Below are 72,089 nucleotides of genomic sequence, written 5' to 3' on the forward strand. Positions count from 1 at the left end.
TACTAAGACTGACCCTACGTCTCTTGACTACCCAGTAAGTGCCCAAAACCAGCACTAATGCTGCTCTGAGATAAGTAAACAGAAACGGACCAGCTGACGCAAGGGAAAAGGGTGGGTGGTTTGGATCTCATAGTAATATGGAGTTCAACGAAACTAGACTGTATCTGGCTTACCAGCATTTAGTTCTCCAGCTGGCTACTGGCAAACACAGCAAGAGCCATCGGTGAAGTGGTTTCATGCATTGCCAACTTGCTGGTCCCCCACTGGTGTGATAAACTGGAAGCAGAAACAGCTGAAGTGTTAAGCAAAAGAGGAGGAGGTGGGTAAAGGCAAGGGAGGAGTAAGAAGGTGCAAAGAGTAAAGATAGAGAAGATGAGAGAGAAAGAAAGGATGCGTCTGTAAAATAAACAGTGAAAGGGGTCCTGTGGATAGTTAGTTCACAAAGACATTGGTATTAGCCAATGCTGAGAGATTTAAAGGAGAGGAACAGGAAGGGTTGGGAAAATAAGATTCAATATAAATACCATCCTAGTATTAAAAAACATACCCTATGAGTACAAAGCAAATAAAAGCAGGGTCACAGCAAAAAGGAGACACCCAGCTCCTTAACTCCTGTGGGTAATGACTTTATGCTTTATATTCCTAGCCTTGTTTCCTGAGAAAACAAGACTTCTCATACATGTCACGTTCCTGTCCACTTGGCCCCCAATAACTTTGGAACTTTACAGCTTATTGAAGCCGTGCTCACCAGAAGGGCAAGGCTTCTAAAGACCTCAATACCTTTGCAGATAGGCAACCAGCAGGGGAGAGAAATCCCAATATGCTCACCTTGCATCAAGCATCAGGGAACCCGTACTAGAAAAAGCCTTGCAAACTAGACTTCATTTTCAGCCAGTTCTGAAGTTCCTGGCTCTGACTTACTCATGACTGTAAGCAATTCTTGAATGACCCAAGCCACTAAAGAGAAGGAGACTAAGTACCTGAGCTTCTGGGGTTTGTTGGTGTTTTTGGCAGTAGAAGCTCCTTAGAGTATGGCACAACTTCACATTGTATGTAGTTGGGTGCTAACCCCAAATACAATAGTCTGGCTTACTTTATATTAAAAAAATCCACCACCTACCATGGGGAATAAGAGCCAGGCCTTGATTCATTGCATGACCTCAGGCAAAGTACTGTGTAAATTTTCAGATACTTTGAAAAGTCGCCAGACAAGCGACAAAGGATTCTCCCACTCTTCTCCCACACATACACACAGATACTTCCCCCGGCATTCTGGTACTCAGTTTTGTGCTAACAGCTCTTACCTATAGAAGTACCCTCCTTATGCCTTCACAAGCTGGCTGCCTACAGTTTTGTGCAACCTGCCTCCTTAGACACCTGTCTGACTTGTAGGCATTGCAGAGCTGAATAGCACAACTTCCAAAACCTCTGTACATCTCGTTTAGACTCCCATCTTGCAGACTGCTCCTGGTGGCACAGTAGCTATGAGCAGGCAGCTAGAGCAGCTACCTGTGCAGGGAAGACTGTCAGGATGGCACCTGAGCCTCTTTGCACCTCAGTTTCCTCATACAGTTAAAAACTTCTCAAAATAATGAGGTTTCCTTTGTCAATAACTTCCTGGGGAAACAATACTGCAGAACTATTGACTGCATGCACAAATAGCCCTTCAAATGTACTTGAAAGCACTGCGTTGTTTCCAGCGCTTACCAAACATCCATACAGATTAGCAACACACCAGAGTATTTCTACATTTTGCATTGTGGTTACTAGCTAGTTCAAAGCTATCTTCTGTGAAAACTGCAATACAGAGTGAAGTATCAGGCATAAGCTTTCCAACTGGGAGTCTTTTATCCTCTGTACCACTTTCTTTGAGATTCCATCTCTTCTTATTGCAGCTGCCTGAAAACAGCCTGGATATGAATCATTATTAATAAAATACTAATCTGCTTTAATTGAAGTATTTTCCAAGTGCACATAATAAGGTAATAAGAAACATCCTAAAGATAATTTACAAAAGAGCACTGAAGCCAACATAAACCTCAATGTGAAGATCATAATTGCTTAGCAAAGCATAAAGAAAAAAAAAGACCTGTGGGATCTGCAGTTCCCTACAGGCTCACAACCTTGCTACCCTATGCTCAGACACTACACAAGTGCCAGGACAAACGGGCTGGACTGACATTTTCAGTTCAGCTGTGCTTTGGAGAGTATAACTTGAATATAAACAGCATTGCTCTTGGTTTAACAGGAAACAGCACTTCATACTAATAGTGTGTGCGCTCAGATCAACTCTACTTCTGCAGCTTTGGAGGTGTCCCTGGCAAAGGAACCCATGCAAACACGGGATGGGTAGTGGGAAGTAAGATATCAGGCAGGAGAGTCCTCTGAGTACAAGTTGGCAGAGGCAGGACTTGGGGAAGCTGGGGAATGTGGTATTTCTCCCTACCCACCACACAGCAATTGACTTCAGTCAGCCAGACCGGGGCGGGGGGAAGGTGTCAAAATAAGCTACTACATCACATGCTAATACTCTGTGCTCACTTGTGACCACCCTTCTCTGAAATTGTCTGTTTTACCAAGAGACCCACTTGGTCACAGAAAGTGTGGAATAATTCCTCTGTAAGCAGAGAGGTGTTCCATACAATATGAGTTTCCCAAAGCCACCTCTTTAAAGTCTCTGTGCACTAATGAACAGCTTCTCCCTCTGTCTCCTCCTTGGCTCCAGCTGACAAAGGCCTACAGTTCTGCTTTGAGAGCAGAGGGGAAATTCTGTTGGCTTGAAACTCCAATTTCATTCCCAACACAGATATTTGTATCTTTTTAATCCACACATTCCTGCTCTCCTGTGCTAGTCACTCACTTTTCAACAGCCTCCCTGATCCTAGTGTTGGCAGTCCAAAGCCAGAAAGAACCACTAGTCTCAGGCAAACACAAGACAGTTTGATTATAAATGGATTATAAATTTTGCATATCAAAAAAGAGCTTTTACTTGTGAGAATTAAGCATAACCCAAGGGATTACTCCGAAAGAGAAGTTTTTGAATCTTAGAAGGATACACTTTATCAAGGCTAGCTTCCCTTGACATTGCTAGAGGCACTATGAAAGGCCTTTGGCCTCTTTATTTGCCGTTCTCACATCTTAAATTGAAGGGTGATGATGACTCTTTAACAAACACTACGCTTAAGCTTCCTCTCTCCAAAATACATATTATTCAGTTAAAGTAGGAAAAACAAGTGCAAAAACTCCAAACCAGTTTTAAATAACCAGAATGAAAGTCCCATGCCACCTTGCTCCTGATTCTTTGTAGTAATCATTTCACTTGTACCCTGCTCCTTAGTCCTCCAGTCTACAAAAGAGTTGAACTTAATACAGAAAGTATTAAATTTGAATACTTTAAAGTATTAAATATAAATAGGAAGTCTCTCCCTGTTTTAAAACCCTAGGTATTTTTTTTCCCTCACATTTGTCACCTACCTTTACACAAAGCAGGAGGAAATCCACCTCAGGATGTCGCTGGGACAGACACATATTCAGAAAGGACTGACCACTGGGTACTACTCATGCATAGGCAAGTTATTTGCACTGATTAATAAACAGCAGCCACTTTTCTGATGGAGCATGACCTCTTTAGCAAAATGGGAAGCTTTGTAAAAGATATCTGATTCAGTCAAAAACATGTTTGCTTTTTAACTGAGAGAAAGAAAATAACTTTTCATTTTTTTCTGCAAATTTCAAAATCCAGTTTCAATAGGGAAAAAATGCATTGATGTTTGTCATGACAAAAAAAAAATGTTTGCCCAACCTACCAGCAAACTCTTTCATCTGCTTTATACCCCTCCTTAATATTAACCTGCCAAGCAAAGCCTTAGAGCACAGGCTTTGGGAGCTTTATCCCTCCGCTGCCATGGGCCTGTGGAATGAGCATTTACCATCATGGGATGCAGCTGTGCAGAGCAGCCTCTCTCCCTTCCCTCCATGTAAATGGGAGCTGCAAAAGCTACGGCCTGCACATCATATCCATCAGTCAATGTGTTGAAACTCACTGCACCTGATCACTAATTAAGGAAGACTTGTTTTCTCCCCTCTCCAACACCATAAAAAGGAGAAGGAAATAGCTAGTGCTAAATCAACAATACAGCACTATAATTTTCTATGGTATGTATGTCTTTACTGACATAAAAGAATTCTTTTAGGGGATGCTTAAAATTCCTGTATGTAAAATGGTTGAGAAAATTCAGATTAAGCTGTCTTTCCCTCCATTTTCTTTTTAAAACATTTATGTTGAAGCCATTATAAATTCTTTGTCCTGACACATCTAGCCTTTGTAAAGAAATCAAGCATTATAAGCTCTCTGGGAAGTTTCTCCCCCTTTCTCAACCAAGGTAACTGATCCCTCGAGAAACTGTTTTCCAACACCTTGATTTCCAACCCCTTTCATCTCACATTCTAAGACTGCTTTAGCTCTGTGTTTCAATGACAGCAGCCCAAGCACATAATCTTCTAAAAGCACAAGGACTAAAGGAACTCAGGTCACCAGGAGAGCTGGGAGGATATGTGTGGTCCTGTGGACAAACCTCACAGCTCTAATGACAAAGGATTCTCCTTTCTCTCAGATGCTTACATTCAGTCTTCAGGTAAAAAATAACCTCTCACTGACAGTTGTCATAAAAATTAATTGCACTTAGAAGTAACTGAAGCCTCAACAAAATGGTATTTAGGCAGAAAAAGCAGTCATGTAAATTGTAACAAGTCAGGGCACGTCTGTATGACACAAGGGCAGGCAGAAGTACCCAACCCAGCTCTGAACTTCAAATGACTGCACATGCTTCAAACCAGGCAGGTCTCCTGCTCCCAGTATCGGAAAGTGGCCATTTAAAGCAGAGGAATTAGAAAGAGAGGAACATGAATATTTGAAAAGCTCTGGGAAAGCAGAGCAGTGGCAATCGGAGACTGGAAGCGTTCCACCTCAGAATATCTCCAGTTCAGTGACTGCGATGTTTACATCTTACGCAAAATCAAAGCATTTTGTCTGGAATGATGACAAAACAAAATCTTTTTTAAAATTTTCAGCAAGAAAAATCCTCAAGAAATTAGCTCAGCGTTGATCTGGCCTGATCTGTCTGGTTTTGTGCCAATCCCGCTAAATCAATTACTCCTACTGCCTCAAATGAGACTGTACCAAGAAAATCACAGACACGGTTCTAGCCTAGTCAAAACAGGATTGCTTTTGTTCTCTTGCATGCTGGCATGCTTCAGACTGCCACAAATAAGGAGCAGATGGAAGCGTAGCTTGCACTGGGTAGAACTCAAAATAGATTTTTGGCAATCCAAGACACAGTAGTCTCTGGAGACTCTCAATTACATATAAGAAATTGTAAGGTTCCAGCTGAATTCTAAAAATACACCATCTTTACTGACAAGCAAATGTATTATATGTTTATATTTAGCTCATGTTCACATTCAGAGGGACGGCTGCTATATTTTATGTGACAATAGGGGAACTATTGTTTTTGACCACGCACTGGGATAGACATGTCACAAAACCAATTTGACAGAGATTTTATGGACAGCTAGAGATGAATCTCACGCACATACACAAGTTAATCATTCAGGATAAAAAAAACAGATCATGCACTGAGCCAGATACTTTGTTAATTACCTTATATGTACTACTTACCAAGCAAATAAATGACCCAGTGAGTCAGATCTATTACTTGCTGAATCAAATGTATTATCTACTGAATCAGATACATCATAGTTTCTTAAACTAGAGGCAATATATTGCCTTATATGTCATACAACATGATGAGCTCTACTAGATCTATGCTAGCTGAAGATGACATCCCACGACACAACGGCTGCACTATGAGCCAGTAACTGAAAGAACAAAGGTGATGCTTTAATAAACAAGCAAAGATCAAATAAAATTCAGAAGGAAGTAATCCATTGAATATGTAGTGAGACCACCACCCAACACTGTGGACACAAGAGCTGTGAGTACCTTGACAAATTACACAAAGAGCTCCAAGAATGATTTATGGTCTGCAAAAAGAACCTGCTTTATTAATGAGACACATCAATTTTGCTTATCCAAAAGAAAGCTAAGAGTCTAAAACTTATCTAATAGGGGAGATTTCAGAGTGTGAATGGAACTTTGACAAGGACATAAAGATACACAGTGGCTGAAACTTAGAAATAAGGTACAAACTTTTAACAATTTAATTAACCATCAGAACCCTGCTACTTAAGGATATGGTTATTCTTCATCATCTGAAGTCTTAAGAAGTTAAAAACTGTGGAAGTTTAAAACTTATGTTCTAGATTAACCTTAAGTTATGTGTGAGAGGTAAGAATCCTGTGATCTGTAGTGGGGAAGATACTAGATGATGTGTTCTGGTTTTAGAGGCTACATATCTACAAACGTCACACAAGTACATAATTGTTAAATTCTTATGAAGTGAATCTTCCTGTGCCTACATGAACACGTACAGGAACCAAGAACATAGATCGTTCCATCTGCTATATATTAACATCCTGAACCTTACAGCAAACAGCATGCAGTGGGTAGTAAACCTGTCATCTATTTATTGGAAGACTATTCTGAAACTAGACACAGCCCTCTGCTAGGATTGAGCAACAAGTCAAAGAAGCTCATCTCTCAAATACTGAGAAGGTTTGGATTTAATATAAATCCATCCCATTCTCTAAGGAAGCAGCACAAATATGTGACTGAATTTTTGAGAACTGAGAATTACATTCTAATCCTCATCTTATCACTGATTTCCTATACAATTGGCCTAAATTTCATTCTCTCATTTTACTTTGTTTCCTGATCTATAAAACAGGACTAGTGGTACTTCAAGTGCCTAGCAAAGTACATTGGTACCTGTGACCCAAATGTGCTATGTTAGTATTAAACAGGGAGTCATCATCTCCGGTAGAAGGAAAAGCCTTAGAGTGAAAGCTGCTGTGTTGACTAACAGAGCCAAGGCCCGTGGGTACCATTATCTCTAAACTGGATGATGAAAGGTGGAGGCAGGAGCCTCGCAACAAGATCCCTGAAACTGCCATCCTGGGCTTAAACAGCTCTGCTTTTCAGGACTAAAAAGCCTAATCAAAGCATGTTGTTACTTACTCAGCCTGCACAAGGCATCGGCAGCGGGGAAGAGGTGGCCTGTTCCCAAACGCATATGGCTGTTTTGTAATCCAGCCTAAGCATAACATCCATCATTCTACAGCACTTTTAAAAGCTAGTAGTGCTGTTATTGTATATAGCACAGCAAAGCCAGTAACCAGACATGCATGTGAAGTGTACTAAACACAAGGAACGGATACACAATATTAAAAAAAAAAAAAAAAGCATGTCCTACCCCAAATCCCACAATCTACAACCTGAAAAATATCCTAGAGTGGAGGATACTGCACAACTAGTAGAAAAAGCTGCCTTCCTGGTACTCCTCTAGCAGTGACTAACAGAGCAGGAGAGCACAGCTGTAGGACAGAGCTCTCGGCAGTATACCAAGGAGACAGCATGCTACGCTTTCGGTCTGGAGTTTCAGAACTAGTGATCTGAACTTTGTGTGTTTTCTCAGGGCCACATTAAGCTAGTTCACACTGAAACCCAACTCCAGCATCTTCCTCTGGATACACACAGCACCTGTGCAGCAGCGTAGGCACAAAGGAGCATGGTAACCGTCCACTGGGAAAAAATGCAGATACAATAAGGTGCACATGGAAGGTAAAGATAAGGTCACAGACGCTGCTGCATAGAGCTCCCCCAGTGAGCTCTGTGTGCAGCTTAGGGACAGCACACAGGCCTGAAAATGGAGAGTAAGTGGGTGTCCCATGGCCATTGCAGCAGTCTGCAGTGGTATGGTGGTGTGCTGAAGGCAGGGCCATCAGCACAGGCCTGGCGGGCTAAGGAACTACAAATAACCACCAAATGTCCATCGGATCAATTTGGGCTGTCACAGTGGCTTGCTGCTGGAAAGGAGGACCTTGCCTGTTGTTCAGCATCAGCACCTCACTACAACTACCCCCCTGAAACGTCAATAATTTGTGTGCGTTTTCTTGCTTGGAAAAACAAACGACTCCTGAGTTCTCATAAGCACAACTGCCACAAAGGATAATAAACGCCAGAAGTGGTTACAAAACTGAGGCCCTCATAATGATTTCCTTTCAGTCATAACTGATTATATCCACAGAACAGAATCCCAAGACATCGCTAATGATAGTAGACTCTGTCAGTATGTGAGATGCTATGAGACTTTGTGAATTAAACCCCATTATTGTCCTAAATTATAGATAAATTTCTCCCTTTCCTTGGTGATATGCAACATATTTTTTCTTCAGGGCAGATAGATGATGTCAGCACAAATTACTGCTTTCCACACAGTGCAGATGATAGAACCGGAGGCATTAAAGAAGCTTACAAAAACCAAATCTGAAGAGACAGAAGGAACTGCTTACTTTGACTTGGAAATAACAAATTTTGCTGTGGCATGCTGGGTAAGGCAAAAGAAAAAAAAACCTTAATTTGGGACACTGATGGAGCTTCAAAAGCTTCACATACTTAAAAATCAAAATTCAAGTTTGGATTCTTGCTCTAAATTACAAAAAAAACAATAGAAGTGCCTGTCTTTAGATGCTCATATCCCTCCATTAAATATATAGATGTGCAATACTGAGATAATAGGTTATTGTCTAGCAAACTAGGGAGCTCTATTTTCGGTTTGGAAAAAAATGAATATACAATGTCATTTAGAGTGTTTTTCTAAATGGTTTCCTATTCTTTTAGTTTTTCCTAGTAGACCAAAGCTGAAGGAAGGGCAGAGGAAATGCTAGTGGTTACATGTTTGAGAAAGGTTCACAAGTTCTATACGAGGCAAAGTTTGCAGGAGGTAGTAGTATCTTTTACTAGATCAAGTGATACAATCAGAAAAAAAACCCCCAGGTTGTCAGGCATATGGCTCTATAAAATTTTTTGTTACTTGATATACAAATGCTTAATTTGCAAATCCAAGAACAGGGAATTACTTCATTATTCTGCATAATTTTCCTTTATTATCATTTTATTATTCCACTGTGTGTGCTAGAAGTCAAGCTCTTGGTTGCCATCTGCTGTTCCTTTGTTTACATTTCACCATTTTTATTAGCAAGGCCAGGTCATGACAAGGAGTCTCAAAGAATTGTTAAGAACGGGCACAAATGCTGCTTTCCCACACAACCTGCCAGAGACAGGTGACTAAAAAAATTCTGGAAGGCTTTCTTAGTGAAATGCTGCCCAGCTATTCATATGGGGAGTATGTGATTTCCTCTCAAACCCAAACACAGAGCAGGAGTAGGAAGTCTAGGTTTAGTAGTAGCAGATCCACTAGATTCGCTACGGATCATTTTGTGACTACGGCATTGGTAAGAAAGCCTTTCTAAGTCTGTTTTTCTTGTTGCCAGTTCTGTGCTTGACATCATGGTGACTGGCAGCACTCCCTGCTGTCATTCACTCCTATCCTGTACCTTGATGTGGGCATAACTAGAAAAAGATACTGCTTAGACTTCCACTTCAGCTCTGGCACCACTACCTTCCCCACCCAAGACGGGGTTCCCGTCTCCCAGCTATTTGCTCTGGTATCAGACCCCTGGGCTCCAAGTCTCCCAAGTGCCTGCTACTTCCCAAGCTAAGCAAGTATAAAAGCCCCAAACTAAAACTAGTCAGTTTGGAGCCTCTCTCTAGGCAAAAATTAAGGCTGTGCCTGCATCTCCACCTGTGGAGAGCCTTTCCTCCAGTGCTTTCAGTTCCATTCCTCTCTGCACCGCAGCAGGAACAGATCCAACTTGTACCCAAACACCTTTTAAGTGACTTGAAGGAAGTCACTCATATTGAAGATTTTATGCTTATTGCACTCCCATATTTACACAACCACATGCCCTGTACATCTGCCCTGGCCGCATTTCTTTACATTTAACATGTTTATTTTTTAAAGAGTTGAGAGAGATCAAATACATCCACGTTATATGTTAAATACTTTCCAAGCAAGAGCCAGCTTTGTCAGGGCCTCTGACATTAAAATCACATTAAGCATTCAGCTCTGTTCCACCAAAAATAGGATCAAAGAGCTTCTACTTTGAATTTCCATGCTTCTGCAGACAACTGTTCTGGGGTTGCCCATTTGATTCTTCTCAGAACCAACCCACTGTCTGCACTTTCACAGCTTCAGCATCTGCCAGGAAGCAGAAACAGCAGCCATTTCTGCTCTCTTATGTAAGTCTATGTAGACTTCATATTTGTTCTCACTACTCTGCGTAATCACCAGAAGGTTACAGGACCCCAAAGAACACTGCACAGGAGGGTCTTATGGGAGAGCTGTAAGACTGGGCTTTCTGCTGGGCTAAAGCTGACTCCAAACAGGGATCCAGCTCTCACTGACAGCAGCCATAACAAAGTCGACCTCCAGCAAAACTTTGTTAAACCTGAAACTGGATTTTATTTTCCATTATGTCCCTTCAAAGCAATTAAAATAAAAAGGAATCTCACTAACAACCTCCTGTGCTGCACTGAGACTTTGGGTACTTTAAAATTGCAGAAGCCACTGAAAACTAGAAGTTGGAAGTCCAGCCAGTCCCCAACTCCTTAAAAGGCTTCTGCCAACCCTTAATGTGATTTTAACGATCCTCACTTTGAGGTAGTGATGATGCAGGTTATTGCTCAAGATGTATTCTTCACTCTAGCCACATCTAGATCTTTGCCTTTAAGGAGAAGGGGGAAAAAAAGGGATTACAAAGTTAAAAGGATGTTAATGATTATTAGTCCTGATGAAACAGTATTGCCAGGACAGCTTCATGACAGACAAACCCAGTATCCATTCCATTTGCTTGTTAAAGAACAAGCAAAAGCCTCTTTGGTAGTAGAAGCATAAGTGTGAAAGCCACAGTAATTCAGGGCTTCCTTGGGTTGTCATGATTCTTTTTCATTCCTTGCCATCCAAGCCCTTTACAAACATTAGTTAATTCTTTGCAAATCCTTATCTTTGCTTTACACCTGGGGAAACTGGAGCACTGAGCAGGGAAGGTACTTATCTAAACGCAGCCCTGGAGACTCATGGTAGAGCTGAGAACAAAGCCCATGCCTTTTGGCTCTCAGTCTTGTATCCTAAAGCCCTCTTTTTTTCTGCACTTTTCAAATTTGCTCATTTTGAAATGCAGCAGTTCCAAATAAAAAGCTCAATCTCAAACAGTACAATTGTCATTCACTCTTCTCCTACTCCTCCATTTGAAGGGATGTGCAGATACAGACGTTCTGATTCCCTCCATCATGTGTGCGAGAGAGAAACCTTTGGACTCTGCCACAAACAGTTGTGGGTTTGTTTTTTTTCTGGTACACAAGTGATCTCAATAACAGAAGAATAACCCACACGTGCCAATGCCCCATCCTAAAAGCCCCAGTGTACAAAACAGCCATTACTATTCTGGCATGGGCCCAACACAGTGAAAGCAAGAAAGGAGGTAGCACTGTGCAGGTCTGCCTCAGTGAAGAAGAGTGATGGTTAGAAATCAAGCAAAACTCTTCACAATTTTGCAGTGACATGTGCTCTGTACCGCAGCATTTCTGGGTTTTCCAGATGACCATGTATGTACCAGGAACTTATCGATTGCTATTAGCATCCTGCAGTATATAGAGGCATCTTGAGAAGAGAAATCATTTTACTGCCAAAAATACAGTGATCCTTCTAATACAACTCTGTCCGGTACAAAATTTGCCAACCTCATAGATAAACCTCACATCACACTACAGTCTGAGCAAGATCTGCAGGTCTGGCCCTGCAACATTAAATTACACACACAGCTTGAAAATATCACGTGTGATTTATTCATAGCTTCTACTTTTAGTAGACGGTAGAGCTTTTCTCAATAGCTTACCAATTACTGCAGAAAACACAGCAGTAGTAAACGGTATGAAAATTTCAATATGCATACTTGAATGTTTATTTGCCTTAGCACAGGCTGCTTACTCTTTACTGTCTTTACTCTTGGGATAGTTATGTTTTATTTCACAGGAATGTTATACGCTTTATAATTTTTGGCACCCATAGTAAACAGTTGTTTGCTGTAGGATTTCGCTAGAGGACATTCCAGAAGTTTCAGTAGAAAGGTATAAATACTGAAAAAGCTGGAAATAAATCCTTACTAACTGACTCATAGGTTCAGTTTGATAAAGCAGAATAAAGTGATTAGGATTAAAAGGGGCAATTCTACTGAATCTAGAAAACATATTGCACATACTAAAAACTTACAACTGAACCTTTACCAAGGGACGTAACACACTCTGCCATTACACCAAAACTGGAAACTGGGCAACAATTACAGTGATTTGGCAGGCAAGAAAGCACAGTTTCTTAGTCAGAATAATGTAGCAAGGTAGATAAACGTAAGAAATAGAGCTTCCTACTCCTGAAATTTACATTTAGAGGTTTTACTTCAAAAAGTAAGAGCACACAAAAATGCTTACACTGCATGTAGGAACACACTGGTATTGGCAAAGATGTGGTCTTAAACATGCGCATATTTAGCCCCTTTTTATTAATTTCATACAAAATGCAGGCATTGCAAGAACGGCTACAGTTTCATTTACAATGTTTTCAAAGAATATATGACTGTTTGCCAGTCATATATTGGGCAGTCAACAGGTTGCCCTGCAACAAACCTAAAAGCACGTAAAAGGAAGCAAAAGAGACTGATAAAAATAAAAGCATCAGCTCCAAAATAGTATAACCACCCCCAGCTGCTGCTTCTGCAGTGCTTTGGAGAACTCTCTGGACTTGTTACACTTGTGCACTTTGGAGGTTAAAGAAGTTGATGATAATCAGTGAGTGTTAGAGGCTTTAATATTACTGCCTTAAATAATCTACAAACATAAGGCACCTGCTAGTTCACAAAGGATATGGTGACAACTTTCAAAAATTAACCAGAAAAGGAAAGCATTGTTTTTCCAGGAGTGAGTTTGTCTGTCATGAGACATATTCCGGAGCAGAAAGGTGGCTTTTCATTGATCCATAATCATTCATATTTTGACAATGAAAACTGGAATTGCATCCATTGCTACCGAGTCATTTGTACACATCATTTCTGTTATTAACATTGTCACAGTGCTCTTAGTGGCAACTCTCTGGAACATTTTGTGGGTTGGGAGCAGGTTCTAATGTGATGACGTATCAGGCACCAACATACAATATCATCGTTTGAAACCTTAAAGGAGTGTTATTTACCTGATAATTTGGTAGCATCCACAGCTCTGTTTCCCACTGTCATTTTCAAAAGCGTGATGGTATTATACCTTGCCTGAAGACAGCTTGTTACAAATACCTGTACATATTGATTAGAACCCATTTGGCAAGGCAAACGTAATTACAGAGGCGCTGTAGGAAATGGACTTTATGACATGATTACCCACATAGACATGGTCCACCACTGTAGAGCAAGCTTCTGGATGAAAACTAGTTCTCCAGTATAAAGCATCTACTAATCCAAAAAAGCTTACTAAATTCCAAAGCTTTAGATTACAACAGACCAAATATTCCATATATCTTTGCCCTTCCCACTGATTTCTACCAACAGTTGTTTTGTGTGAGGACCTAGCTAGGCTCATCTAGCTGACAGTTATTGGAACTACAGTGCCACAGTTTTGTTTTGCCTTGCAGACTTTAAATCGGGACACACTATAGCACTGTTAAATGAAGCTGCAGCAGTACCACTTAGCCCAAAAACATTAGCACCAGAACGACTGAGGTATCACACTTCTCTAATGGGACTGTAAGTGCATTTGTAAGGGAAAAAAATTCCAGGAATGCAGAATGTTAGCTCCAGCACAGCTGTTCTAATGAGCTCATTTAGACAGTGGAGAGTAGGGAAAACTACGATTTTACCTGCAGGGGGCCATGTTGGATATTTGCAGAAGTTACGTGTAAGAAGTTCCATTTTTGAATCAGTCAGAGAGCAAAGTATGCCTTGCTGCTGATGAGATGAGCCAGGACTTTGGCAGATATCATTAAAGTTCACTCAGACGTAAGGTGCTAGAAGAACAAAATTTGCCATTAAGTCGACATTTTCTGTAGCAATTTTCAACCAAAAAGTGACAGCTGTTTTGCTAGTGCAACAGTAAGTCAGTCCTGTGTGTTCTGTAAGGCCAGTATTTAAGAAGCTGATCTGAAGTCCCTTATTGATTCAGTTTAGCCCTGAACTCAGCCCTGAACTTCATTTCAGTGTCACAACTACTGGAAACCAATTGCGGCTTTCCACCTGGAAGCATTGCTTTTTGCAGCAATCTCCCTATACCTGTACCTGTCTCATTAAGGAGGCCAACTGCACCCCAGGTTGCTTCCACTTTGAAAGCTCCAGCGTTTCTGACTGGTTCTTTCCTAATGCAAGTGGCAGCTTGAAATCACCATGATAAATCCACAAAAGGGGACTGCCAGTTTTCCTGGGCACTCGGACATCTTGCGTTCCTCGTGCATTTAAGAGCTTTAATACCCTAAGGCATGCAAAGCATTACAGTACCAGGAACAAACCCCCAGCCAGTTCAGTGGATGGCTCTCTGCCACGCTATTCCCATGCTTGCACAGTGCATTAACATGCAAATCCAGAATATCACATATACTAATGTCTACTAAAAAGACTTTTCATTTCAGGATCTCAACTTAATGAACAAATGGAATCCTACATCATCACTGTGGGGAAAACGATTGCATAGCACAAGTGATCAAGGAAGACCTTCAGTGATCTGGTAGAATGAACGAACACAAGTGAATGGCAAAGGAAGGAATACGGCCAGAGAGAAGCAAACCAGCTGTGGTAATTTTCCCTGTTCACCTCAGCTTCAGCAGCAAAAATAGCGCAATCAGTGAACGATCTGTGACCCTTTGGCTCTGTGATGGCCCACTACCTTGGTGAAGCAATCCCAATCTGTTTTGTTATACCTTGAGCTGCTACTCAACTCTCAAGCATCAAGCAGCGCAGATGGTACAAGTGCAGTGAATTCAGGGTCCATACATCTGTTATTCCTGTAACTGCTGCAAAAGCACAGAGGCTGGGTTGGCAGGTGGAAGATTTGCCTTTGACGAGAAATAGGTCAGATACCAGAAAGTAAGAACAGAGAAACAGATGCAGTCTTTCTTCCCCAGCAGACTGGTACGTTGCTCAAACATACCCTTAGTAACTGAAGGCACAGCTCCTTGAGAGCAATTCCCCATATATTATGAAAGACAACACGGCCCAGCAGGCTCAAGGGTGTAGCAAGGTCTCTGACCATACAAGCCTCTGACCAGGTACAAGCCAAGCACACTGTAGTGAGAAGCAAGAAGTGGAGGGCTCAGCATAAACGCTTTGCTTGGGACACACCTCCTAGGGTTTGTGACCCTCTTCTAGTAAGAGGGTAATTTTCTGTGGGAAGGCTCCGTTTCTACATGCTGTTAATTAAATTCTGGAGGAAAACAGAGAAATAGTTACATTTTCACGCAGTTAGTCTATTCACATGTACTTATTAGGATTGCACTGATTTTTTTCACCCAAGTAGATGTCCCCACAATGACTGTTCTGTTTGTCTCACTGAAACCATTCTCCTTTCCCTCAGTTCCCACACTATTTTGAGGTAAGAATTCTAACTCCCATTTAGAATCATAGAATCACAGAACGGTTTGGGTTGGAAGGGACCTTTGAAGGTCGTCTAGTCCAACTCCCCTGCAATAAGCAGGGACATCTTCAACTCAATCAGGTTTCTCAGAGCCCCATCCAACCTGATTTTGAATGTTTCCAGGGATGGGGCATCTATCACCTCTCTGGGCAACCTGTTCCAGTGTTTCACCATCCCCGTTGTAAAAAATTTCTTCCTTATATCTAGTCTCTATCTACCCTCTTTTAGTTTAAAACCGTTATCTCTTGTCCTATCGCTACAGGCCCTATTAAAAAATCTGTCCTCATCTTTCTTATAAGCCCCTTTTAAGTACTGAAAGGCTGCACTATGGTCTCCCTGGAGCCTTCTCTTCTCCAGGCTAAACAACCCCAATTTAAATCAATTCCAGCTACCAGATAGTGAATAAGAGGGAAAAGGAAGTGATGAAAGCACAAAAGAGACTTAAAATAACAGGAAGGAGCTAGCACAGGGGATCTCTGATACCAGGCTGGACCTAATCATTAAGATAAGCAACAAAACCAGCACATTTATGTTGGTGTGGCTAACAATAAGGCAACAGTGTGCTGCAAAAATTTTTTGAGTATACAGAAATCGTCAACCATCAATTCCTACATATCCACAGAACTTTTTATCATCTGAGAAGTTTGCATAGCATTAAGATGCAATAAATCCACCTCTAAACAAAGTGACCACATGTATATATATAAAAGTTTAGTAGTTATAAGAGATCAAAGTTTTATATTTTTTTGAAGTTAAAAACACTATAAAACCTGAGAGATTATAACTAAGGGTGTTATATTAGAGGTATATTAAAGGAAATTTTTTGAATTTGCAGGTAAAGAAAGGTGAGAACGTACAAGCCATCCTTCCCATGGTAGAAGGCTGTGAGCTTTTTAAAGAGCTACTGGGAATCCTCAGTGGAGGATATGGTACAGTTGACATACCTTGAGTTTTCAGAGTAAGGGAAGGCAACAGCACAAGCCACTTCATCAAAGCTGACTTGTAACAGTTTGTTTTATCCAAGTAGAAGTCCATGCAGTGAGTGCTTTTCCATTTGTCTCACTGAATCCATCCTCCTACCCTAAAGAAATGAGCCAAAAATAATAAATAGACTGTTTAGAGGAGTTACATAGATTGTAGATAGTACAATTACCAAAAATTTTAGTAGAGTCTCTTTACGTATTGGACTACCTCTGATGGCAGCTCCTTTAAAGACAACGAAGTTATAACATACCGGCCTATTTAGTGAAAAAGGAAGGTGAGTAAAACGTTTAGGAAGAAGGCAATGAGTTGTTCAACACTACACTGACAGCTTGCCTAAAAACAGCAGCAGGTGACCTTCTCCAAATAACCCTAGTCAGGTAGCAACTGTGCTAGATGCAGAAGTCTGGTATGTTATGCTGGTAAATCAGGAATGCCTCCATCCCAGCCAATGGTGTTACACTCTTGAGAGATGAGACAAGAGGAGAACTGCATCCTGTAGCCAGCTGACGCAGAGAGGAACCTCAATATGGAGATAAAACAGTATTTTAGCACCTTTTTTCCTATCCAGGGACTTCAGCCTGTCCTACAGTGCTTGCAAAGAGCATGTAAGACCTTCTTTCCCCTTCCTTCTACACAAATCTTCCCATGGCAAGTCCCAAAACACATGATACTCTATACCCTACTGAACCCTTAAGCTGTAAAAGATTACTTTCACAGAATTTCTCTAATGCTCCTCTGGAGTGTCTTTACAGCTATTGCTATTTCTCAACAGGCTGCTTTAGCTTTCTTTTAAAAATCCTGTCAAATGCTAATGACAACAAATTCTCTGTGCCTCTTCTGCTGCTCCCAAAAGCCTTTTGGAGTTCTAGTTCAGAGAGATCACATCTGTGGGCCTTGGAGTGGAAAAGGGTAGGCAGTAGGCAATCAACTTTTTCTCTTGACACAGAAAATTACCCTCTGCTAGGGCTATAATTTATTGACATGTCTTTCACTAATAGGTCTTACGGCACAAACTTATAACCAGCTCTTCCCACCCGGCTATTCCCACCCATTGCACTTATTAACCAGAAAGCTTTCTAAATGTTATCTAGTAGCAAGAATTAAGCAGTTGTGTTTTGCAGATCATGCTCCTTAGCTTGCTCTTTCACTTCCTCTTATTCAACATTATCATATTATGTTCCCTCTTCTTATGTGCTTTTCCTCTTCACAAAGCTCTTCAAACAGCTGCAAAGGGGGAGGGACCACTATGCTCACGAAAACTCCACTTTGCAGAATGCTTCTGCCAGGTCCTACTGTCTGTCTCTTTCCAGGCATTTAATATCTCCAAGATTCAGGTTTGCTTTTACATCTCTTCCTTGTGCATCCCTGACAACAGAGCCTATTGCCAGCTGTCTTAATTGAAGAATAGTAATCCACCTCTTCTTGTTATTGCCATGAGGAATACATACACCCTCTTTCTCTTTGTAGTGGGCTCCTTTTATTTTAACGGTAAGTGATTTTTTCTTTCAGATACAGTTTGCAGAACAGTGATAGCTTTTGGGGCTAGGAGGTAGGACTGCGATATAAACTCTCAGACAATTTGTAACTATCACCTCAGTAGGTTGCAGACTTTAAGAGGATGCATGAAATTGATTATTTTAGTGTTGTTTCTGGCTTGTTCGGTATCAGTAAATCCACTACGATGGATATGGAGAGATGGTAAGTTGGACATAAAATGACAGAACTGTAGGAGATGACAATGATAATCACTAAATAATATCCCTTTAGATACTCCCAGGATCATCTGTGATGGGAAGAGCAGGTATTGTGCTGAGAGTGAAAAAATAAAAAATGAACCATGACATGAACCATAAATAAGACAGATCTCATCCCTCTACACTTATTGGCTCAAGTTCATATATTTTGCAAAGTTCATACTTCCTAATTGTTTGATTAGTATGTAAATAGTTTAAATTAAGTTGAAATATGTAAATATATGCTAAAAAAAAGGCAAACATATATTAAGAACATTTTCTTTAGTCTGCCAGGATTTCTTGCATATGTTTTAGCCAACACGCACAGCCCAACAGCAGCATGAAATAGTGCATTTACCATGGGAGCTTCTTCCCACAGAGAGACTCCACTGAAGTGTTCAGTGTGAAACTGGCTGAAATTGAACCGAGACAAAAATCACATCTTTCCCATAATTACCTATTCATCCCACAGTTGTTTTGTTTCTTCAACCACTGAAAGGCAACTTTGGAAAATATCTGCTTTGTAACAAATGAAGAGCGAGGGCCTACTTTAGATTCTTAGATTACACACTTTTCAACCCATTAGTATTTCCTTTTTATTTGCATTAATTGCAGTGTAGAAATTAAAACAGTCTTTAAAATACAGTAAATTCACCACTACTTCCACTGGAACAATAAGCATTCCAAATTAGCGTGCTTTGTTCTAAGAGGTTATATAAATCTTTTTACTCAAGAGCATCCTGAGAAGTAACAATATCATGAAGTAATTTCAGAGAAGATAATGGAATTGTCTTATTGCCGCTTCTCGCTTGCTCTTTACTAATTACAGATGGGAATTTGGTATGTCACCATTGTCCACATAAGTTATTTGTGAGAGAGGAAAGAACAAAAATTACAACATATACTACAATATATTATTTCTAAACAAATGCTGTTTCAACATTTATTAAAATAACTGAAGTCAGAGAAACAGAAGAAACATGCCTTATGTTAAATTTTGCAATTTAGACAGTGATAACAGTGCACTTGCCTGTACTTGTCAACATTGCTCCTTATTCTGTTCAGTGGAACTCACTCCAACATATTTGTCATTACACTGAAAATAAACAACATAATACAGGATGACTAGTTATTTCATTTTATATGTTTACGTTAGACCATGTAAAAGGGTAAGTTTGCACAGGGGAGTGAATGAAGTCTGTGTTTTTGTTTCTTCTGCTGTGAAATTGGAAGCATCCTGATACAATTTTTTTTTAATGGTCATACTCTCGCAGAGAAAACAAACTTACTGCAGAATGTTTACTGCAAGTTACGTGGCAATTTGCTGTCCTTGTCATGGAGCAGATGTGTAGCATGTTCAGTGAAGCTAAAACAATTTCCCTAGCTCAGGATCCACCCCAATGTATTTTCTCTATTACTGCTTTCAGTACACAAAAATACTCTACCTCCAAATTAAGACTGCTTCATCATTCTTTTTAAAATCATTTGTCTAAAAGCATCAGTCTCCCCTCTGCAACATTTCTGGTGATTACTGCTATTTGGAAAAAGACAGTTTGCAAGGGAAACTGCGCACTTCCATTTCTTCCAACTCTCAGAGGCAAAAGAGGAGTTTCAAATGCATAGCTTCTGACATCATGAAATGCATATAAAGATGAACTTGAATGCCTGGTAATTTTGTTCTCATTAGGTGCCATCTGGTTAATATGTAGATTGGTAATGGAAATAGATTATAAAAATTATACAAGAATCACTCATTTTTACACGTTATTTACAGAGAGTGTGGATTTAGCAACCTTTAAGGCAGTGCACTGCTGACATCTAGTGGTATCTCACACAGGCGTCTGAGTGAGATGAGAGTAGCCCCTTTGATCTTTATTTCTGATGATTAAGTTATTTGAAGGTTGGGATGAGATGGCAATTTTATGAAGAATTATTCTTTACAGGAACCCCTTCCCTAAGAATAGATAATAATTTCTTAAAGGGATTCATTATTTGACAAATCATTTTTTATAATTAAGTCGTGGCCTGTCATTCACCTGCATTAAGTTTATTGATAGAGTCAGTACTTTGAAATTTGAGCTGTTCTCATCAGACATGCAGACCCCACAGTATGTTTTGATTTGCAGACCAGCGACTATGATTGCTAAAACCAGGTTTCAGAGAATAGGATTATTACAAATTCAGAATTAGCTTTCTGCAAATATTCTGCAGTTTCTACTTCTTACTCGCTGTTTAGCAAATACTCCATATGCTAGAACACTTACAGAAAAAGACGGCAACACAGTGAAAGCATATTTAATAATTCAAACAAGAATTCACTGTCTTTGCTAGCAGCATTCAGTGATCACTGTACAAAACAAACCAAATGACAATTTATTTATATTTGAATTATAGCCATCTGCTTATGTCACATATGCAACAGTGGGAATGTTTGTTAAAAAAAGCAAAACCAAAAACAAAACAACACAATAAAATAACTTTAACCAAGATTCTGTCTTTAGCTACCACAAAGCTTCTCACCTATCCTTATAAATAGAGAACGATTCATTCCTAGAGTGCGACCCCATTTTCTTCACAGTATCAGTTTTAGCTCTATCTTAATTGCAATACACAAGAAAAAACAGAACCTGGAGCTTAGCAAGGATCAGCATAGCTCTAGCTTGATAAGCCTTTGATTAGGCAGGCTTACATTGAGAATAAATGTAATATTAAAACATCACATGGTACTAGGGCTTTTATAATGACTTGCAGGGAGGTACAAAGCAAGTGTGAATCAAAAAACAAACTGACCCGACAAACACAGATGTATTAATCCAAATTTGTTTTCATAAATAGCTTGGGAAGTATTTGAGAAGCCTATTCTGAAGAACAATGTTATGGTTAAGTATATGTGACAAAATTTGTGCTACCAATGCCATAGCATATGCTGGTCTCAAAAGAATTAAAACAAGCCTGGTGTTTATCTCAACCTTTTCCCAGAGCTTGAGTAAAAGCTGTTCTTAGATGTGAAAAATCTGTTCGATGATGTTTCCTTTTATGTCTCTCCACTTTCTTACTGGATCAGAAACAAGAAGTTCTTATAGTATTTTTTTAATGAGTGGAATTCAGAAGTACCAAGTTTCAAGAGAGACTTGTTCCCCCTAGCAACTTACAGCCCAGTTCACATGGAAACTAGGCACCTTCTAGAAGTGCACACAAACTTTGGCTGCTTATGTGATCCTGGCCTTTTGATGTCTGCCTTTCTCTGGATCTCATGGATATGCTACAACATTAATTTGTTCTGGTTTTTTATGTACCACAAATTTAAAATACTTTGCATGGCCAGTGGTTTTTACTGTGCAGAACTGCTCTGGGGAATAATGAAGCAAGTATGCTATAGGGACACTATCCTCATTTCTGCAATATCTAGGGTCAAGTTAGGTGCCCTTTCCTATGGAAGAATCGTTCTATCTATCGGATTAGAATCTGTTTTCATTAACGCCTATGCCCATCACTGTCAGCTGTATAACACAACACAGAATTACTCGACACACAGCAGAATCTCTCTGGGTCAATTCTGTTGGCAGGATGTTACCAGGACCTTAGTCATCGGTATTATTATGTCGTCAATAGTGGTTTGAAAAGTCCACTAGAATGGCTTTAAAAAGCACATGCAAGAACATGGGAACAGATGCAGCTACCTCTGGGGTTGTGCCATAAGCTGTTCTGCTCCATGGAGAATGTTCAGGCTTGTTTGATAGTATCCTGCAGATACTATATTTTGCAGTCACTGAACTCCAGCTTTGGCCTTCTAAGGTTTACAGTATTTGTGTTAGTCCATAAATCAGGTTTTGTTTCCACATAAAATAAGGCTTACATACTGCCTCAGGTTTTCATATAAAATCATTCTGAAACTAGAAACATCACTAGCTACCAAAGAGCTCCCGATCATTAAAAAACCCTTATGACTCCTGCAGCTTATCCCCTGGTTTTCCCTACACAGAGCAGAGTCTTTCAATTTGTACGTGTGCCTGCAACTCTTGTCTCCTACGACACTAAAGAGAGAAGTCACAGCCAGACTCCCTGCATTTGGATTGTTGAAACATTCTTCCTCTGTTATTAAGAGGGTGGTTTGCTCCCCGTTTCTATTTCTGAATGTACTCCCAAAACTATCTATCAATTTGAGCTTCACATTTTACTGTGAAAAAACCCAAAGGGTTCCGATTTATCTGCTTTGATCTATGCTCTGTGAAAGACAGTCAACTTCAGCAGAACAGATATTGGTGCAAGCACCACATCCTTCTGTTCACACAAGCCTAGAGTCTTTAGAAAATCAAAAGCCCTCATTATTTCATGAAGACGATCTGATGCACAGAAATTCTGTGATCGCTACATCATGTCACTTGGTCTCCCCTCTATAATCCTGTTACGTGATGTTTTACAGGAAGCGCCGCAGCAGATGCTGAAGAAAAGCTAATGAACCACCTACTGAGTCCTGACAGGTACAATAAGTTAATTCGACCAGCTGTCAACTCATCCCAGTTGGTATCTATAGAACTGCAGGTTTCCTTGGCACAGCTCATCAGCGTGGTAAGTTCAAATTAGGCTGTGCCTTCTAATTCATTACTACCTTGTCCTGGTTTCGGCTGGGACAGAGTTAACTCTCTTCTTAGTAGCTGGTACAGTGCTGGGTTTTGGATTTAGTGTGAGAATGATGTTGATAACACGCTGATGTTTTCGTTGTTGCTAAGTAGCGCTTATCTTAAGCCAAGGACTTTTCAGTTTCCCATGCTCTGCCAGCAAGCAGGTGTGCAAGAAGCTGGGAGGGAGCAGAGCCGGGGCAGCTGACCTGAACTAGCCAAAGGGGTATTCCATACCATGGAATGTCATGCCCAGTATATAAACAGGGGGGAGTTGGTCAGGAGGGGCGGATCGCAGCTCTGGCATCGGTCAGTGGGTGGTGAGCAACTGCATTGTGCATCACTTGTCTTTTCTTATCTCTTTTTTTGTTGTTGTATTCTTTTTCATTACAATTATTATTCTTAGTTAGTAGTGTATTTTTATTTTTACTTTAGTTATTAAACTGTTCTTATCTCAACCCACGAGTTTTACCTTTTTCCTTTCTTCCTCCCCACCCCACTGGGAGGGGGGAGGGGGAAGCAGCTGCGTGGCTGGTTGCTGGCCGGGGTTAAACCACAACACTACCTGCACAGCACTCTAAGTAAAAGTCATATTGGTATTACTATGTCCCTGTTATTTTCTAGTTTAAATAATAATACTTAGTAGGCAGAGCCCATACATGGCGATGTACTGGGTTTATACCTCAGAATGCAGCTACAACAGGGAGATCAATCTATGCCTAAGCAATAAAGGACAGCAGCCAGATCTTCCTCCAATAAAATTCCATTGATCAAAAAATCAAAATCATTCCACCGATTTCAGTACAGCTACAGTAAGTTACACCAGGTCAGGATCCATCCTGGACTGCGTACACAACGCTAAACTATCTTCTGCTGCTTGCATCAAAGAAACATGGTTGAATGGCCTGAAAACAAGCTACGAAGCCAGCTCAAAATCTCATGGCTTATCAGGCATATCAGCAAAGAATAGTGAAATGTTGTAAAGAAAAAGACACATTAGTTCCGGCTGGAATAGCTTAACATGGTTAAAACAATCTTCGTGTTAGCAACACCTCATATTCAGTAAAAATTACTTCAATCAGTCTGAAAGACATTTTCACTCACAAGGTTAGCATATGTTTAACAGTTCTTCCAAGGTACAAATACACACCTCAAGGCCAAGAGAGGTTTAGCATTAACTGCAGGGGGAAGAAGATCCAGCACATAAGTGGGAATAATTTCCTGAATCAGGGCTTTCAACACTGCTGCTCTCTCCCTGGATGAAAAAGAGGATACAGATGACTGCCTCCCTGCCAGAATTTGTGTACGGGCCAGTGACTGGACTGCTGCAAACTTTAAGAGACCTATATAACTTATATTCTGAAATTCAAGAGGAAAAGAGAGAGACGCTGATGGAACATAAGGGAAACTATACAAACAGATGAGCTTTCATACACATGTGCAGGCTGATTTATACAGAATATACTGTCATCTACACCAGCTGACTCTGGGACAAGTGCTCCCTCCCTCCTGGAGAATTCCATCTGGACACAGACATGCCTCCTCACACAGTGCACTGCCACCACTAGCACAGTGTCCTCCCAGATTGCAGATTCTGGGCGTAAAAAGCGAGGTGAACAACCTAAACAGAGTAGATGAATGGGCAAGGACCAAGAATGGCACAGCTCAGTCCCTATCCCTCTATATCCTCACTCTTCAAGCAGAAAGCAAAATTAGGCATCTTATAGGTTCTAACAATCTCAAGCATCTTCAGGACTGGAGAATTAACTTGCAGAAATCCTCCTGACTCTTTGACCTCCTACCTTGTCCCTTCAGTAGAGCCCCAGCCACACAGATCTGCTGCAGAGAGACTTCTCTTCTGGACTGCTGTCCAGAGAGACAGCAGTTCTGTGAAGCACAGCCTGCCAGCTGAGAGCTTATACGGCAAACCTTACATAAACCCCACACAAGTTAATCTAGGTCTTCCTGGTGGTCAAATGTGCCTTCTGTTTCAAATCAAATCCACTGGGGGGGGGGGGGGGGGGGGAAATCAGCTTGGCAGGGTGGTGGTAATTGTTCCCAAATAGCCACACTCACTCCAGTCACAACTGTCCTTGTTAAAAACCACTTGGAGCTCTACACTTGTGGGGTTACTATTTATCATTAGTATGTGCACAAGACTGGCCATCTTACCAGCAGAGAAACGCCTGTCTTGAAATACACTAGACAAAATCATGCTGCACAGTTGGAAATATCCTCAAAAGCCCACTGAATAAATCTTATTACTGCAATAAAGTGAAACATTTTAGAGGACAACTTCTCACTCTCTTTTTCCCTGCAGAATGAACGGGAGCAGATCATGACTACAAACGTCTGGCTGAACCAGGTAACCAAACCCACAGAGGCATGCTCTTGCAAACCACAAATGCGACTGCCTTCACTCCATCACAGTGATTGTTTTGTTAGTGCTGGTCTGGATACTCCCATCACTACTATACAATTCTTCTCTTAGGAGTGGATTGATTATCGTTTGGCTTGGAAGCCCTCTGACTATGAAGGAATAAATAAGCTGAGAATACCTGCAAAACACATCTGGTTGCCAGACATTGTGCTTTACAATAAGTAAGTAAAACTTCTGTAGTTCATGCAAACAGTGAACAAAATTTTAACCATGTATCAAGAAACAAGCATCAGAACCAAAGAAGTAGGTCTGCTAAAATTCTAAAACTGAATTTTGTAACTTTTAGCCAGTATCAAGTGTATCTGACTGGGGTACTGGCCTCAAAGATAATTTTAGTAAAATCAGGGCTCTGGTTAAAGAAATTCCAGCAGATCTGCAGCATGTCTGCAGTGTGAGCTGTTACAACACTAGTGGATCCATGACAAGGCTTACAATCGAGACACAGATCTATATCAAACTAGACTATATGGAAACCGTGAATTGTAAGTATAAGCGCAGCCATACACTGGTCATGTTTGCAAGAAGACAAGACATCTGGAATTCTATCAGACATCTTATGTTCTGAGCGACATTTTTGTCTCCTACTTCTTTTCTCCGCTCCCTTCCACCACAGACTCCAGGACATAAATCTGTTACAAAGTTCACATGTACCAGAACTCCATGTTAATATTCATTTACAAAAACAAATTATGTTCTCTTTTCATAAAGCATTAAAAAAATCAATTATAAGAATACATAACAAATCTGTCAACATTTGACCCTGTTGCTCTACAGTACTGAGAAAAACAAAAGCTTGTGCTAGACCATACTTCAGTTCTTCTTTCAAACAGCCAGCTAACTGCCAATTTTGTTTTGCTTTGTTTTGTTTTTAAGTCTCTAGCAAAGCCTTGAAGTGGACGATATCAAATCTTTGGGGGGAAAAAAAAAATCAAAACTTACAATATACTTTCATGATGCTTTGAAAACCAATGAGTTCATGAACACATGATAGTTTATGAACATATACAGATGGGAAACTTAGGAAGTTTATATATAACTGAGTTAAGTCCCTGGAATCCTACTACTGGAAATCAAATTTCAGAAATACTTAAAACTATTGTATTAGTCACAAAATAATTCAGCCAGTGGATTAGGATGTACTCTGCCTGGTCAAATCTTGTTCTGGTAAATTGTGCCCCCGCTCTCTGCTTCTTTCTTCCTTACTCCCCAAATGATACCATTTAATGGATTGCAAGAATGGAAAGAAACAGTTTTAAAAGGCTTCTTAAACGTATGGGAACAAGCTTTTAGCCTCACCATATTGGATTCTTACATTAGTACAAAGCTTCAAATTAAAATTTTAGACAAAGGACAACCCCCATAACTTTCTGCTGCTGAAGCAGTGCTTCATAGGCATCAATCAGTTCAAGAAGGTGCTAAGGAAAACACAAACAGCATCGTTATGGCCCACAGCTCTGTCCATATGTAGCCTGTGCACAGGACTGCAGAGGGCACTGAGACAGCACCAGCAGCCCAGCCTCTGTCCCACAGCTGAGCCAGGGGCAGCCAGCAGAAGAACCTACATATTCTCAGCCCAGGAGTCTACCCAGTACATTCTATGGCATAACCGTAAATCTAACTCAGGGAGATACAGACATGTGAGAAATAAGATACAATTTCTTTACTAAAAAAATAGCAATTTTATTGGCAATGAACTAATGACCCTTGTACGCTGTAGCCACTCACTTCCGCATCTGGTTCTTTCACTGCCTACGTGAATTAGCTACAAGGATCTCGGCTCAGTGCCCGGCACCAGGGTTTGCAACATGAGGCCTTTCCAGAGCCAAATGTAACTGATCTGGAAAACAGCTACACATGTGCCAAGCCTTGGATACTTGTAGCACTTCCCTGCTTAGAAAAAAAATCAACCTTAGCACTGAAATAGCTCTATTTTCCATGATGTCTTGTCAACAAACAAGTGATTCAGTAGACTTTTTATTAACTCTTAAGGAGCACATTTCCACTCAAATAAAGGGGTGCTACTTAACCATAGTCAGTTGAACTTCATTGGTTTACACTTGCAGTGAGTTTGGTCTTATATTTTTGCAGATAACACACTGTCTTTAGGTTATGGGCATTTCTTTACATAGATACTTGTTTATCAAAAGAAGGCATGTGGGCTGTATCTAGTCCAGGCTCTTCTTTGCAGTCTAACAAAGTGGCTAACCCAGTTTTTAATAAAAGCGATTGATCAACATAGGAACAAACCTTTGAATTTCCTCATCTGTCAAGACAGACAGTCACTAACAGTTGTTCCTTCCTACTGTTACACTTTCCTTTGGTAGCCCAATGGGCTGAGTTTGAAAGGTGTTGCATAGCACACTTGACAAGATGCAGTGAATACACTCAGAAACACTAAATTTCAATAATATTTATCAGCAATTGACCATTTCACATTTCTACCTCAGGATACTTCATAGGTTAAACAGCCCTAAGTTGTTTGCCCAGAAATATTGGACAGGAGAAGACATTGACTACTGACTGATAATGATCTTCTCCCTGAATTAAAGGGCCCATCATAACACAGAAGACTCTCCTGGTGGAAGTTCGGCAGTTGGAGGAGATACAAAGCCAAGATTATTTGTGGGCACTAAGGACACTGTGGCTTGTCTGTTCCAGTTTTGCAATAAGTAAACATTAACTGCAGTGATGCAATAAATTATAAACCATATAATTACATTGCCTTTGCCTACACTCTCCCTGCATTTCTAACTAACACTGCTCATCCTTATTTCCTCGTCCAAGTCATTTAGGAGTGTTGCTGTGTGCTCTTAGCAGTGGCTGTGTTCCAGATCAAAGGTACCTCCATTTTCATGCTGGATGACCTAATTTTTACTCAGCCTTCAGAGATGTAGTAAGCGTTAACTACATTTACAAAATACTTTTAGTTCTTTGGGTGAAACAGAGATGCATATTTATTATTTAATAATAATTTTATAAAATATTTTTTGTAAGTATTGGACCAAATATCGATTCTCTGATTGGGAGAAATGCATACATTAATCTCCCTCTCAAGTCATAGCTCCCTACAACATAGATTTCAAAATCAAAATATTACTAAACTTTGATTCTAGAAACAAAGGAGGCTCACAAGACCAAGAATGTCAGAGCTCTTCTGTTTTGAACTATGTTTCTCCTCTTAATGTTTTATTATCTTCTCTCCTTTTTCTTTCCTCTTGTTTCATTAGCGCGGATGGCACATATGAAGTTTCGCTATACACAAATGCAATTGTAAAGAATAATGGAAGCATTCGCTGGTTGCCACCAGCCATTTACAAGAGTGCTTGCAAGATTGAAGTTAAGCATTTCCCATTTGATCAACAAAACTGCACATTAAAGTTCCGGTCTTGGACATATGATCATACAGAAATTGATATGGTGCTTAAAACTTCCATGGCAAGCATGGACGACTTTACGCCAAGTGGAGAGTGGGACATTGTAGCACTCCCAGGAAGAAGGACTGTAAATCCTTTGGACCCCAATTATGTCGATGTGACATATGACTTCATTATTAAAAGGAAACCTCTTTTTTATACCATCAATCTTATCATTCCTTGTGTGCTAATTACATCGTTAGCCATCCTGGTGTTCTACTTGCCTTCAGACTGTGGTGAAAAAATGACCTTATGCATATCTGTGTTGCTTGCCTTGACTGTGTTCTTGCTGCTGATCTCCAAAATTGTCCCTCCAACATCTCTAGATGTTCCACTGATTGGGAAGTACCTCATGTTTACAATGGTACTGGTGACCTTCTCAATAGTTACCAGTGTCTGTGTACTCAATGTCCACCACAGATCTCCAAGTACTCACACTATGCCCCCTTGGGTAAAGCTGGTTTTCCTTGAAAGACTCCCAGCCTATCTGTTCATGAAGCGTCCAGAAAATAATTCTGCACGGCAAAAGCTGTGCAACTGCAAAAAGACAAAAGCAGAGAATCCTTGTATGGAGCCAGCCGACTTCTACAAGAACTCTACCTATTTTTTGAATACAGCCTCTGCCAAAAAATATGATATGAAAATCACTGAGACTCTTGACAATGTCAGCAGTCATCGAGATTTTAGGTTAAGAACAGGCACGAAATTTTCTCCTGAAGTCCAAGAAGCAATTGATGGAGTCAGTTTTATAGCAGAGCACATGAAAAGTGATGACAACGACCAGAGTGTAAGTAAAAACGAGAAATCATCCCGGTCTTTCCAAACTTCATCTCCTGTCCTCCTCTGTAACACGCTGTTCTTCAGAAAGCATATTTGAACTCCCTAGCTATTCTAAAGTTTTTAGAGAGATTCCACCTATAGCTTATAAGAGGAAATAATTTTTGCCATTAAAGAACTTAACGAATAGCAATTTGGTAAACACCGATACTCTCCTGGAAAGTAACACGGCTATTTCTACAAAGAGAGAATGTTGATAGCCCAGTAAGTCGTGAAACACCCTTGAAAAAGCTGTGTTGTCACATTCAAGTAGTGTTTGGCAGGGAAAAAAAAAAATATTCAGTTCCAGGTCAGAAAAAGAATATTTTCCCCATTGTATTCAGTGAGACTGTGACTCAACCCATGGCCAGGCCATGTTAACCAGAAACAATCTACCTGCAGCTCAAGCATTTATATACCTAACTGGGCATAGAAGGAAGATTTAGTAAAACTGGTAAAATGCCTTTGCAAACACCCTCTCCAGGCTAAGATATCTGTCCATATATGGCAAACACAATGGGTAGGATCGAAATCCTAGTGCCAGCAGAGCTGACACTTCTTTCATTTGAGTTAAATCAGACTCATTATTGGCTACGAGAATTACTTTATCCAGGACACGTTTAAGCAGTGCTGCTGCTGCCCTATTCGCTTGCCCTACTCATGTGCTACTAGCTAGCTCACTAAAGCTGATATAAATACACTGTGAACAATGCTTGGAAAAACTCAGATGGTCCAGAGTTTTGTTTAGATAAGCACCTATGGTTAGGAAAAATCATGCTTATACCTACCAGTGTCCTCTCTCTGACCCAGATCCCAGTCAGACTCTAGGTTCTCTATTCCTGTTGTGGTCTCCCTCCCTCAGCCAAGCAGATTAAACAAAGTCTGGTTTCCGATCTTGCAGAAGTCCCTTGAGGAGCATGCCGCTGAGTAGTTCATGTTTTCTATTAACTGAAATTACTGTCAATATAAATAAAGAAGATCAGCTATTGACATTAGACATGAGCTTGTAAACATTGAAACTGAACAGAAACAGATGTCATAGAGCAGGAAAAAGTCTTCCAGTAGCTCAGAAATTCTTGCAAAAATGTGTTGCACACTAAAGGACCTACAAAGCTTCCACTTGATGTTAAGGACAATTTTCAAGGGTATTTTATACATTACAAATTAATTGAATGCTTTTCACACAGGGTCCTCTGATATTACATATCACTTTTCTATATTCATAATCTTAATCTCTGCTTTCTTCCTTCATTATCACGGTCTGATAACAACTGCTCATGTACATTTACTACAGACTGATTTCAGAAGCGCACAATTCCCATTAGCAGCAGTGGAAATTAAAAGTGTGCACTGAAGGAAAAATATGTAATGTTCTAATATAAGACATGAGATAATTGACAAGCACGGTAAAGTCATTGAGGTGAGGATGTCCCATGTATAACTAGAATCAATGAGAGAGGAAAAAATAATAATTCCTGAGATGCAAATGAAGACTGATATATTTCTCCTTTACAATAATAGCCTGATAGTCACTTCAGTTTGAGAACAGAATCTGAGGCCATGACTTTCACAGACAACACATGCAAGGCAAAAAGGGATTTTAATAAAAGCAACAGTATTAATATGCATTAAAACCCTTGATTAAGATGACTGCTGATAAGAAAAGAACTCTGAAACTAACCTTGTTTAACAGCAGTAAACACCATCTATTTTTGTCCACTGAGATTAATAGCATCTGCAAACTAAAATGAAAGAAAAAAAATTCCTTAATTGGATTACACTGTGGGTCCTTCCGGACTGGCCTCCACCAGGCAGCCACGCTCAGTACCTGATGCATCCAAGACAGTTAAGAAATATTTACCCTGTTTTTCTCCACTGCCCAGAATGGTTGTAGGAGAAAAATTCCTTCCAAGCCTAAAGTCAGTTTATTCTCTGAACATTGAGATTTGTTTCCTTTTATTTTCATAAACAAAAACTCGGCATTAGCAAGAGGAAGAGCAAAAGAATATGACAAATTGCTAATATCTTTAATTGGCTTTTTCTTCCAGGTCATTGAAGATTGGAAGTATGTTGCCATGGTAGTGGACAGGCTGTTTCTCTGGATATTCGTCCTTGTTTGTGTCCTGGGGACTGTTGGATTATTTCTGCAGCCACTTTTTCAAAACCACACTGCTGCCATGAACCCTTAGTTGTCATTTACAATTGTCAATACTTACATAGATGTTGGGTCTCATTCTGCTCTCTGTTCCCCTCTGTTAAATCCACAGAGATGCCAACTGAGTTGCTCTTACATCAGATTTAGAGTAGGGAAATGGAAAGTAGGACTTGACTTACTGTGATAGGGAAAAAAAACCAAAACAAACAGAAAACTATTATTTTTCCCTTTGAATTCAGTACTTCTGGTGATATCTTGGCCCTTTTTTCAATTATTTGAAGTCTGAACATTACAGAGAAAGGTGTTTACTGTACAATATGCCATTCTGGCTCACAAGGATTATTATTTAAAAAGTATTTTACATACATTGCCTCAGGAAGGGCATTTTCTTTCCTTAGAATACTGCAATTTCCCTATTACAAAGAAGGTATTGCTATGACATTTATTTCCTTCAAATGCATCAAAACTATTTGTGTCTGATTTATAAAGAGCTTTACAGGTGGAATCACAGTTTAGCTGTTTGAGTGCGATATTTAAAACTGAACTGAGAAACAGAGACATACTTCTGAGGTCACCACTAATAGGTTTCTCACCTTGCCATCTCTGATAGCTGATTGATCAACAGAGGCCAAATTAATATATGATAAACAAACATGTATATACTCTGTTCAATGATGAAATATAAATAAAATGTAAAATTTTCCTTTATATAGATTTAGTCCTGAAATGTTCCTGCAGCTTTAACAGCTCATGTAACTGGGGTTCATATACACTTTCATGAATCTAAGGCTAAGAGCACAGGAAAGCGTCTAGAGAAGACAAGTGTGAAAGGCAGCCAGAATGAGGAGACGACACCTGAGAACAAACAGACCTGCATGTTTTGCTGGGGAGATTTTAATGCGGATTTAAGTATAATCCTCCACAAATTAGCTAGGAAAGCACATAACGCATGTACAGTCTTAAAGTCTTTGGCAAAGGACAGATCAAGGCCCCAGAATCCCGTCACAGGACAATCCCACCACACTTTGTTCCAGGTAGCTTGTAACCTGCAAAAAGAAAAGTGGGCTCCTGGCATTTTTCAAGCTAAACCAATCTCATCTTTTCCTTGAGGTGTTGTCAGAACACATAACAATTTTACCACCATTGATAGGTACAACGAATGACTGGTGAACAAACTGTTAAAATCCTCTACTACTTGTGAAGGGGGTTTGAGGCTCACCTGTCCCAGGGGAGGATTAGCTGACACCTAAACCTGTGTTCTTCAACAAGCCACAGACGAAGACAGCTCCAGCTCTATTTGCCCTCATCAAAACTGAGATACATCTCTACCTACATCACCATTCCCAGGCAGCTACAGATAACTACACAGATTTAGACATGCCAAAACTGCTACACCAACACCTTTCCAATTGTTCTGAGCAACTCCGGGACCTTTGCTGATTCCTGTGTTCACTCCTCCCTGCCCGTGCGCTGAAGTCCTCAGCACTGCTGCCACATGCTCCCCCACCCCACACACCCACCCCTGAGCACTGGAAGGGCTCTCCCGGCGGCCTGACACGGCCTGGTGCACAGCAGCCTAGTAAAGCTACAATGAAAAAGTATCAGAAGTGGGGTGGGTGAGGCTATGTGAGCAGCAGCAGCATCTCCCTTTGGTCATATGCTAGAAGAAGGAATGGTTGTAACACTGTCATCTTCCCTTCCATTCCCCCTCCTCTATGCGCTGTAACTGTGTCCATCACTGAAGACAGGGTAAGAAGGTGAAGGATTACTGTAGGACAGCCCTATTAATGCAGGTGTGCCCTGTGACCATAGAAGCTGCTGCATCCTCCTCTCCCAGGGGGTGGCAATGCTCTGGTCATCTCCCCAAACATTAACCGTTCTGGACTTTTCCCATGGTGACTGGTGAGCGGTGTAAAGTTCAAATGGGTCAAGCCTGCCTTCCCCGCCTCAAATGTCGTCGCCTTCTTCTCAAACCTAGACAGCAGAGTTATTTCTCTGCAGGCAACTGGAACAACAGCTGTGAGATGAGATGGGGCACAGGCAGCCCGTTGGGAGCAGAGGGGTGCCTTCACCCACGCAGGGAGATGCTCCTCTATGTTAGGTTCCATGCCAGGAGCTGACGTGGCACAGAACATCACAAGCACACATGCACACACTGCCCCAGCTGCTAAGCAGCTTTTTCTGCTTACAGAGAAGCCAGAGGGAAGCCAGGGCAGCTGCCAGCACTGCGCAGACAGTGTAAAGGTGAAGCCCCTTTAAATCCCACAATAACTCTGAACAGTGAATCTGAAAGAGGCAGCACAGACCTCAGCACAGACTTAAGCGCTCTTGTGAGAGCGTGAGAAGGCAGAGGGACTCACCCAGCCAAGCAACCAAGGATTCAGCAAGTCAGCTGCAGACCCTGCAGGCCACCCCACTGGCACTGGACCTGTGCAGAACAGAGACCCCTCTCTCTGCTCTTTTCACCCAGCACCAACAGCACTTTTGGCTCAGCCCCCTCTCCCCGGTCCCTTCTTCTTCTTCCTACCCTCCCCCTCACTGCCTGAATGCAACTAAAATGAGGCCTCCAGTACTCCCATCTTATAGTTTGCCTTATCTTTATGAGCAGTAATGACTGATAATGCTTGGCTCTGTAACTGCAGCCTTCAGCTGAATTATCCCCAGCATAGACAAAAGTTTTAGAAAGGATTTGGCAGCTCAGCTAGCAGCTAACACAGAGCACAGGCAGATGGAAGCCTCAGACTTGACAAACCCAGAAAAAGCTTTCAAAAGGCATATCACTGGCCCCAGGGAGATCCCTGCAGAACTAGAGCTCCTCATCCAGGAAATGGTGGGCTCTGGTGCTTTCCATACACTGTGGCCACCTTATTCCTTTTTTAATCACGAGTGAAGCAATATACTCTTCCCTAGTTATGTTCTTGGAAACCACCACTGTATTTTTAAAGTTACCAGAAATAATTCAATCCATAGCAAACTTCAGAACGGAAGATTTCACCCAAAGTCCTAAAATTTTGAAAAATCTGACCTCCTAAAACTGTGTTTTCAAAATGGGAAATGCTATTTTTGCCTAACCCTCAGCAGGTCCACCTACGTAATACATAGAACTGTTCCCAGTTTAAGTTGTCAAAGAATTGTATGGTTTTCTGCTTTGATTTTTTGGCAAAATTTCAAAAATAAAAGATTTCTGGAGAAAAGGAAACATTAAAAATGTCATCTTGCAGGCTAATATGAATATGATAAGGTCCCAGTTCATCAAATAAAATAAACTTCAACATTCCCACTTTTCAGGCTTTTTACAGTAACGCTTTTCATTAAAAAAAGAACAGTGGTCATTCAAAATGTATTTTTCACTAAAACTGTTTTGCAGTGGCAGTGTGCAACCAGCCTTTGCTTCCCTACTAGTGAGGAAAACCTCTGTTGGCTTCCTCCCCATTCCCTACCATTACAAAACTCTTCAACCCTGACCAATCCTGTCTTCCGTCAGAACACATAGAAGTGCCACCACACAAGTACCGTCTGCGTCCAGGTGAGTTTATTTGGGACTGTTTCTGCACCCCTGCAGCCACAGCAAACTAGAAATACCAGTGCTGTTGGCTTTTTATAGAGGGAGCATCAATACCCCAGATCAAGGTGGGAAAATATTCTTTTCCTCATCACCTGAGTTGATTAAGATTTGATCTTAACAAATCTTAACAAAGCAAAACACCTCTAAAAGTGGCATGTTTATTAAAAAGCAAAGGCTACGTAGTTTGTTACTGCAGATCTTCTTGGGTAGATCAGCTTCCCCCTACCCATACAAATTCTTCTTCTATGTAGTTCTGCAATGCAGTCATGGTGACGTGTTCTTATCACATCTCTCTCCCTAGCCATAAAAATAATCCTACCACAAACCTGAGCTGATTTCATCAGGAGTTCCAGCATCTGATGTTAGAAACAAAATATCTGCACATACAAACACCACTGAAAACTTCAGTAACTAGGCAAATTAAGCTAAAATACCTGTATTTCTTGACGCAATGGCTCTTTGCTGCCTCTGCAGATCAGATGTTTCCAAATTATTCAGGTTTAAGCGCTGACATTTGTGGAACATGGGTTATGATCTGATCTTTGAAGCTTTAGCTCATTTCTAGTTGGGACTAAAAAGAAACAAACAAAAATCTTAGTTGTAATGTTGCTTATACATGGAAACCAAGAAGGCAGAAAGGGAAAACATCTAGTCTCAATGACCTGGAAAGGCAAAAAAATGTATCCACAAAGGGTTAAGCTGAAAGACCAAGCGGCCAAGTTCTCTGGAAAAAAGAAATAAAATCAAATTGACAGTAAAGCCTATTTCCTCCAAGCTAATAGAATTACAGAAATTATCATAAGAGCATGTGTCTGGGGATGGAGTGAATGATGCTCTGAGAGATAGGGCAAACAGGATAAACAAGCTCTGTGCCAAGAGCCGCTGAGCTGAACCCAGTCTGGTGCTCTTTCTCCCAGTGCTGCCTCTTAACACAGTGCCAAATGTGGTCATCGTTTATCCTTCCCTAACGGCAGGGAGTGAAGCACCTACTCGGTGCTCCCTCTCATCATTTCCAAAAACGAGAGTGGAATCCCACATTTTTCTCTCTCCCCCTCCTCCCTCTGCACAGACTGCCCAGATGTGTGCAACAACCACTGCATGCATGAGCCTTGCATTACCTGGTCATTCGGGGGGGGGGGGGGGGGGGGGCAGAAAGTGATATATAAGTTAACAAGGAAGCTGATGGGCACCTGGGGAATGAGCCACTTCGCAAATCATGATTTTATGATTGAACTTCAAACACAACTCCCCATTCTCCCCCATCTCCTTCCTCCTGAACAATAAGGTTTTGTGGGATCAAGCTGGGATCCTACGCTTTTATTCCCCTTCCTAAATTTCACCTTTCTAATCCATGAAAGCAGGAACGGTCCAAAGACAGTTATTCTCAAGAGTTTGGTCAAGTTTGATCTCCAACTCAACTCCCTGACTCTTGCCGGATCCCAGCTGCTATGTATATTGCTCTGGGCTTAGATCCTGTCAACAGTTATACATGCCTTTACTCCTGGGAATAGCACATCCTTTTTATACAGTCAAGCACCTAGCATGTGCGCTTGCAAGATGAGACACAGGCAGGAAAAAAACCTCAACATTAACAGCATAATTGGAAATTCAGGTCCCATGATCTCAGTTCACTGCTAAATCAGGCATCCCTAATGTCAATATCCATTTCAGCTCAATTCAATTATAAAATTTTTATTAATTAAACTTTGCCTAGTAGACTGGCATGAGCTTCTGACAGAGAAGGATCCTGTATAGCAGCTGACTGGAAAAACCTTTAGCATTGTCAGATTACCAGGTTCATTTATGCACCAGTTTAAGGACTCTTGTCTGTTATGCTTGCCAGAAGACTGCTCTTTGCCTACAATAACATCTGTTTTGCCTGCAATTTATTTGCTGTTTCCAATGCTCTGACAGCCTGGGTAGCTAGAAAGGGGGCAGCACAACAAACCTAATGGGAGCTCACTGCGCAGAACTGTGTTCAGGGTCCTGCCGTCTGCTGCTTCCAGGCATTTCACGCATCAGAGGAGCAGAGCTCTCTGTACTTCCTATGCTCATACAATCCTGGCAGCTAAGCTCATCTTCAACAGCCTCTGTCGACAGGCAGTAATTCATAACACCATGGAGAGCATGCACGCTCTCCTTCTAACTGCTGCTGTTTGCTTTCTCTGTCAAGGTGAGTGATTCTTAATTTGTTTATTCTTTGTTGGTGAAGGGGGGGTTGAAAAGGTGAACAGGAGATGGCTTTGGTGCAAATTATTTTTAAGAAGTGTTGAAGCTCACTCCAAACTAATGGATAAACGTACAGAATCCTAGTACAGCTCTTTTTGTTACGTAGTTTGTTGTTTGGGTTTTTTTTTTAATTTATCCTTGTAAAGTAGTTAAGTAGTCCTGATTCAAGATGCCAAACAGGACACACAACGCTATTTTAACGTTAAGAAGAGAAAGAACCTTACATGTAAAGGCGTGGTTTTACATATTGTAGAGAAGATCACAAGAAAGTGACAATATTAAACAGCTTTAAATATGTGCTGCAAACAGTGCACCTTCTCTCTGCAGACATGAAAGCAGCAAAACATTTAAATAAAAAAAACCCTTAATGCACTTCTCTAGATACAGTGGATTCTAGATTTAATTAGAGTGCTGGTGACATGTAAAAAGGCTGGCAATTTGGGATTGACTATAATAGAGAGTCATTAAGATCTAGCTTTAAAATTATTTACCTGAAAGGTTTGGGAGCATTTATTCCAGGAAATCTTGATCTGAGAGATATGAGATATCAATAAATAATAAGGGCAAGGCTAGCAGTTAAGAAGCGTGAAAGAAGTGTGTTCATCTTTTAGCTAACAAGTTGGCTTGAATGATTTCACTAATCTGAAAATAAAATTGCCCTCCAAGTGGACAAGAAAAGGGGAGAGGGGGAAAAAAAGAAAAAAAAGAAGAAAAAAAAAGAAAAAAAAGAGCTTTTAGCTAAATAGTTTCACATGAGGGGGACCCTCTTGTCTTAGGGAGAAGGGAGCTCTTACAAAGATCAGAAAGTAACACCTGCTTTGTGAAACACTATAGATCAGATACTTCTGCCTCCCACCTCTTTCTCTACTGAAAAACAACTGTCTGGCAAATAATAAACATGTCCTTGCAAATATCTGTTGATTCATATTTGTGTTTCAAAGGAACTGTAGAGTATGATCAACAGACTTCACTTCTGTGCTTTTGCCAAATTCACAGTGTCATCCATAAATGACAAAACAGGCCTTTTTCTCTTTTTCAGTTAGAGTGCTTGAGAATGTGTTGTCCAGAAGAGAGTTTAAGAGAGAGGCCCCTAAAAATAAAAGGCCATTGCCTTTTAAATAGTGTCCAGCTGTCAGGATGGCTATTACCTAGCTAGCTCCAAGAGTAAAAAGGTAATGTGAAATACAGGCTCTCACATCTCATCCTGAAACTGTTGAAAGACCTTGTTGCTTAAGAATTTCAGTTTGCAGCTTTTCTGTTGGCCACAGGGCACCATGAACAACAGTTATCAGTGGCAAAACAGACAATAGGAATATATTATAAATAAAAATTACTTAGAATAATAAATGGATAATTAGCACATTTCTTTGAATGTGCTGAAAAGTCTTTGAATATAACGGTTAATCAATTTTTAACCCTTTTTTTCATATTTTAGCAAGCAGGCTGTTATCATCACTATAATCACGCAATCATGACTCAGACTAGAAAGCAGAATTCTCATTTCCTGGGAATCCTCCTATTGCAAAATGCTCCCACAGCTTATAAGCAGCTTGGTCTGTCGGGTTACACTTTTCCCTTCCTCTGCTCCACACCCCTGCAGCTTCGGCAGGTCTAGGGGGACTAGGCCTGTGAGGGGAAAGTGCTTTTGCACCTCCAGTCCTTCAGTAACTCCCTGAAACTATTTTTTTAACCCATTTGCAGAGATGCATGTGAGAAAAACTCTGTCATAGCATTGCCTTTCATTGCGTTCCTTCTCCCAGCCTAAGCGATTGCCAATCATGACACACTACTACCCACTTACGCGAGGCTTGGCCTTTCCCCACGCATCACACGGATGCTAAGCACTTAATACACAGCAAGACAGGTACCAAAAGCGGCATTGCCGCCTGCTCCGGCCAAGCCTCCCCACGCGGGGTGCTGCTTGCCGCGGAGGCCGCGCCTGCCCCGGCGGCCGCTGACCCCGCCATGCCCTCCGCAGGCTGCGGCAGCTCCGAGGCCGAGCACCGGCTCTACGCGGCCCTCTTCGAGAGCTACAACCAGTTCGTCCGTCCCGTCAAGAATGTCTCGGACCCCGTCATCATCCAGTTCGAGGTGTCCATGTCTCAGCTGGTGAAGGTGGTGAGTACCCGCCCCGCCGGGGCGCCCGCGGGCGACGGGAGGGCCGGCGCCTCTCCCGACACACCTCTGTTTTCCAGGATGAAGTCAACCAGATAATGGAAACCAACTTGTGGCTGAAACACGTAAGTAGAGCTCCCTCATAGCCCAGACGGCACCAACTCACCTCCTCCCAAGCGCGGGAGGTGGTCCCCAGTCCGGGCGGGGGGACCCCAGCCCTCACGGGCCGCGCCAGGGGCCGGAAGAGCCGTCCGCCCAGCGAGGCGTCTGCGGGCTCCCGGGAGCACCGGGCTCGCCGGGCCAGCGCCAGGCCCCCCTCCCTCGGGGCAAAGCCGCAGCCTAGGGAGGCATCACGGGCACAGGCAAGGCCCCCACCGGCGCCCGGGGCGCCGCTCGCCGGCGGCAACGCCGCCGCGACGCCCTCCCCGACGCGCTGCTGCCCCCCAGCGGCGCGCGGCAGCCGCGGAGCGCTGAGGGACGCTTCCCGCCGCGGGCGCCGGCATCGACACCGCGCGGCAGAACCCGCCGCCACACCGGGCCGCCCGCCTCAGCGGCGGGCCGCCGCCGCACGCCCGGCCTGCCCCCGGCCGGAGGGGAGGGGAGGGGAGGGGAGCAGCGCTGCCCGGCCCTGCTCTGCCCGGCCCTCCGCGACGCCTGCCCGGACAGGGCTAGGGCCCGGCCCGGGCGGACCCCCTGCAAGGGGGCACCTCCCACCTCGTTAACTGACCGGCCAAAACAACGTCGTCGTTGCCACCGACCCCTCCGCCTTTCTGTCTCACCGACTCTGGGTGCTGCAGCATTGAAATACGGACCTGGCTCGGGGTGCAGCTGTTACACTCAGGTTGTGAGTCGTCAGCTGCAGCCCTAACTCTCCTACACTTCATGTAGTCGCTAAATACTATATTTTTGCTCTGAAGACTCCCAAATACGCTGCCTTGGCAGACACCGATGCAGAGCAAGCACCTCAGCACAGAGGTCCCACATAGCATCGCTTGGTGCTGTTTAGCTCCCAGAAAGTGAGAACAAACCAAAAACGTTGACTTCACTTAAAAGGGTCTTTATGGGTTAAAAATGCAGTTACTCACTGTAATAACCGATTTAATTCCCTGCTTCAGCTTAATATTCAACTTTGTTAAACTGGGGTTTAACGAGCCCTAACGAGCAAGACTGTTACTTAACTGAGCAATGACACCCTGCAGCTCTTTCTAACCCATCTGCCCAGGGTCCTTCACTCAATGCTCTCACCTAGCACCAGAGCCTCCTATGAATTTGTTTTCACCATCTCACAGATACCTGGCTTTTTGAGACCTAAGTTATTACTAAAGTCCTACACTCTCTGGCAAGAGAGCATCTTATTCCCTCTTTCACCTTGTTTCAACTGCTGAGTAGACACTCCTGGGACATGGAGTCACACATGTCTAAGTTGTATCTAGACCAATAGGCCCACCCACCAGCTCCATGTGAATAAACACCAGAAATATGTGCTTGTTAAAGAAACATCTAATCATTGTAACATCCAAAATAAAGCAACCCTAGAAGTGAAATGACAGCACTTGGTTTGAGTCTAGTCCGTTGAATTTCAATTTCTTCACAAACCTAACATAGACTCATTTCTTCCATAATTAGATCTGGAATGATTACAAGCTTCGGTGGAATCCAGCAGACTATGGAGGTGCTGAATTCATCCGAGTACCATCTGGCCAGATCTGGAAGCCAGATATCGTTTTATATAACAAGTAAGACTCTTGCATATTTATCTTCTTAATTCGGGTAGAAGGGAGGTGATGTTACTAGTTTAAAAAAAATCAGCAGCAGGTTCACGGAATGAACTGAAAAAGCCTACTTTTCAACATGCCTGTGTCCCACATCTCCCTATTGCTGTACTATGCTCTGTGGCATCTACATCAGCATCACTGGGCAGGAGCCAGCTCCTAACCTGGAGCCGCAAGTGGGCAGGCCAAAGGGAACTTTGCTTTTCCCCTTCACAAGCCCCCACTTTTACTATTATTTTTACAAATTATTTGTCTACAAAGGAGGTGGCAAGAAATTCCCTTAGACTGGAGAGTTCGTGTCTGTGAGTCAGACCTTTAACTGAAAAAAACTGCTTTTTATCAGTTAAACTCACAAATTGACACCTTTACAATAATAGTGTTGACATATAAAAGCCACAGGTGAAGTTTACTTTGGGTGTCAGTTTCTGAGACTGTGAGGAGCCAAACCATAGCTAAATGGATCCCCCTGCTATGTAGGGAAGCAGTTCTCAGTGAAATGGACTTAGCTACACAGATCCAAAACTTGGGTCTATGGAACAACGGTGGTGCCACTCCTTTTCTAACTGTGGCCTTAAAACTTTAAATTACCTTTTTAGTTCTACTTTTTCATATAAACAACTGAAATTGTCACACGGATCTTATATGATCCGTGTGATCAGGATAGCAATGTGGGACTTAAAAACCCCTCACCAAATACACTCCTTATGCAAAGATGTACCCCAACCCTAATCCATCTTTCCATATTTACTACCTGCACTGTCCACAGAAGACGTGGGAATACCAGTACTGCAGGTATCCTCTTATCAGCCCTTGGGTTCTGATGTGCTTGATCTAGAACAGAATAGAATAAAATAGTTCAGTTGGAAGGGACCTACAATGATCATCTACTCGAACTGCCATTTGCAATCTCCTATTTGCTGGTTTGAATATTGATTGCACTGACCCGTGTTATTATAAGGGAGAATATTTCCTTTCAAATCCTCCATGGTAAATTTATACAGCTGTTTATTTCCGTTTAACTATGCAAATTTATGACTACCGCTGACTCAGTCCTGCACATGCAATTCAGCTCCATGTCAACATGTAATTGCTGACTTTCCCAAAACAGGTTAAAGAGTTAATGTATATGATCTGAATGTATGAAACTACCTGGAGTAGTTGCATTCTAATTTTTCTTATTTTTATTTGCTTTACAGTGCAGTTGGGGATTTCCAGGTTGATGACAAGACAAAGGCCCTATTAAAATACACGGGTGATGTGACCTGGATACCTCCAGCTATATTTAAAAGCTCGTGTAAAATAGATGTAACCTACTTCCCATTTGACTATCAGAACTGCACCATGAAGTTTGGTTCCTGGTCTTATGATAAAGCCAAAATTGACTTAGTTTTAATTGGCTCTACAATGAACCTGAAAGATTACTGGGAGAGTGGAGAATGGGCTATTATTAAAGCTCCTGGGTATAAACATGACATCAAATACAACTGCTGTGAAGAGATATATCCAGACATCACATATTCTCTTTACATTAGGCGTTTACCTTTATTTTACACTATCAATATGATTATTCCATGTCTGCTGATTTCTTTTCTGACTGTATTAGTTTTCTATTTGCCTTCAGACTGTGGTGAGAAGGTGACACTCTGCATATCAGTCCTTCTATCTTTAACAGTGTTCCTTCTTGTTATCACAGAAACCATACCTTCTACTTCCCTGGTAATTCCACTTATTGGGGAATACCTCCTTTTCACCATGATATTTGTAACTCTATCTATTGTCATTACGGTATTTGTACTTAACGTGCACTACAGAACACCCAAGACACACACAATGCCTGTGTGGGTGAGAACCATTTTCTTGAACTTACTTCCCAGGATCATGTTTATGACAAGGCCTGCCAGTGATGAAGAGAATAATCAGAAGCCAAAACCATTTTTCACTTCTGAGTTTTCAAACTTAAATTGCTTCAACAGTTCTGAAACCAAATGCTGCAAAGATGGCTTTGTATGTCAAGATATGGCATGCAGCTGTTGTCAGTATCAACGAATGAAGTTCTCGGATTTCAGTGGCAATCTCACAAGAAGTTCAAGCTCTGAGTCTGTAGATCCTCTGTTTTCATTTTCAGTTCTGTCACCAGAAATGAGAGATGCTATTGAAAGTGTTAAATACATTGCAGAAAATATGAAAATGCAGAATGAAGCAAAAGAGGTAAGAACATATTTTACTATTACTCAAACTGCAGATACCATTTGCCATTAGTGTGTTTTGTGAGAAAAAGGAATCTCACCCCCCCCCAAAAAAAAAGAAAAAGAAAAAAATGACAACACAGACCATTATTTTATACAAGTAAATTACCCAAGCTGTATTACAAATATGTGCAATTTTGAATGTAGATAATTTTGGAGAGCAGCTCTGTTGCACAACGTTCTCTTTATTGACAACACATACACTGAGTGAAGCATGTTAAGGTAACCACTGCTAGGAAAACATACTTGAGTATCCATCCTGCAAGATTCAGAGTGAGGATTTTCCAAGTTATAATCTTAATACTGGAATTTGCTGACTCTATGGCCTTTAGAAAGTTACATTCTCCTCCCACAGCTTACCATCAATAACAAAGAACGAACGTCCTTCACAGTGATGACGTTGCTTATTCTGCTGCTGCTGCAGAGTAAAGTGCCGTAGCTAAATGAGACAACTGCTACAAGACGGGGACCATCATCTTTCATAAAACTGCATCTTGATGCAATAAAAAAAAAAATTAAAGTTTTATCATGTTCCTCAAACATACTAAGAGCAGTAGCCACACCACCACAATCATCAGTGAATTTAAATCCTCTGCAGTATGGCACGTAAAGTTAAAATGAAGTTATTTTGTTTATGCTGAAATCAGAACTTTATTTAGAATTAATTGATATGAAAATATGGGGTTGTTTTGGTTTTTTTTAAGTCTGCCTTAACAAACAAGTTCTAAGCTAAAAAGCACAAAATTTCAAAAACAGCAAATGCATTGTTCATTTATTAGCCTTCCTGAAGAAAAATGAAGTAAAAATTTAAATTGTAATCTCAAGAGTAACTAAAATGATCACCTAATGTAGTTACTATTAATATATAACACATATAATACTTAAGTATCACTCTTGTTATAATGCCCACTGTAAAAAAAAAAAAAATTTTTTTTAGAAGAATCTGTTTTTTGGAAACTTGTTTCCCTCTCTACATGGAAGGTAAGGAGATGAATTTTACATCATGCATGAGAACAATCAAATTTCAGTACTACATAAGAAACGTACCAAATAATTATACACCAATTAACCTTTGTCTTTTTACATACTGCCTAAAGACCAGTAGGAGCAGTCTGTTTCAGTAAAGTTTTCTGGACAAACCTGATCACCTAAGAACGTGAAGCTTTTCACTTTCATTTTTGGCATACAGAAGAGAAGTTGTATCTCGTGAAGTCCAGTGTCTTGGTGAACAACTTTTTGTATTTCAAGTAGCAGCTTTTGGCTTTGCCACAAATAGCATATTCAAATAAAGCTTCTTCAAGATTAATTCATTTGTCAATGAAACCAGAGATATGCAAGTTGTGCATATATGAAAGACATCTACATATAGAAAAAAACCTGTGCTTCCTATATAAAATAGTACTAACTGCTAATGCAAGTTATTCGTCTAATAAACATGCCTACTTGCTATTCAATTTATTTTTCAGATTCAGGATGACTGGAAATACGTTGCCATGGTAATCGATCGTATTTTTCTATGGGTTTTCATCCTGGTATGTATTCTAGGAACAGCAGGATTGTTTTTACAACCTTTGATGGCTGGAGATGAAATGTAAAGATTAAATACAATGTTGTGAAATCAAATAAAACTTTTGCCAACCAACTCTGCACCCCCACCCCAGCACCTGATGTCTCTTCTTTGTGTAATAGAATAAGGATCTCTCTTGACCTCAACTTTGCTTGACCAAGGCGGCTTTATTAAAAATGTGAGAACATGAAAAAAAAAATATTTTGAACCTTTACGACAACTACTCTCAAAGTAATATGAGCTATGCTTGACAGCTACTTTTTGCAATAACTAGAAAAGAGGTAGGTAGTAAATTAAACTTTATAGGAATGGTTTAAGAAGGGGTTGATAAAGAAATTGAAAACTACATGAATATTTGGAAAGTCAAGACAGGTTGAATACTTTGGGCTATTAGATTCGTTGCCACGAGTCTGGTGCCAAGTGTCTTCAGACCATGACAGGATCTTCTGGCAATAAGTTCATACTGAGTTCAATGAATGCCCTCATGAAGACAAAATGGTTTAAGAAGCATCCACACCAAATTGCTAGAACACAGACATTGCCTCCTGCCATGGTGTATAAACCGACTCAAACAGTGGGAGGAAAGGACCATGGGCAGATTTATTACAACAGGAAAACAAATAGGTAAATAATAGATGATGGTAATAAAGCAGCCATAACGTAAACTCTGTGCATCCCCATATTTCAATGTATGAGAAGACTGTCAGAAAAAAAAAAAGCTACTCAAACCTAATAATGTTTAACACTGTGTACAAGTAAAGCACATACTAAGATGCAGTCTGCAGGTTATGCAAAGGATCAAAATACTTTGATAGGATAGTTTGGATACAGAAGCATCCTGCTACAGTGAAGTGTTTTATGACAAGGGAAGGCAGGTAGATACAAAATAGTCCTGTAAAGTATGGTGAAATTGCTTCTTAGGCATACTTTTTTTTTTTTTTTTTAAATCAGTAGCTGCAGAAAATTTAAGAGCATGAATAAAGAATGCAACAAAATACTGTAATGAGAAAATATTTTGTAAAAATATGAACTGTTCTCTCTGTACCAAACTGGAGACCTTTTGGTAATACAGTGTATCAAGTGATGTAACATTTATGAAAATAAAGAGAATCAAGCTGTTGAAAATTGTGCTTTTTTTTTTTTTTTCATTTATTTTGACTGAGTGACAAAAACTTATATAAAGTAGCATCAGCTACAGTTCAACACATTCAGAAACAAGTTACGTAAGTAAAGGTCCATGCTTCTGAGTCTATTAAAATTATTTTGTTTCAGACACACCTGATAAGCTGAAGACCCCAAGGATTCTAGTTTCAGCTATCTTATCTGTATTTATCATGATCAGATTGTAGAAGTGACTAAAAGAAATTCATGCTTTTGCAAAAATATAAAGACTGGGACTCCATTGGCCAATATGCTGCCAATCACCTTATGATATAGTTGAGCAGTCTACAGACATCATTTAACAAGGGGAAAGAGATGAGGTGGGGAGTTAAAAAAAGTAATATATATAGCTAATCTATAGTTTTACTTACTTTGCTTTTTGTTCAGTTAAGAGTAAATGTCAGTAATTCAAACCCAAGGAGGACTACAAAAAGAAATTTTGCATTTAAAGAGGAAATAAGATATCTAAAATATTTCTATTTCTGCAACTTCCACACAGAGAAAGTCACTGATGCATTGTTTAATCTTAGTAATACTGAGAAAGTTAAAATTATTAATGGATTAAATCAGATAATCTTTGCAAATTCACCTTTAAAATTAATTATGATAGGAATAGAGGAAATATGGATATCCAATGCCAGATGTAATTGTATAACTGAAGAGGAAGAGTGACTCCCTTTACAATCAGAATTATTTATAAATTGGTATTTAAAAAAAAAAAAAAAAAAAAAAAAAAGGCTTGCCTGGCATCATTTCCCTGCCTGTGAGCCTTAAAAAGCTACACAAAACCAAGAATGTCCTACAGGTGAAAACAATTTGAAATAAATATTCAATTATATTTAAGGTATGACATAAGCAATCAGTATTATAATCAGTACAGTGCCAAACAGTGCTATTCTAAAGGAGATACGGGGGGGGGGGGGGGGGGGGGGGGGGGGGGATGTATCCGTTTTCCAAATTCATAATCACTATAAAAAACTTACATTATCAAAGATACCACAATTTACATTAAACTTCTCACCTAAACATGTTATTATTAATGTAGTAATTTAAGCAAATAAAAACTTCCCAAGACTTGCTCTAGCTTGGCATTACTGTATTAGCCCTGCAGGATGCAGCTATATTATAAAGTACACTGACAAAACCTTGGTGTAGGAAAACCCCCATCTATTTTAAAGTCTCTTCCAGAAACAAAGCTTTTAAGAAAGGTGGCATCGGAATGAATGTAAAGAATTTAAAATCAGTATTTAAAAGAATATATTTTAATGGAATAATTAAAAAGTTGCAAGTTAGTTTTCAACACTCTCAGAAAAAAGAAAGTATGGAAAGCTGTAAGTCCTCGCTGCTTAGAGTTACATATGGTTCTATAAGTGAGAGAACCTATTAAAGGTAGCTTTTTAAGTTTGGTTTAACAGATGTATGAAAACTTAATCATCTGTATTTGGTTACACAGCATAATAATTTTCAACCCATTTCCTTCAGAAAGGCATTCCCCAAATTCCTTCTACCTGTGCTTAAAAACTGAGTTCTGAGAAACACACAAAGGCAGGAAATTATTAACATGTTTGCAACTAACATACTGTATCAAATTCTTCATCAAGAATAAAGAAATCTGAATGTTCCAGTCCATTAGAATACTTGTGCAATTTGGGAACTCATTTAATTGTCTTTGCCTTCCTTTCCATAGCTGATACAGAGATATCGATATACATGTATCCTGTAGGCATTTTAAGGCTTACTGTATTAAATGTTCATGTTAGTAAGATAGAATTAACAAGGTTTAAATTTAGCAGCAAATTCCACTGAAAATTTATAAAGGCAAAACATAGCCTATTTTTACTTATATGTTGAATATACAAGAAGTTTAACTGGTATTTTTATTTTAAATTTACTCTGTAGAAACTTTATACTTTTACAACACATTCAAGAGAGCTGATAAAAATTCTTCTTTGCATACTACAGTAAATTGAAATAAGCAACTCTACTGTGTAAATATCTGCAAATATTTAATACTCAATTTAACAATTTATATAGTAATTTAATAATTGGACTACAGTGATCATCATTAAAAAATTTTAAATCCTTCTATTTCGCAGCAGGTGTCAGTGTATGCTTTTTTTGACATATCATACATGCAATTGCTTGAGAAGGTCCTTTTAATTCTGACCTGATTTAGAAGTAACTTAGTAGACTGGCAATAAGCAAATTGACTTCTATGCGTCCTAGGGATGCCATGCGTTAATATAAACGTAATTTTCTGGTTTTGGATTTTTTTTTTACTCTATCAGAAACATGCCTACAAAGAATGTGCATGGAAACAGAGCTACTGCAAAACTCTTTAGAGCCATATTAGCAGGAGACAGATCCAAAAATATTTTATGCATTTGTGCTGCCTATATGCGTAGGTACTATTATACTTGCCCATTTATGAATAACAGGAATAAATAACACAAGTGATCCAATTATTGAAACCAGAAGAAAAGTCCATAAGAACATTCGATCAAGCACCTGAGCAATAAATTTCCAGTCTTCAACAACCTAAAAAACAAAGAGCATAAGAGTTGGTCAGTACGTGCGAGAACAGGTAAAAATGCAGTACCAAACCCTGCAATTCTTAATCACTCTACAGTACATTTTTTTCCAATCAGGTCCATTTGGTAACCCCCTTTAATAACTTTTTATAATTACTCTATGAGCTAGAACAGGAACAAACTTCCCTCTATGAAGACTGGTAAGCTATATAGACCAACACTAGATTTTAATGCAGAAACTGACCCGACAAGCACTGAACATCCTCAACTACAGAGAGATTAAATTGGTACGCAATTTTCTAACATACTGCAGGATTTAGGATTCATGCCACAGCCTCATCATAAAGTGGAATTCCCAGACAGGAGCTAGAAGCAGAAGTTGGGGGGAAAAAAAAAAAACAAACAAAACAAACCCCCCCCCCCCCAACCCCAAAACATACCCAAACCATCAAACAACCCAAACCAAAATTAAAAAAAAAAAAAATATATATGAACAGTAGACAGCAGCTGTTGTGTTACATACAAGATCTGAAAGCTGTGAAGTTATTGCTGCACAGAATTAGACACTAGGGAGAATACTCACAGTACTTTCAAGACTATTTTCCTTTTTGATAGGATTATTCATATCTATACACAGTTTTGCAAGTATAGCAGATATAATTGTGCAAGCGAATTAAAACCCTGCCAAACAATTGTCTTTGATTTGAACTGGAGCTATCCACATTTCCCAAGCCTACTGCTTCCTAAGAGGTAAGGCTACAACAGCACTAGCTCTGTAGTTTTTATTAACAACTTTTGCAATTAAAGCTTGCGTTCTCTGGTGCCCAAATAATAAAATACAAGTGAATCCCCAGTCAGCTGTATATTAATTTCTGAGGCTGAGAGTCACAACAACATTACACCTGAAAAACAAAATACTTATCACCTCTCTTGTCACTCACAGTCAAATAGAATAAGTTCAGTGAGAGAAAGAAAACCAACCCTTAATTTACAGGAAATTATGTATTTACTAGCAAACTATTCTATTTGTGTTTTTTATGCAATGCAGTGGTATTAGATGCTGTTTTAACAGTACAGGAGATACACTTATTCAAAATCTAGGCTGGATCCCTTGTGATAATGTCAGAATTGGGTCCTGAGAAGGTACGTTGGAGGAATTAGCTTACTCCTAGGCTAGCATGTGAGAACACGCTCTCAGCAACCAGCAACTTTTGAAGACAGTCATTTCTGTATAAATTGAAAGAATCTCAGGCCTTGCCATCAGAAACAGACAGCAGTATCAAGAGACCACACAACCAACTTCTATATTTCTACACTAGTCTAAAAATAGCATTTAAGTCTCTGATGTACCAATGGTGCTAGTTTAAAAACCATGGAAAGAAAACAGATTCATAATGCTCTTACCCGAATGGTGTAAACATCCATTAAGGATAGTTCAGAGTGCAAATGTACAGACTGAAAAAAAGCCTTTGACATCTTTTGATATAACTTAGAGACAAATAATAGTAAGGCTAGAAAAGAACACTCAAGAAGTCATCTAGTCCATGTTTGATCTCAGCACAAAATGACCAACATATGGCTATAGCTTGTATTTAAACTAATATAAGTTAGGGTATTAAAAATTGTTTTTATTTGGAATTGAAAGCTGCAAAATAAGGCTTAGCAGTATTTATTCTGAAAATGTAAGGCAAATGCATTTTTCAGATAGTCTTCAGGTACAACATTAAAATGAAAAATATCTACTTCTCTCATCATGAAAATAACATCCAGCAGCACTGTAGGGAACAGCTATGGTACATGCTCTTGTAACAGACAAGTATCTCTGACAATGTGTAATTAACAACATGAACTTACTTCTAGAAGAAAGCAAAAGACTTTAAAGAACCCAAGGACCGTACTGTATGAGCCCAATATCTATAAGAATTCTCAGTATTGTACCACACTTGTACTTCTTTCCAGTGGAAATAACTACACAGCTTCCAGTGAAATACAAAAATTGGAAATCCCATAGCACATATTTAATATGCAACTGCATAGTAAACCATTACTTGGTTTTCTAATTTCCAGTTTTACAAAATCAGTGTAATGACTAATACACTCACCTCACGGACTTCGTTCTCCTTCATAACATGTCTTGTAATATATCGGATAGAATCTAGAGCTGCTTCCAAGGTGTTCCTAGATGATTCTGATCCATTCATATTTCCTGTCTCCTCCTTCTGAGCAAAGTATCTATCTACATGACTTCTCATGCAAAGCAGCTTGGGAAGTTTGTGAAGAAATATCTTGCGAACCCAAGGTGCCATAGCATTGTGTGTAGACGAAGAGCGATGATGAATATTGATAGCAAAGACAGTTATCACAATGGACAATGTCACAAATATCATAGTAAACACCAAGTACTCTCCTATAAGTGGGATAACTTTAGAAGATGATGGAATAATCTCTTCAATAACAAGAAGAAAAACAGTCAAAGATACCAGTACTGAAGTGCAAAGTGAAATTTTTTCACCTTCATTTGAAGGAAGATAGAAGACAAGGACAGTTAGAAACGAAAGCCCAATACAAGGAATAATGAGAAACAACGTGTAAAAAAGTGGCAAACGTCTAATTATAAATGAATATGTAACAAAAGGATACCAGCAGCATCCATCAGTCCTATTTCCTTTGCTCCCTGTTGCAGTCACTATTTCCCATTCTCCATTATCAAAAAAGTCTCTTTTGTCAACATCATAATCTTCAAGAATTATATCAACCTGTGAGCCATCATAAGTCCAGGAACCAAATTTCATAGAGCAATTTTGGAGGTCAAAGGGGAAGAAGGTTACATCAATAGTACAAGAACTTTTGTAGTTTGCTGGTGGAGTCCAGGCAATGGTGCCATCATATTTTACTACAGTTTTTGTAGATGTTCCCTCAAAACGTCCATCTGCACTGAAAGAAAAAGAGATATATGCATGCAATTACAATGGGGGGGGAGTGGGTGTGTGTTTTTAAATAAGAAAATATGTTTTGTTATTGTCATTTCAGCTGTTTATCCCTTCTCCCTCTTCATAGCCAAAATTTTCTATTGTGTTCATAGTCAACTTTTTTTTTTTTTTTTTTTTTTTAATCTGAATCTCACACAGGTAAAGAGCTTTGGAAGAGTGAAGTCATGAAAAGACAATGAAAAGTCATGAAAAGATCCGTGCAACTGTCTGTGGTCCCAATGACTTATTAAAGGATTGTAAAAATCCTGACCTTTAACAGCATGACCAAACTCTGGTGTTTCTATTGGCAATACAGCATAAATACTTTTCAATTTGGCCAAATCATAATTATTGAAGAAAAAAAGTCATGAAGCAGGTGAGACAATACTTGTGTGCCACCTCCAAACTTGAATTTACAATCACTGCAACAGCCTTTTTTCCTGACTCAACAAGTCAGGAAATGTAAAAGCATTGTATATGCACCTAAGTTGAGCAGAAAGGTTAATTCAAAAGTTATTGCTTCTGAGATCTGTTAATTCTCAAAAAAACCCCCAAACAGCCAACCCCCCCCCAACCCTTACAGTTGAGTGTACTTAATTTTAAATCCATGCTGAATATGACTTAAAACAGCATGAATTAGTTGTTTCCCTCCCATCACTCTACACTATTAGTTTGTATCCAGCACTGTGCAAGACATTGTTTTCTAATTAAAAAAAAAGAGTTTACACGAAGAAGGGGAAATAAACTTTTCAAAGAAACTAGAAATTCCATAGAGAAGCAAAGCAAAACATTTAAGCATTTAACATGGCAACAAAATCCATTTGCATTCAGAGGCAAACTATTCCACACATTCTTAGCTCTACTAAATGTACACGCATATCTATCCAATGAGCCTCCCAGAAGCAGCTTGGATGGCAAAGTTAGAAAGTAAATGTATTTTATATGAAAAGATTATAATCTTACTTGTCATACAATACGATATCTGGAATCCAAATAGAATCTGATGGGACACGAATAGATGTTATTCCAGCATAGTCTTCAGGATTCCACCTTAATTTTACATCTATCCATTCCTGTGGATATGTGAGATGTAAAAATCATTATTATTGTGAAGTTGATTTAAGCAGGGCAAGACTGGATGAAAAATAGATAAAAAGGCAATTAAAAAAAAAAAAAATCAAACTGGCTTCTAAAATTTGCACACAACAGTGTATTTGCTGAACAGACATCTATTTACCTCATCCAATATTTGTTTTCTGTTATAAGAGCCACTTGACAGTATTTCTGTACAAACTTAACACATTAAAATCCTTTTTCAGAGCATGTATACATAAGCAAGAGCTATTATAACGTATAGACAATTAAATTTGAAAAAAGCTTGTTCTGAATGAATATCAATGACTTTGGAAGCCGATCAGAAGCAATTTAAACATTTTCTTCACCAAAAAAAAATCATGCTGCAACTCTCACAAGATAGTCGTTCCTATTTCTACCAGCAACATTAAAAATAGCACCATTAAAAGCATAGTAGTACTTTGGTAATTTTATACTTGAACTAAAAGCTCAGGCGGAAAAATTCAAGTTTCTAAGAATTCACCATCGTATAGAATTTTAAATGCAGATTCAGGTCAGTTCTTATTTTATTTCAACTGGTTCAACTGTAACAAGTTTTGCAGAAACTATTAAGAGGGTACAAAGTATTATCATCGACATATTGCCATCTCATACTTGCTGAGTAGTCTCAAAGTTTTCCTGAAAAGAAAAACTTTGCCTGAAATTACAGTTACTGAAAAAGAAGGGAATGGGAAGCAACAGGGAAAAAAACAAAGGAAGTAGCCCAAACAAAAATTATTTAGTAAGTTAGTCAGTATAATCAGGGTCTGCAAACATTCTTCTATGTTAAATCAACAATGATTTGTGAGCAGCATTTCCCAAGTTACTAGTGGCCATTAAGTTTAGCACTGGACTCTGATTATTAAAAAGCTTGAGGCTTTTTCCTGACCATAAACAAATATTCTTAAGAGGAAAAATTAGCTCTTTATAGCAAGCATATACAACTTTGAAACTGAAATTCTTCAGTGATGTTTATCTGATAATCTCGAATACCCTACAAGAGAAAGATCTTAAAACTATTATACAAAAGACTACACAAACCCTTACTTTTCTTAATATAGTTTTCGAAAGAAAACTTATGTACTGAAGCAGTAACTTTTATGGTTGGATACATGCACCTTGGTATATTAAATGGCCGTGCAATGCCATATCAGATTTCTTTTAATTAGGTAATTTTTTAAAATTTACCTTTTGTTTGTTTGGTTTTGTTTTTTAAGAGTTTTATAATGATTAATCCTTTTAAAGCATTTCCAGGGATCTCTTTTAAAGATACTACGTAAAATAAAAATTCATGCAACAACTAAGGTTTTTTGAATATACAACTAATTAGAAAAGTTTCTTCCAACTTTTGACTTGCAGTTATGAAGCTTCAGAATTTTTCATCGATATTTTACACGTACCTGTTTCAACCAGACATTTGTTGTCATCAATTGATTTTTCTCATCCTATAAAAATAAAGCATCTTTATGAAAAAAAATCTGCAAAGTACATTCATAGTAACTAGCTGCTCTAGTTCACAGAGGTCTGTAATTTAATAAACAAAACATACTTCTAAAAGCATTCGAGTCACTGATAAGTATGTTTATATGAGAACCTTTTAAACATACGATTATGACCTTTGATTATTTAACTGTTAAAAGTGATAATTTTCCCCTTCTGTGTCTCTTTTCTCCCTTCCAATTTTTTATTTGACCGTATTTTATGCAGTCTTACTGGTTTTCTATGGAAACATAAGGAACAGCCAACATGTGGAAGAAAAACTCCTCTTATAGCTATAAACAGTGAATTCAGTTTGAAAAGAATATTCTGAAGTGAATAAGTATCAGGGGGCGAAAAAATCTGATTGATCTCTTTTACATCACAGGTAATGCCAAGAGATAATCTTCAATATGGAAGTCACATATTTGAAGGCTTAGAGGTTTTTTAAGGCTGCTTAAGAGGGGAAAAAGAGCAGTATTTGCAAGTGTTCCTGAATTTTACAGAAATGAGATTGATCAAGTTTAAAAATATGTGGGTTTCCCATTGAATAAATAAATTAAAACACAATTCCCTAGGCTTAAGAATTTAACTTTTTTTTTTTTTGCTGAAAAAGCCACTAAACATGAGCCATTTGTCTTCTCAACCTCTTTGCAATCACTTTTTCATGCCCTCGCCTACAATGCATTTTTTATTATGTTGATAATAATTTTAGAGGTTTAATCTATTGTGTTTAAGCTAAAATATGCACAATTATTTCATATGACATTATGTTCCAGAATTTTAAGAATTAGGGGAAAAAATAAACAAACTTATTTACTATACATACCACATCTACTAGCTGAGAGATTGCAAGGCCAAACTTTATTTTTATTGTGTCATTCAAGCGTTCCACTGGACGAACCCATCTTTGATAGTCTTCAAATAAATGTTTAAACAAACGATCTTCACTTTTAGCAATAAAAGAAGGTTCAGATATACCTATATAAAAAAAGTAATTTATTAACATTGATTTAAACGAACAGTGTACATCTGCATTCCTGTGTCCAAAGAGCTACAGCTATGTTTATGCAGAGTTAAATTTCTCATCTTATCCCATTTTCTCTGGGAGCATGGTCAAGGTCTTGGAAGAAGAATTTTATAAAATTACCTGGTTTTATTAGCATCTCCATACCACTATCACACTTTTAAAATCTATGACTCAAGAACATTGAGATAATTTTAGTAATAAAGACAAAATGCACTTATATAATTTACCTGGTGCCATGCAATTATGGAATTCCTCTAAAACTGAAAGCTTATCTATTAGAGACTGAAGTTCTATCATTCTAGAACAAGGTGGTACTTTTTAAAAACCTACATCCACACTACACAGGTCTCCAGTACATTGCATAACTCGTGCTCCAGTTTGAAACGTAAGTCTCTTCATGTTTTATACATTATTTCTTCTAATGTTTGGTCACATCTATGATGTATAAACTTTGCAGTACTTGTAGAGCACTTTTTCCCCGACACTGTTTTGTATCTTAAACACGTGCCAATCTATTTATCAGTCTATCCTCTACCTATTCCAATGTTATATTGACTGGAAGGCACCTTTCTAGTTAAGTAATAGTATACATTCAGTCACTTATTTTTAATAGTTCTCAAGGAGTCATTTCAATACCTGGAGACTGACTGATGACATGGAACAACCAAAAACCTTTGTATAGCTTATAAAGAAGTGGAAACTAAATGTCTTCTTTTGTTTCCTGAGAGAATGGAATACATGGCAGAGCTTTGGAAAAAAAAGTACTGTAGATGCAGAAACTGCAGGCAGAGAGCAGCCCGGATTTTAAAAGAGATATGCAAGTTGTCCTAAAGCACCTCATCAAGCAACTGCTGTCCTTTATCTTTGGGAATCCACAAAAAAATTAGTTTTTTACTAATGTGGTCTCACCGAAGTGTATCAGTAGAAACCCTGCTACCCAAAAAAAGCCAAAGTTTAAGGTTTCTCCATTATGAGAACCCATGCAAAAAATTATATACCCTAAATAAGAGAAGGGCAAACTTGGGGAAGATATGGAGAGAGAGGGGGAAAAAAGGCAAGATCAGTGTCTAGCTAAGTAACTCAAGTAAGAACAGCTCTCAAAGGCAGTGTGAAAGACCTGAAGAAGGCCACCACTTCAAGAAGCAGCACAAACTACACACATCACCTTGAAGGGAATGGCTCCAAAAGGGTCTCCAATTCCCAGACAGAAGTCAGAGCAACCACCAGAAGACAGGAAGATATGCTCTAGATAAAGATTTTTACTACTCACTGATGAGATTTAAACTGACTGAAACTACTGCCGAAAAAAGACCTAACGATTATTATAGTCAGTTTAAGGGACAGAGTAAACTGAAGAAAGATGTTCACAATCATCTCTTTTTAATGCAGATTTAAAATATTATACCATTACATAAATGTATGGCACGACCTCTCTAGAAATGATGTGCTCACTAACAGCATCCATCTAAAAAAAGATATATCAGAAACAGAAAAGCACCAGAGAATGTCATAAAGAGATTAAAACCAGAGACAGTGATCCATACAAGGAGAGATTTAAAAGATTAACATTATTTTGTTTGGAGAGGAGGTGAATTTAGTGAACATAACAGATGTAGATAAAGTAGTGAACAATACATGCAGAAAAAACACTGATGGTATTTAACCTTTCTCATAAAGAAGGCAAAAGAAACAAAAGCATCAATTAAAGGCAGTATAAACAATTTCTATTTGAAGTTCATTACCATCAACATTTGGTAAATCAGAGATTATTAGACATTGAAGAGTACTAAAATTTTGGAATTGCCTGGGATTACTAAATTGTCAGTTATGTCAGGTAGCATCATACTTGCATAGGGTATCAGTTTTCATTTCAACACAACTTGCAAAATCTACCTCTGAATTTGATCAACAGTTTGATGGTTTGCATTTGTTGCAGAGACTTGGCTAACACCATTTAAGCCATTAATTTAGACGAAGCTAAGCTAGTTCTATGTGACTGCAACCACTGCAGCCTAGACAACTAAGACAGGTAACAGAAGTTTTTAAGTTCCCTCCCATTCATCAAAGTGCTCTTGTGACAGCAGCGGCTTCCTGCTGCGCTGCAAAAGGCTGCATTTACAGATCCTTCGGACAAAACACCTGAAGCACTGCACAGCCCAACCACAAGAAAATTCCCTGCCTTCTGCACTGCAGGTTTGGGGCAGTCCAGTAGAACTATCATTATGAATACTAACTGGATCTTCTCTGAAATTTTATAGTAGGAGCAAAAGCAGAATGTAGCTTAAGGAATTGGATCAGCAAAGCGGGAGCAGCAGGACTCCTTTTCCCTCCAAATCTTACCATACACTAACATGCTGCTGAATGGTTCTTGTTGCAGGCCAAATCAGCATTTGGGTTTTAAGACAGTTCACCCTTCTGTTTCAAAATACAAATCTATCTGTTTACAGTGTATTTCATTCATTCGCAAACCTATTGTTCTTCAAGGTGTACTATTTGTACATGCTCTACAATTTAACATATTTCCATTTCAAGCTTGTCGACATGTGGGTTGTGTAATAGCAAAGAAATGATGGGCAACTTGTGTTGTACCACTGAGCATACCTCGGGTGGATACAGGAAAACACATAGGACATAAGAATTACTGCCAAAAAGGATCCAGCAACAAAATGTTACACACACACAAGTTACTTTCACAGCTATTAGGTTAAAATATATTTATTTTTATTGATATCTTAGGTTCAGTGTATCCTCATTAGCCAAGGAATTTTTCTTATTTGTAACTATACATAGATTTGCCAAGTCCTGCTTTTTACAAATGTCCAAAAGAATGCTTCCTGAAGACACAACTTAATTTCTCTATTTCTATATCCCTATTTCCTGGATTATGAATGGTTTTGTGTATATTTCAGCCTAATGTTTCATAAATACTTGATTTTTGTATTAGCATTAATTACATTTCCCTTCTACAGTTACAACTCTCAACTGAATTTTTTGTACAATTTGAGAATGACTATGCAGCTGGGTATTCTCTCTCCATTAATTGACCTTGAAGCAATGCAGAGGCAAAGTTGCACTTTCACCATTTCTGTGTTCCTGTAAGATGACCTCCTGTACAGCGATACAGCATATTCAGGGTACATGCTGTTTCCAGATCAAACTTCTCTTAAAACACAGCATCTCCTCTGCTATGCTAAATGGGGACACGTTCCTTTACCACTTTTATATACTTACAGAATTATTTTCAAACATTTTACGGTCAGACCTACAGTATACTCACTGATTTATTAAGATGACTATATTTACTAACAATATAGTTCAACTAATTTTTTTCTATCACAGAAATATCCACAGTTTTTCATATTTCTAGTTTATTCTGTTTATTAATAAGCTGGGGCATACTGGTCTATAAAAGGCAGCTTATAAAAAGGACAGCTCCATGAGGAAGCTGGAGATGGTAACAATATATTAAGAGTCGGCAAAAATAAAATAAATAACCACCCCTACCTTTCCATTTTTTATTTAATAGGACCACTCAGCTCACTTGTTACACAAACTGCATGTGTTTCATTTCTCTTTTCTGTGTATCTGTATGCTTTTAAGATTATAATAAAGGGTGTAACTCTTAGATACTTATTGGTATTAGCACCACTAAAAAAAAAAAAAAAAACGTGAAGAACTGGTGGCAAGCAGAAAAAAGGTACAGAAGAGAGGAAAAAAGGTAAAATACAGCTAGTGGCTTAAGGCAGCAGACTGGCTATGCTGGCTGGAGAAAAGCAGAAAGAGGTTAAAACCTATGACTAGCAAGACTGGCAAACAAAAAACCCAGAGTACAAATCTCATGCTAAATCAGATGGCAAGAGATTATGGAAGCACTCACCCTTGCTACTAGCTCACTGCACTAAAAAAAAAAACCTCAGAAGATTTGTAGCCTTTGAAGGGCAATTCTAAGCATGCCTGTATTTGTGCAGCTTTATTTTTGTTGAGGTCAGGTAACTTCTGCAGTCTAAATCAAAGGTAGCTCTCTATATTGTTCAGTGATAAATCCCAATGACAATGTTTACTTTATAATTTACATCTGAAACTCTTCTCTGCTCACTCCCTCTCAGTGGGATCCCATGTTCAGCAAAAAAACCCTAAATCACATGAGAAAAAGCTGGATGGCCGAAATTTGAATTCTGCAAAAAGGAGATAAACATTTATGCACAAAGCAGACTAATGATTCAATTTTTATAAACTTTGAAGTAGTTGGAGCACACTTTTGACAAAATGGTAACTCAAAATTGTATTTAAAAATTCAGTTTCCTCCCTAAACATTTAACAAACTTCTTTAATAAAAGTACTTTGGAAGAGCTATTTAGAAAAGAAGAGGAAGCATTACATGGGTCTCAGATGCATGAATAGCATGACAAAACATGTACATGTCTATTTATTTTGTTAACATACTCAAGTCAAAATTTCACTAGTGCTGCTAATGGCAGACTTTTTAAATGCTTCAGATAAATTACAAAAGTCTTATTCTTTTGTAAAATCTTTTTACATTGTTTCTTACTGTACCATTATGGGATGAAATTTCTTAGCATCTTAACATGATTTAGCAGCATTATTCTTTTTATAAGAATTACCAGTGAAATATTTAGTGTTACAGCTATACCTCGTATCTTTTCATAAATTTTTGTTTGTTTGTTTTTAAACAAGAGAACATCATAGTCCGTGTTTCTCCAAAGAATAAACTTTCTTTGAACTCTATATTCCTCTGCGCTTCCTTAGATAAAGTGTCTAAGAACCACATTGGGATTGCAGGTATAACACTGGTCTTTATACTTTAAACAATATAATTCAAAGCATTTTCTAATTGATATAATTGAGTGTTAATGATTTCAGGTTTTCTTTGGATCGCTACTTGGTGTATTTTCAAGACAGGTCCATGGAGAAGGGAAAGGGTCACTTTTTAGAAGCCTAATGTTAAGATGTAGATTAAGAAGTAATATATATTATTAGTGCAGATTTATAATCATTTACCACTATAATGAAAAAGAACACTACAAAGGACAATAAACATGGCAAAATAGACATATTTTGTAGTTAACAAATGTTTTTAATGTTAACACACTTTAACGGTGTGCTATCATAACATACAGACTGTCATCCACAAATCTAACCACTACAAACTACAATTCAACTAATAGTTTGCCTACAAACCAGGAAGGTGAATGAATATATACAGTACACCTGCCTTCAGTACACTAGTATATTTATTAAGATGATACTGCCATTTTTTAAGTAATACATTTTACATAATTTATAACAAAGTAAGCACTTTGAAGTCTAGAAGCACAATGGTAACTGTTTAAATCTTACTCTAAAAATTGTTCAGTGGTCATTTTGAGAGAAAAAAAAGTTTGCCATCTTTCCTACAAACTAACTTATTCTACAGTAAGCATCAGTGCTTTTCCTCCTTTAAGTTTACAATTTTTCCCCAAACAAATCTAGTCACATCACAATATTTTGGTAGCTAGTGACAATTCTAACTGCAAGTCATATTTATATTGCAGCAGACAGGAAAAAGTGGAACAAGATCATGTTTAATATTAACTACACAGATCTCTCTCTGTCTAAGCCTCCCTTTACATTTTAGAGAATCTCCCACCACTACTTCATTAAGCAGAAAAGATATCTAATATATTAAATGAAGTATAAAATGTAAGTTTTATTTCTGTACTGCTTCCCCCCTCCCTTTAAAAGGATTGCGAGTCATACTTTCTGTATGGTCTTCAATTTTTTTGCCTACTTTTCCTTCTATGCTTTAGCAGTTGCCAAGAATCCAATCACTAACAGTCAAGCATTTAGTTAACAGTAAGCATTTAGAAAGATCAAAATCATCTTTACTAGAATTTCTGTAAGTCAAAGCAGGATTACTAACTCTACTCAACTTACTGAACAAAAGTCAGAAAAGCCAGCTATTACATTCTGTACTTCCTACAAGTATCTTTTTCTCCCCTGTTTAAAAAATAAAGCCAAAGCCCATCACTACACCTACAAGCATGGAAAAGGTGGCTATTCTTGACCATTTCTTGTCGGTAGTTTTTTTGCAAAATTTTTTTGCTTTCTTTTGTGCAGAGGTTGTCTTGCAATTTCAAAGGCTGAGAGTACAAAAGTGACAGCCTTGTATTTCTATCACTGTGTATTAATACATGCCTGGCAGCTGCTAGCTGCTGCAGGAACTTTTATGATTTTTCATTGACTCCTGGACTTTCAAGTTATTGGGAGGATTTCTGCCTTCTCTCTTACCTAGCACATCAATCTCCTGCCAACCAGTAGCAAAATAAAATGGCATATTGCGGACATGAAACTGTCAAGGATTTTGAACTGCAATATTGCTTAGCACTTACCATATGAACAGAGGTACAACAGCTGCATATAGAAAGCAGGGAAGATGTTTCTTACATTCAACTCAAATTTAAAAGATTAAAGTTTCCAGCTTGATAATTGGAAAGTAGAATTAAACTATCCCCTAATAGCTTAGCATCAAGAGATAATTACGGCTCATATTAATGCATTTACAAGTTTGATTAATAACAGCATAATATACTGCCATGTAGTTTGTAACTAATCAAGAAATAGATACAATCAACTACGGACTAACGGTCAGTCTTTAGATTAAGAGCTAACTGGAGCACAAACCATTCCTTTCTGAATACCTGTGCTATGGATTCTATCGTAAATACACAAAATATGCCAAAGAGCTTCCTGAACTCTGTAGTGAAGCTATTGCCAGCAGTAGTCTCCTGATTAACAGCCACCTATAGTGCTAACGTTACAGGTCTGTGGCATGGCACAGCATTTCCTCATGAGTTCATTGACACTAATATTCTCCATTCAGCTTTCAGCAGACAGAAAACTGTGATCCTTCTCACTGCCCAACAGCTAGGGTACATGAAAAGGCTGCCTCATGTCAGGCTGCCTCAGGGTAAAAATTCTGATCACTCTGAAGCCAGGTAGACGACTTCTGTAACAGATCCAGGATTTTGTCATTTCTCTTTATACCACTTTCAACCATTGCATCATTTTCATTGACTGTTGACCTGTCAGTAAGGACTGAAGATGGACTGTGAAGACAGCACTGAGGAATGCTGAATGCCAGCAGCAGAAAGTGTGTATACAAGTGCGGATAGTGCAAGGAGTAAAAGGTAGAACAAGTATGCAGAATCTTAAAAGTAGAACCATTTATTCATATAGATTTAGACGGTATGCATCATGGAAGTAAACACAAATCCACAATTTATGTAAATAAGACTTTTATGCAAATAAGACACAGGCCTTGGGCTTCTCACAAGTTGCCAGTGCAGCCCTGGGTGCTGCAGAAGTTGCGCACTGGCATTACCTTCTGCCCCAGTAGAATTTTGCTCATGTAGCTCGATTCTAGTCTTGGATACCCTGGAACATACAATCCTATGGCTCATAGAGATCAGATACTCTGTTCAGAAATCAGATACTCTGCTCAAAAACAGAGTAGGAGATTTCAGAACATAAACTATCATACAAAAATCAGGCTTTACCATTCTGAAAAGTGGGAAACCATGCAAGTACTTCCTTCCGCAGTTCCTTCTACAAATCAACACAGACATTTCTCCACAAATCAATGCTCATGTTTTTCTTCCTAAGAATCTCAAAAGAAAGCACAAAATATTTTAAGAGAAAAATCGCAAGAAACCCATATAAGCAGGAAGGTTTGCAGCTTCCTGTTGGGCAGGGAGAAGGATTCGACCTGTTAAACTGTGTGGAAAACGTTTGGGTGTATGAACTCCCAAGGAAACACTATCACAGGTCTGCAGCATGGCACAGCAGTGCTATAGGTGGTTGTTAATCTCGATTCAGTTTGTACATTTGAGTCTCACCTGTTAGTTTAAGATTCAGAGCAAGGAACAAAACTTATAATTTGATTGTATTTTAAATCAGCACATATTTTGTCTCGTCAAATCAGAGTTATTCAGGATAAAGGGTTAGTTCACCTCCAGACTACTAACTAAAGGAAACACCAAATCCATTTACAAGCACTCTTAAAGTATCATAAAAACAAAGTCACATCCATAAATCACTTCTACTCATTAAAATTATTACTGTACCACATGCAAAGCAATACCTCTAAAATAATTTTAACTGTATGTACATGATACTGGATTCAGGTTATTATTTCCATTTGCCCTATATTTTAATAATAGGGAGCTATAATGTTTTTCATCTTCTTAATAACAAATTTAATTTTATTTTAGAGCAAACAAATTGTGAAAAGAAAATTTTATCCTCACTACATATGATCAGTTCTCAATGAAGGCAAAACCGTTGGCTTGTGCCAAAAGGCAAAATTTGCCTTAACGTGACTGCAGGTTATTCCATACAGTTATATACACCATATAATGTAACATAATCATTTCACATAGTAATATCTTCTGTCATGATGAAAAACACTACTTTTCCAAATACTAAGACCAAGAATAATCTTTTAAATCACATTTAGCAATAACAAACTGAGGTTTTGTATGTTGAATTAAAACGAGATGTCAATACAATTTTGTATTTGCTTGTAAATATTGCAGTTATGACTTCAAGACGTTTTGCAAAACTCTTAGCAAGGTACCCATAAATTACATAAAAGCAATGTTTTGAAATAACTATTTCTAAATAATTCTTTGAAAGAGCATTGATTTTGCTCCTTTAATCTTTGTGTAATTTTATAAACACTTCAGCTTCACATGCTATTTTACATCCTTCAACTCTGAAAGTTACATCCTGATTGAATTATGAGACTGACTCTTTTGAAGTCAAAGAAATAACGCATGACCAAACTAAAAAGAATTTTGTTATAAATTCTTAAGAGGGACATTTTTATGCGCAGCCAGATCCATATGCGATATTGCAATTATTAAAATACATTCTTTAAATTTACCTCCATTGCAGCTGCAAATGCAAAGAGCATGCACAAATCTGCAATCGTACCTCGTCTGAGCAAGTGAGCAGAGCAAAAACTGAAAGCTATGACACTTCAGATCTTCCAAGCGTTATATTTTCATTTAAAAAGTGTAACAACTACATAATGAAATGTGTGGTAGTCAAGATTGATGTGCACCTGACAAGCCGTAGTTTGGCAAAGGCACTTTTCCCCTCTTCTGTGAAAGGGGCAGCTCTAGTGAGCCCGTTTGACCACGGTCTCTGTGGCTCACGTTCATTTTTTTAAAAAGTAGCAGAAGTCCTGCAATCCCTACCTCAGCACTCCTCAGCGACCGCCAGAACCCCGCTTCACCTTGAAATCAGCCTTATTTTAGCCTTGTCTTGGCAAAAGTTGATGGCGCGGAAAACGAAGCGTGATGCGTGGCGGTCTCAACCCCGGCAGCATTTCCCCACACACGCAAAAACCCGCCTCATTTTTCCACACGAAACGCGCTCTCCTCCTGCCCGCGCTCCCGCCACTCCCAGCTGCCCGCCGGAGCCGGGCTCAGACGGAGGAGCGGAACAGCCACGGGAGGCAGCGGCGGCCCGGCAGACCCCTGCGCTCTGGTACAACCTCCCCCTATCCCCGGCGGCGAGCTAGCCCCGCACAACGGCGGGTTTACACGAAAGCCGGGGTGCAAGAGGGCTCGTAACTCCCAGCTGACTGTGCCCTCCCCTCCGACACCCTCCCAGCTTCTCGCTGAACCGCCTGCCTGCCACCCACCTCTCCCCAGCGGCCCCGGCAGGGCGTCCCGTCGGCCCTCACCCACACGGGGCCACCCCCAGGCGCCTTACCCGCGTAAGGGGCGCGGGCGGCGGGGCCGGCTCCGGGCTGGCCGAGAAAGGGCGCGAAGATGCAGGTGAGGAAGAGCAGGGGGCGGCCGCAGCGCAGCCAGGCTCCGAGCTCCACCATGGCTGGGGCACGGCCCCCGCTGCCTCAGCGCCCCGCGGCGAGGACAGGGCGCAGCGACGGGGCGCCGCTCCTACCGGGCGCCGCTGGCCACGCCCCGCCGGGAAGCCATGAGGGGGCGCGAGGGGCGGGAGAGGAACGCGCGCGGCGGCGGGAACCGTTAGAATGGTTGGCGCGTTGCGGGGGGCGGCGGCGCGAGCCTCAGCAGCGGCCTCGGTAAGGCATCGTCCCGGGTCGTTTTTCCCGGCGGCCGGTCCCGGGGGTACCGACTCGGGGCCCCGCGCCGTGTGGGAGACGTGTGGGGCTGGCCGGACAATCCTACCGCTAGTCGCTGGCTGCGTTGCCTCAGCGGCCCTGCTTCGGGCGGGTAATGGCCATCGCCTCCCCCTCGGGCTGTCAGGAGAAGTTCCCTGTGAGGGAGGCAGGTGCTACGGGAAGGAGCTAACTAGCAGGTACCCCGGAGGGAAAGCTGGGGCGATCCCGCTGAGCGCCGTACCCAGAGGCGCCCCTCACGCACCGTCCCGTCGCTTCCAGAGTTAAAGAAAAGGCTGCCAGAGGCGCAGGTGCGGACCAGGTAGGCGGTGAGCCGGGGTCGCTGCTTCTGCCTCTCGAGCGACCTGCCGTGCCTCACTGAAACGCGCCAGCAGCAGCTGCAATGTAAACGTTAAATAGCAATGGTAAATCCACCTGGGTCAACATTTGTTTCTTTTAAACTATGTTTTTGGGAGGGTATAAGTTTAAGTTAATTTTAGTGAAAAGGAAAATGTTAAACAAACTATTAACTTCCATTCCATATAAAACACTCAGTAGGTTTTTTTTAAGTTTCTAAATCAGAATGTTTTGGAACTTTTAATCAAAATAGATAAACTGATCCAAGCTAAAAAGACCTAGGGTATTTCCATCTTTATGTATATTACAGATATATAACATATATCATGAATACTCTGTACAAAAAAAAAACCCACCTTTTTTTCTACATCAGATAAATAAAAAGCTGTTACGAAAGACAACTTTAAATGGACCAACTGTGAAATATAATTAGTGATTTTTCCTAAATCATCCTAATGGAAATGTACAGTGTACACATTGCCACAGAAAATAGAAGCAGCTGGCATTAATGCATTTTTTACATTTAAGATGCTGTTTAAGATTTTTACAGCGAGAAAAGGTTTGGAAAGTAGGGCTAAATGGCTTTACACAGTGTTAATCAGCTGCTACATGAAAAGTGCTAGATACCAGATTCCTCAGAAAAATGGGCCTTATTCAACTCAAATAATTTTAGCAACTTTGTACCTTCCTAAAATGAGCATTACCCGAAGTAGTAATTTCATTAAGCACGTTGTCAATGATCAAAATTCTTTTATATCAAGTGTTCATTTTATAGAAAAATAGTGCATCTCTTTGTGTAAATCATTAATCTTTTCGATGACGAAAACAGAGTACTTAAGCATTTCAATCCCTAATTGAATATTAATCTTCAATCTTAATTTTTAAACTCATGTTTTTCTGTATTGTCTTACCCTGCATCCATATTTAGGTTGTGCATGTCTCTGCAAGACATAATGCAGTTAGTACAAGCCATCCGAAGAAAGGCTGCTTACACAGTAGTTTCCTCCAGCACACTTCTAGTGACATGTTGTATTGATTTGAATGCTCTGCAGTAAATACGGTCATTTTATATATTGAGAATCCATTTGTATACTGCATGTCCTCCACAATCGAAATAGATATGTGTTAAAGGATGCAGTGTGTGACTCTTATTTTGAAATGCTCAGTGTGTATGCAGTGGTCAGCCCAATTTAGAGTAAATAAAAATATATTTTAGCCCAAAGCATGGCACAAAAAAACCTATTTTATTCTTTTGTGATACACTGGAGTTCTAATGTTTTCTGAGCGCTCCAAAAATTACTGGGTAATGTTTCTACTGAAATTGCAAGTCTGTAGTTTTTGATGACAACTGGTCCACCACTGCACTGCACCTGGTGTTCCTAACATAAGGCTAACACATAAAATCTATATTTCTGTTAACAGCGTATGTGCATTGCAGTAAATGCATTTTAGAGCCATAATGTCTAGTTAACTGTTAAACATTGTTGCCACTCGAATATGCAGGACATAGCAAACTGGTTTTATTATGTAACTATGAATTTGTTTGCAGCTGGGTCCTAGCTAGGCAAAACAGATGCTGTAAGATATAAAAGGATTAAACTGTCTCTGTTACATGCCCAACATTTTGCTAAATATTTTATGTAGCATCATCTGGCACACATTAATTATGTGGTATTATTACTGTTTTAGAAAATAGTAGTTATAAATAAGAAGCCATTTTTCCCTGCTGCTTTGAACTTGGAGCAAAACGTTAATACTAATAGCAGCATGTTAAGTTTAATATTTATCATTAAGTGAAAGCCTAAACAATTACATGAGTAATGTCTGCTATCTTTCAAAGGGTCCCTCTCAGCAGGAGTTGACATCTGAAGGTCCCCACTAAAGTATGTTCTGAGAATCTCCAGTAAATTGGCTGATGGCAGCTTTTACTGTGCACTGAAGAGTACTTAACTGGAAAGCCAAATGCCAAATTAATCACAGATTAAAATAGCAAGCTGCTCAGTTCTCTTTGTAAAATCAGAAATAGTCTAAGAATTTTTTTGTGAAGCTGAATTTTCTCCAGATTAAAGCCAAGAGCTATATAACAAGTGAAGGGTACTCTCAGATCAAGTTATTTTAGCATTTTTTCATATTGTAATAGAAATAACTGCAATTAAAACTTCAAAACAAGGACAACTTTTACTACAGAAAAACTGTAATGGAAAAGATTCTTTAAAGAAAATGAAAGACATTTAAGTAAGTCCTAGAATCTCATCTAGTCTGAAGCTATATCATTCCTTTCACGTATGAAGTACCTGAGTGCATTAACTTCTTGGACTTCGATGCCTTGTATACACTTTAGCTATGTTATCTATGTATCACATACAGTTCTGTGGCCTCTAAAACCATTAATTTGAACACATTATAATCATTAATATATTCGTTCTCACAATACAGTGGAGAAGTATTGTCCCTAATTTTAAGATTATGAACAGAAAGAATAAATAATTACCTTGGGAATCCATAACAAAACAGAAGCAGCAGTCAAATTTAACATAAGTCCTTTGTTTATCATCTTAATTTGGGTGCTTTTATAACTCTGACAAGTAAAAATATTTGGATGAACAGGGAAGCATACCTAAAGGAATCTTCTGTCTTCCAGTACACAATACAATAAGCCACATCAGAAGCAGTCTTAGAAGTTAATTTGACTTTATTTGAACAGAATACAGTCATCTAGAAAACAAGCTAACTCTCTTTTTTAAACAGACAGATGCAAGAGACAGCACAGGTATTACTGGAGAAGCAGTAGTTTCATTATCTCTTAAACTACTTAGAATAACAAAACACATTACAATTTATTAGGACAATCTATTTGTGAATTCTTGCCCTAAAAAGTTCTATCATGCACTCAAATGAGATATAAACTATCCAGTCTTTAAGTTTACTAACATCATATTATGCAAACAGTTTCAAGTAAATACTTTTACCTAATTTGAAAAAATCTGTCACCTTCCACAGCACCACATGAAGTTCTGGTGTTAAAATAACATTTAATCCACAGCAATAGCTAAATATTTGAAATACTTATGTAATACACCGTAAACTCTACATAAACACTACATACACCAAAAAAACATACAAAGAACAGGAAGATCATTTTGATTAGCAAAGACAACTCAAATGTATCGCCAAAATCATTTTTCTGTTCTTACGACTTATCCCCAAACCACTCCCAGAAAAGGCACAGATAGTGGTGATTTTTTTTTTGATTTTTTTTTTTTTTTAGCACACAAAGCCAGAATCAACACAATAGGCCTATGCAGTCAAACACTGCTCTATTTCTAGGAAAAACGGGTAAGGAACTTGCATTAGCGTAAGGATGTCCCAGGAAGATTCTAGTCAATGAAAGATCTCCAGCATCTGCTTACTGTCCTAGGTTCAAATGCAGAAAAGAATCAGAAATTAAACGTAGTTTAGCAGAACTTTACTGTACATCTTGGATATGAGTGCCAGCTAGAGTTACTTACCTATTTCAAGGCACTACTGAGGCTCATCTCAATCAGCTATTAATGGCACTCAGTACAGATGGCATTTTTTAAATTAAATTGGCAATTATTGTTCAAAGATTATACTCACAAATTATTTGACAATACTTTGGGTAAACAAAACCTTTAAATAAATAAATCTTTTAAAATGTAGTGTAACTGCACAACTTATCACAATGCTTCAATACATAATGGAGTACAGATCAGAAAATTATTTAAATCATTCTGACTTTTGATTATTACAGTATTTGAAAAGTTCTCCTTTACCAGCAAATGATGCAGTGTTTGACAAAGAAATGCTATTGGTAATTCTTTAAACAAAAATCCAAATATATTTGTTATCCCCTTTGTTAGAAACAGAAGCATTTAAGAAAAAATATTTTAACAAATCTATATCCTAAGCTATCTAATATACTTCTACCAGTACACTAAACAAATTGCCTTGCATGATTTATATACATTGACGAACCCAGATTCAGATGCTCTAATGGTTTCCTAGAAGACAGAAAGCATTGCTGGAGTCTATCATGTTTAGTTTCAAGTGATCTTTGAGAAGTTAGAAAAAACTCCATTTTGGCATTGCTGCTTTTAGGGCATATTCCAAGTACTTCTATAACCATCATCAGTGATCTAGAAATCTGCAAAAGATGCTGATATATTGCATTCATGGTATCAAAAAATAAGAAGATTGAGCACTGAATTTTCTACATAAAAATGGAGCTTGAGGTATTTATACAACCCTTTATAATGGAGACTAAATCTTACCCATTGCATGTTGTCTGCAACTATTCAGGACTTGTTACATGAAATACCATTCCTATGTTATTATTTGGAAGATCTACTGTTGCACAAGGTGCAAATAAAACTCAGTCTAACTTTTATTAGCTATAAAATTTGAATACTAACAAAGTACTAAGTTCAGTACAAAAGACTAAAGCAATTGGCCTGCACTGAGACTTAGAAAATTAACAAGCAGGTCCTGCAGCCTGCACAGAACCCATCCCACCCCACACTGCTCTCTGTACAGAGGTTGCCAAAGTGAGTGCAGTACATCTACGCAAGCTGCAGCACAGACACTTCAAGTCAGATTCCTTCCCTCTGTTCTCAACAGTGAATCTTACAGCAATGAGCTCAAAAATGGGTTTTGTTGAGACTAAGGGTAATTTCTGGCCATGTTGACAAAGTACATTTTATCAGTCAAAAATGTCTGGGATAGATTAAAAATAATAAAACACTGTATGGATTCACTGTTTCTTTAAATGGTCATATCAAATCCTTTGGGGTAAAAAAAAAAAAAAAACCAACCCCAAAAAAACCCCACCAAACCAAAACCAAAAAGCTGCAAGATAGCCACAATCCAGGGTTGGCACAAAGGGGCTGGATCACTAGTGTCACAGTTTGAAATTCAGCAGGTAAGGCCTCTCATTTAAGCATGTCACTCGAGTGAGCTTTTCAATTTGCTTTAGATAACTGAAAGGGTGCAAAATAATTTTCAATAACTTGTTTTCATCTCCTCTATTAAATCCATATTTTTTTTTCAGAACTAGAAGAGATTTTTGTTAATCTGAAAAACATTATTTTGCATTCAGTATAGGGACAATCAGAACAAAAATTACTGTAATTTCTAATTCATGCACAAATATTACAATTTCTCAAGTAGTTAACTGGTTAGTTTTCTAGACTGTTGTCTGTCAGAGAAGGGAACTGAATTCTCTGGGGAAGTATCAGCAACACTAAAGTAAATATATAACATCTCAATTTCCTTTCAGGATAAAATGTAAAATAGACAACATGGCCTAAAATCATGCACTATTTTATTTACTATTTGCATTTTGACAAGATAACTTAGCATTTTCACGTGGCCTTTGTAAAATGTCTTTCTAGTTTGTGTGAATATAGCTAGTGTTATATGATTAATTTCTTAGAAAACACATGCACTCATGAAAGGCTATGATAAACTGAACACATTTGCTACAGGGCATGTTTAAAACACTACTGCTTGCAAGACCATCAGTTTGACATAGCCTGTTATAGAACAAAATAGGCCAAAATTAAAACTTGGCATGCCAGCACACTTTACTTCTGTATTTGTGAAATGATTTTTCAAACTTAGGAGCCCTTTTCACTACTTTAAAAGGAAAACCCACACATACACACAAAATTCTAACAATTCTAACACCATATTTGTTCTTTACCAACTAGCATATACCGTGTTTTAATGGTTTAAAGCGATTAAATCCCTCAAGATTGTGCATATCCAGGCATTACTGAGGAAATAAAGACACCCATCACTATTCTTCTTAAATTTTATTCCATAATAAAAAATAGAAGATGAAAGAAATAGAGTGTTCAAGAATTAAAGCAATTATTGGTCAATGTAAGGAGCAGTAAACTAATTATCTGAATGATGATTAAGGACCTGGTTCATCAAAAGTAATTCTGGGT

The 72,089-nt window shown here is 39.2% G+C and overlaps 4 protein-coding genes across 6 annotated transcripts in view; 2 read left to right on the top strand and 2 right to left on the bottom strand.

The window, feature by feature from the left end:
• The first annotated feature begins 18,096 nt into the window (after positions 1-18,096).
• CHRNB4 (cholinergic receptor nicotinic beta 4 subunit) lies at positions 18,097-31,873 on the top strand. The gene is made up of 6 exons (XM_050903133.1): positions 18,097-18,151; positions 22,820-22,965; positions 25,336-25,380; positions 25,507-25,616; positions 28,683-29,655; positions 31,733-31,873. The coding sequence occupies exons 1-6, from the start codon at positions 18,097-18,099 to the stop codon at positions 31,871-31,873; spliced, it is 1,470 nt and encodes a 489-aa protein (XP_050759090.1).
• Positions 31,874-37,505: 5,632 nt separating this feature from the next.
• Positions 37,506-46,234, top strand: CHRNA3 (cholinergic receptor nicotinic alpha 3 subunit). The gene is made up of 6 exons (XM_050903035.1): positions 37,506-37,577; positions 39,612-39,751; positions 39,829-39,873; positions 41,375-41,484; positions 42,717-43,728; positions 45,233-46,234. The coding sequence occupies exons 1-6, from the start codon at positions 37,523-37,525 to the stop codon at positions 45,359-45,361; spliced, it is 1,491 nt and encodes a 496-aa protein (XP_050758992.1). The 5' UTR covers positions 37,506-37,522; the 3' UTR covers positions 45,362-46,234.
• Positions 46,235-47,746: 1,512 nt separating this feature from the next.
• On the bottom strand, positions 47,747-65,511 carry CHRNA5 (cholinergic receptor nicotinic alpha 5 subunit). 3 transcript variants are annotated; one of them, XM_050903050.1, is made up of 6 exons: positions 65,394-65,511; positions 55,416-55,564; positions 54,508-54,552; positions 52,958-53,067; positions 51,128-51,959; positions 47,747-49,032 (listed from the first exon to the last, which is right to left on the bottom strand). In XM_050903050.1, exons 1-6 carry the CDS (start codon positions 65,509-65,511, stop codon positions 48,871-48,873), a joined length of 1,416 nt encoding a protein of 471 aa, XP_050759007.1. In that variant the 3' UTR covers positions 47,747-48,870. The 3 variants fall into 3 exon arrangements, with proteins under 3 accessions (XP_050759007.1, XP_050759006.1, XP_050759008.1); XM_050903049.1 differs by having other exon boundaries at positions 55,413-55,564; XM_050903051.1 differs by lacking the exon at positions 47,747-49,032 and having other exon boundaries at positions 51,218-51,286; positions 51,666-51,959; positions 55,413-55,564.
• A 3,280-nt stretch (positions 65,512-68,791) lies between these two features.
• PSMA4 (proteasome 20S subunit alpha 4) overlaps positions 68,792-72,089 on the bottom strand; it is a 9,045-nt gene continuing 5,747 nt past the window's right edge. Inside the window, exon 9 of the mRNA XM_050902982.1 lies at positions 68,792-72,089. This exon is cut by the window's right edge and continues 254 nt beyond it. The gene's annotated coding sequence lies outside the window, so the exon portion shown is untranslated.

This window comes from Gymnogyps californianus, chromosome 11 (genome assembly GCF_018139145.2).
Source record: "Gymnogyps californianus isolate 813 chromosome 11, ASM1813914v2, whole genome shotgun sequence".
NCBI classification, from domain to species: domain Eukaryota; kingdom Metazoa; phylum Chordata; class Aves; order Accipitriformes; family Cathartidae; genus Gymnogyps; species Gymnogyps californianus.

What these genes read in the sequence shown, in the direction of transcription:
- CHRNB4 (XM_050903133.1), top strand. Translation starts at nt 18,097, where the DNA reads ATGAGGAATACATACACCCTCTTTCTCTTTGTAGTGGGCTCCTTTTAT. An exon ending in CAAACGTCTGGCTGAACCAG is followed by an intron (nt 25,381 to 25,506) that starts GTAACCAAACCC and finishes TTCTTCTCTTAG; the next exon opens with GAGTGGATTGATTATCGTTT. An exon ending in GACATTGTGCTTTACAATAA is followed by an intron (nt 25,617 to 28,682) that starts GTAAGTAAAACT and finishes TTGTTTCATTAG; the next exon opens with CGCGGATGGCACATATGAAG.
- CHRNA3 (XM_050903035.1), top strand. Translation starts at nt 37,523, where the DNA reads ATGGAGAGCATGCACGCTCTCCTTCTAACTGCTGCTGTTTGCTTTCTC. An exon ending in TGTCTCAGCTGGTGAAGGTG is followed by an intron (nt 39,752 to 39,828) that starts GTGAGTACCCGC and finishes TCTGTTTTCCAG; the next exon opens with GATGAAGTCAACCAGATAAT. An exon ending in TGCAGAATGAAGCAAAAGAG is followed by an intron (nt 43,729 to 45,232) that starts GTAAGAACATAT and finishes TTTATTTTTCAG; the next exon opens with ATTCAGGATGACTGGAAATA.
- CHRNA5 (XM_050903049.1), bottom strand. Translation starts at nt 65,511, where the DNA reads ATGGTGGAGCTCGGAGCCTGGCTGCGCTGCGGCCGCCCCCTGCTCTTC. An exon ending in CAAATGTCTGGTTGAAACAG is followed by an intron (nt 53,068 to 54,507) that starts GTACGTGTAAAA and finishes ACATATCCACAG; the next exon opens with GAATGGATAGATGTAAAATT. An exon ending in GATATCGTATTGTATGACAA is followed by an intron (nt 51,960 to 52,957) that starts GTAAGATTATAA and finishes TTTTTCTTTCAG; the next exon opens with TGCAGATGGACGTTTTGAGG.